The sequence below is a fragment of the Eptatretus burgeri genome, chromosome 3 (assembly GCF_056783735.1).
Source record: "Eptatretus burgeri isolate ZD-2024b chromosome 3, Ebu_testis_v1, whole genome shotgun sequence".
Classification (NCBI taxonomy): Eukaryota; Metazoa; Chordata; class Myxini; order Myxiniformes; family Myxinidae; genus Eptatretus; species Eptatretus burgeri.
This window is the reverse complement of record NC_140963.1, coordinates 60,137,569-60,190,068: the sequence shown is the minus strand read 5'-3', so window position 1 is coordinate 60,190,068 and position 52,500 is coordinate 60,137,569. Positions and strand designations below refer to the sequence as shown.

General features: G+C 44.0%; 2 protein-coding genes across 10 annotated transcripts in view; both read left to right on the top strand.

Moving 5' to 3' along the window:
- NGDN (neuroguidin) overlaps nucleotides 1-827 on the top strand; it is a 47,260-nt gene extending 46,433 nt beyond the window's left edge. The window contains exons 10-11 of the mRNA XM_085873648.1: nucleotides 1-43; nucleotides 280-827. The exon at nucleotides 1-43 is cut by the window's left edge and continues 33 nt beyond it. Of these exons, the coding sequence (XP_085729774.1) occupies nucleotides 1-43; nucleotides 280-302 (66 nt within the window). The 3' untranslated portion in view covers nucleotides 303-827. The remainder of the gene's footprint in view (nucleotides 44-279) is intronic.
- Nucleotides 828-10,948: 10,121 nt separating this feature from the next.
- Nucleotides 10,949-46,218, top strand: LOC147030008 (uncharacterized). Of its 9 annotated transcripts, none has more exons than XM_085873634.1 (11): nucleotides 10,949-11,087; nucleotides 11,303-11,511; nucleotides 19,154-19,184; nucleotides 29,027-29,140; nucleotides 29,327-29,404; nucleotides 29,540-29,624; nucleotides 39,244-39,434; nucleotides 39,566-39,670; nucleotides 40,816-40,850; nucleotides 41,123-41,522; nucleotides 43,544-46,218. In XM_085873634.1, exons 2-11 carry the CDS (start codon nucleotides 11,449-11,451, stop codon nucleotides 43,942-43,944), a joined length of 1,503 nt encoding a protein of 500 aa, XP_085729760.1. In that variant the 5' UTR covers nucleotides 10,949-11,087; nucleotides 11,303-11,448; the 3' UTR covers nucleotides 43,945-46,218. The 9 variants fall into 9 exon arrangements, with proteins under 9 accessions (XP_085729760.1, XP_085729757.1, XP_085729762.1 ...); XM_085873631.1 differs by having other exon boundaries at nucleotides 11,303-11,529; XM_085873629.1 differs by lacking the exon at nucleotides 10,949-11,087 and adding an exon at nucleotides 26,998-27,164 and having other exon boundaries at nucleotides 11,117-11,511; nucleotides 29,330-29,404.
- The last annotated feature ends 6,282 nt before the right edge of the window (nucleotides 46,219-52,500 follow it).

Genomic DNA, 52,500 nt, shown 5'->3' with positions numbered 1-52,500 from the left:
CAAAAGAAAGGCAAAAAAGGGTTCAAGAGAGGAAATAAGAAAGGTATGGAGTTTGTTGAATGAGATGTGGATTGTCTATGTCCTTATAGTTTTCTCATTGAATTCTCAATAACTTTGTAAATGTTAAACATTTTAGGCTTTTATTCTCCACCAAGAGCTCAGTAATGTATCAAGTCAAAATGCTGTTTTTGTTTTGTCAAAGTTGTGACTGAGTGAGGTTAACCTGTCAAATAGTTCTTGAGGTGTTTGCACCCCCTGCCCCGTTTTATTTTTATTCAGCATTCTATCGCAAGAGGAGGTGAATGAGACACCTCTGTGCCCACATGCTGCATTCCATGCTCCTCAGCTGAAGATCACAGTTTCAAAACCCTTTGAAACACAGTTTTGTGCTTTGACTTTCACAAAGTTTGAGTTTTCTTCTGAGTGTTTCAAAGATTTCCAGCATGTATAGCCATATGAGGTTTTCAGAAAAAAAAATTTTCAATAACAGGAACCATTTTTAATCTGATTACAACCGCTCGATGTAGTTATGATTGTGGAGTCTCATAAACCCAATGACAGATCATGGGGTGCTGAAGACGAGTCGTGAACGTTGCTATGGTATTGATCCGTGACGAGTGTGTCCATTCAATTTTCCCATTGAGTAGCTGTGGGAATCAAACCCACACTAGTGTGAGCGGTGCAACAACATGCGATACACTCTACCACTGAGCGTATTGCAGTGTTGTTTAACTTATTGGAGAGACCTGCAGAACCTTGACATGGTTGTTAAATAACTAAAATGGATTATCACAGTTTTGTTAGAAATAAAACATTGTGGGACATGACTCGAGTACATTTCCTTGCATTCCTTTGTAATTTTTCCATAACGCCCCCCACCCCGAATCCAGCTATGAGGATTTTAAAGTGATTCTTCACCAATGAGAGGGGGGCCAAAAACTACAGGTAGTGGACAAAAATAAAATGGAAATACCTGGGTAAATGAGGGACACCAAGCAACGGTTTCAACACAGGTGTGGCCTATATGTTCATTGAGCAAATAACATTCCAACATGCATGGGGTCATGTATAAAAATGCTGCACAGGTGTGGTTACCTATCATATGGTTAGCATGACTTCAAGAGGAGACCCCCTAATGCTCCCATCCACAAAGCACGGGTGGTCCCCAATGGCTTGATAAACACGACATTGATGTTATCCGTATGTCATGGCATTCTCAGTCACCATATCTGAACCCAGTCGAGCATTTCTGGGATATTCTGAAACGATGCCTGAGACAGAGTTTTTCATCTCCATCGAACAGGTGTGAGTTGATTGACTTTTTGTGGAAGAATGGTGCTGCATCCCTCATGCAGAATTCTAGATGCTGGTGGACTTTGCCATGGCACATGCAGGCCATATTGGCTGCACATGGTGGCTCAACTCCCTATTAAATGACTTTACATTTGTGCTTCCATTTTCTTGTTGCTCAATGCTTGTATAAATAGCATGATAGCTCAAAATGTGGACGAGTTATGACACAAGGAGGTGGATGAGTTGGTGAGGCGACAAGAACAAGTCCAGCCTATCATTGGGATACAAAATGTAAACTATCATCTCTCCTTCCCCTTAGAATGGCATGCGTTAAACAGAGGGAGTCACCCTAACGCATGCCATTCTAGTTGTCTCCACCACCAGGGTGAGTGGAAGTTATGTTTTCACCCCTATCCATTCGTCTGCCTGTGAATAGGACATCTCAAAAAGTTTTATGTGGATTCAGACAAAATATTGTTACGTTTGAGGGGGGGTATGCATTCAAAGGGTAATTAGGATGTTTAATTAGGTATGCCATGCTGTTCGAGTTTACCAGGATCTCGATGTAATAAGTAGTAATTCAGTGGTGATAAGTTGTCTAGTAAATGTTCATTTCTTCAAGGGGGAAATGATAAATGTCACGTAATTAGATAGGGACACGGGATAGGGTAAGTGTGTCTGCGTAAACCCCTTTTGGTATTCTCTGAAGACTGGCCGTGACGTCACAGGACAGTACAGTGGATGGCTCCGCCCCGTGATCACGATTGGCAGAAGGCGACGGCAGTGGGCCAATAAACGGCTCGATTGGAAGTGACGAGGACGGGAGGATAAAAAGGTTCTGTTCGGGGTCGAAAAGGAAGAAGAAGAAGAAGATTACAACCAGAACACTCGTGTTTTTTTGGTGTGGAACCTGTGCTGGCAGAGAGCGTCCTGGTTGCTGTGCTGAGTCGATCGTGCTCTTGATCGTGCCTGGGAGCCTTGCCGAGCCTCGTGCCTCACTTTGGTTGGCTCTAGGGTTCTGCTGACTCGGAATACGGGGTCGGGCGGCGGGTGGACCTGCCTCCCTCTCCTGCTCGCGGCTTGGCGCGGGAGCTGGTTCCCTGGCGGCTGTGGGCGAACTTGGGCCAGGACCAGGAGGTCGACAGCATCGCGGTTTCTCCTGCCCCCCCCCCCCTGGCAAGAGCAAGGCCGGCTCGTCCGGCGCCGATCCAGGGACAGTTGCGTCCAAACCACGGTCCAGCCTGACCACCAGAGATAGCTACGTTTTGTGTGTGTGTGTGTGTGTGTGTGTGTGTGTGTGTGTGTGTGTGTGTGTGTGTGTGTGTGTGTGTGTGTGTGTGTGTGTGTGTGTGTGTGTGTGTGTGTGTGTGTGTTTGGCGCCTTAGAGGGATTGAGCACTGTATATTCATTGGAATTGTCTGTGTTTATCCCCACGCCCGATCCCACACCATCCCGTCGAATCGCCCCGGATCCCTCTTCTTGCCGAGTCTTGTTATTTCTGATCAGTGGTAAAAAAAGGAATAAACTATCAACTCAGTGAAAAGTGACTCGTGCCACCTTCCTCGTCCCGTTTGCAGTAGAGCGATTAGAACCGCCATGTTTGGGTTATAAATAAATAAACCGCCTCCATCGTTTCGGCTCATTCTACGTTGGCGGGACTGTTCAAGTCCCGTGGACGTCACATTGGTGTCAGGGTGTTGGATGTTCGAACCCCTCTAAATTATATACCAGGATTAAAATCTCGCCACAAATTGGAATATAAAATTATTACAGAAAAGCGCGCGAGCGCGGGAAAATTTTGGCGGGATTTTTCAAATTTAAATTAATTGGCGGCAAACGGGACTTCTGCACCATGGCGGATGTGCAGATGTTTGAGGAGGAAGGCCACGTGTCTGGCAGCGAGTCGGGGGAAAGAGGGGAGAGACAGGGGTAGGGTTGGAACCTCCCCCATTCCGAGCGTGGACCGTGCTTCATCGCCCGTAACGGAGCCGGCAGTGCCGGAAACCGGCAAAATGACGATCTGGACAATGTTGGAACGTTTAATGAGTGCAATTACAGCACAGGGGGCAAAAATGATGGCACAGGGGGAACAAATGGCAGAAATGACGGCACAAATGGAAAATCAATTCGTGACACAGAGGGCAGAAATGACAGATCAATTGAGGGTAATGGGGGTACAGTTGGGTGCACGGATTGATTTAATGAGGGATGAATTGGGGGAAAAGATGGAGAAAATGAAAACTGAGATGCAGGAGTGTGTGGATTTTAAATTGGGGGAAATACAAAGTAAATTCGAGGATAGATTGGAGGAAACAAAGGTAGAAATTGCATTGGAGGGGGAAAATATACGAAAAAAATTGGTAGATAAAATTGATGCAACGAACATTCGGGTTGATAAAGTGGATGAAAGCCTGGAACGTCATCGTGCCTGTGTGGATGCTCGTATGCAGCTGCAAGTTGAAGAATGGGGAGAGCTGAGGAAGCAAGGGATGAATTTGGCGGAGGAGGTAAAAGGATTGGAGGCTCGTTTGGACGAACAAGATAAAATTATGAGCCAAGATGAAGTCTTGGATAAAGGCCTGGTAGAGCCGTCTTTTGTAAGTAGAGTGTCCGGGTTGGTTGAGGAGCAGCTACAAACTCGCGACGGAGCCTTGGAGGAGGTTGTGCGGGCCCAGAAGATCCTGCGGGAAGAGGTGAATCGGTCCATTCAACGTTTGGAACAGGAGGCAAAATTGACCCATGAGACCCTCACCACAAAACATCTTTGGCCACAGTGGGCTCCGAAATTGGATACGCAGCCACAAGGGTGTTTGATCCCTGGGCTGGATTCGGACAAGGGAGAAACTGAGAAGCGGGCCACCGTAAAAGTGATCCCCCTGGTAAATTTCGACGGGTCAGGGAGCGTTGAAGCTTTTCTGACGCAATTTGAGTGCATTTCCCGACTAAACGGGTGGAATGAGCGGGAACGTACAGGGAATTTGGTGGCAACATTGCGGAGACCAGCCGCAGATGTGTTAAATGTGATCGCGGAGGGATGTTGACCAGCTCCCACATTTGCGAGGCGTTGAGCCGTCGGTTTGGGTTTGCAGCGAACTGTGATCTGGTGCGGGCCCAGCTCCAGCACCGCAGATTAAAGCCGGGTGAGAGAGTGCAGGAGCTGGCACAGGACATTTACCAATCAGTCAGGATCGCGTATCGGGACCTTACAGTGGAGGCGTGGGACAGACTGGCACTAGAGAAATTTTTAGCTGCTCTTCCGGACCCTGAGGTCCGAGCGCTAGTGGAGCTACAGGATCCACCCACCGTTCACCGAGCGGCCGAGTGCGCGGCTTTGCTGGCCTCGTGGAGTCGGCCGGGTCGGATTCCAGAGAGGCCATCGGTGACGATCCGACAGGCGGAGATCCAGGATCAGGGAGGGGGGCTGGGAGAAATTGGCATTACCCAAATGCTTCAGAGGATGAATCCTCCTGCTGAACCGCCAGGTCTATCCGAGATGCCCTTTTATAGGTCGGGTCCGGAAATCACTGTCGGGGGTCGGGGAGACTATATTGGGCTGAGCATATAGGGCCATGCTCGGCTGGTGAGATTGTGGCGAAGTGCCCTCCTTTGGTGGAAAAAAAAAAGAATTGTGGGAAAATTGGCATGGGTTTGTAAGTTCTGCTGGGTTTTAGAGTGACAATCGGGACAGTGGGTAATTGGTAACAAAGCGGGCACAAGTGGCTGTCCAATGGCTGGTGCGTGGATCGGGTGAGAAGTGCTGTGTGAGTTGTTTTAAGTTAAGAAGTGAAATGTATGGTGCACACGTTGATTTTTTATTGGACATGGTGTGGTAACAGGGAAGGACATGGTCGGTGAAGTGTTAGAAATGCAGGTGTCACATGTAAGGCCGATGGGGTGGGGGAGTCATGTGGGTTTTGTGGGTGGGGATGATGTGCTTGTCCACAGGGATAGCTGAAGCTCACGGTGAGCGTGAATTGCGACCCCCTTCAAGGAGATTCACCACCTGGTGGCTAATGGTGACAGTGTCTGGAGGCAACTGGGAGAGGGTCTGGTTGGGCGACCAAGGCGGGTAGGACCTTGGCGACCCAGGAAGGCCAGAGGAGCCAGTGAGACCCCTTCCAGAGTGTTGTACGGGATTAGAGCTGATGGCTTCCAGGGGGGAGGGAATCAAAGGAAGTGGGGCGGAGAAACGTCCGGGTTGGACTGAAGCTTACCTGTGGGCGTGGTTGCACCTGAGATGCCCCCATCATCTTGTGGTAACCCACCCCACGGCCATGACGGGATTCAGCCTGCATGATTAAAATGAGGACCATGACCTAGAAATATGATGATGACCATGGTGTGAGTGTTGTGAAGATGTGCGAGTCCCACCCGATCCCGCAAAACTTGACAGGTGTAGCAAGGGCATGATGTCCGCATAATTTTGGGGCAAGCAAATTTGAAAATTGGCTCCCCAGGTAACGCTGGGTCTATTAGCATCCACTGGGGGAGGCGGTCAAGTGTAAATATCCTGTGAATAGTGTCGTTAAGGCTTAGAGTAGGAATATAAAGTATAAGTGTGTTTTTGTGGAACCTTTTGTTTCCCCTCCCCAGATCACTGGAAGAGTGCTGGGCAAGAGCGATGATCCGGAGGATGGAGTGCAACTTCGCTCAGTGCTCTCATGTAATAAAGTAAAATAAATTAATTTTAAAAAAAAACGACTGATTGTTTAGGCGAGGATAAGGCCATAAGGGGGTAGTACATTAAGCAGGATAGGTAAGTTAGCTGCGACTCGCTGCCCATTGCCCTCCTACTTTATTTCGTTAGGTTAATTAGGTGTGAGTCAGTAAGTGTTAAGGCTGGTACGGTAGCGCCTGTGATATACCTTGCAGGAGCTGCGGTACCAGAGGAGGGGGCAGTGTTACGTTTGAGGGGGGGGGGTATGCATTCAAAGGGTAATTAGGATGTTTAATTAGGTATGCCATGCTGTTCGAGTTTACCAGGATCTCGATGTAACAAGTAGTAATTCAGTGGTGATAAGTTGTCTAGTAAATGTTCATTTCTTCAAGGGGGAAATGATAATTGTCACGTAATTAGATAGGGACATGGGATAGGGTAAGTGTGTCTGCGTAAACCCCTTTTGGTATTGTCTGGAGGCTGGTCGTGACGTCACAGGACAGTACAGCGGATGGCTCCGCCCCGTGATCACGATTGGCAGAAGGCGACGGCAGTGGGCCAATAAACGGCTCGATTGGGAGTGACGAGGACAGGAGGATAAAAAGGTTCTGTTCGGGGTCGAAAAGGAAGAAGAAGAAGAAGATTACAACCAGAACACTCGTGTTTTTTTGGTGTGGAACCTGTGCTGGCAGAGAGCGTCCTGGTTGCTGTGCTGAGTCGATCGTGCCTGGGAGCCTTGCCGAGCCTCGTGCCTCGCTTTGGTTGGCTCTATGGTTCTGCTGACTCGGAATACGGGGTCGGGCGGCGGGTGGACCTGCCTCCCTCTTCTGCTCGCGGCTTGGCGCGGGAGCTGGTTCCCTGGCGGCTGTGGGCGGACTTGGGCCAGGACCAGGAGGTCGACAGTATCACGGTTTCTCCTGCCCCCCCCCCCCACCTGGCGAGAGCAAGGCCGGCTCGTCCGGCGCCGATCCAGGGACAGTTGCGTCCACACCACGGTCCAGCCTGACCACCAGAAATAGCTACGTTTTGTGTGTGTGTGTGTGTGTGTGTGTGTGTGTGTGTGTGTGTGTGTGTGTGTGTGTGTGTGTGTGTGTGTGTGTGTGTGTGCTTGGCGCCTTAGAGGGATTGAGAACTGTATATTCATTGGAATTGTCTGTGTTTTTCCCCACGCCCGATCCCACACCATCCCGTCAAATCGCCCGGATCCCTCTTCTTGCAGAGTCTTGTTATTTCTGGTAATAATAAAAACAAATAAACATCATCAACTCAGTGAAAAGTGACTCGTGCCACCTTCCTCGTCCCGTTTGCGGTAGAGCGATTAGAACCGCCATGTTTGGGTTATAAATAAATAAACCGCCTCCATCGTTTCGGCTCATTCTACGTTGGCGGGACTGTTCAAGTCCCGTGGACGTCACAATATTGTGGAGAGGTTGAGTGTGTGGCAAGGATGAAATGATTTGATTTCGGTGAAGATCTGGAAACGAGTAATTTTGATCGATTCTTCATCATGGAGAGATAGGGCCAAAAAACGGTATTCAGTGCCAATAGAAAGTCTACACCCCCTTACAAAATTTTCACCTTTTGTTGCCTTCTAGCCTGGAATTAAATTGCATTAAATCAGACTTTTTTCCACCTGTATTTACACATCATAACCCACAACTTAAAAGTGAAAAAAAACATTTCAGAAAATTAATTAACAATACAAAACTTGATTATCTTTGTTGGATAAGTGTAATAACAGCAATTATATATGAGTTTCTGAAGCCATGTGGCAAAAAGTGTTGTGGTTTCATGAAACCAAGACGTAATTTTTTGGCCTAAATGCAAAACATTAGTTTGGTGAAAACCCAACACAGCACATCACCCAAAGAATACCATCCCAACTGTGAAATATGGTGGTGGCAGCATAATGTAATGGGGTTGTTTCTCATCAGCAAGGACTGGGCACTTGTCAGGATAGAAGAGAAAATGGAGGGAATAAAATATAGAAAAATCCGAGAGGAAAACCTGCTGCTCTTTGTGAGAAAGCTGAAATTGGGATGGAAGTTCACCTTTCAACATGACAACGACCCGAAGCACACAGCCAAAGCTACACTGGAGTGGCTAAGGAACAAAAAGATAAATGTCCTTGAATGGCCCAGTCAGAGCCCTGACCGAAATCCAATCGAAAATCTGTGGCATGACTTGATTGCTGCCCATCAACGCTCCCCATACAAGGTGACTGAGCTTGAACAGTTTTGTACAGAAAAATGGGCAAACATTGCTTAATCAAGGTGTGCAAAGTTGGTAGAGGCCTATCCCAACACACAGCTGTAATTGCTGTCAAAGGTGCTTCCACCAAGTGTTAATTCGGGGGGGGGGGGGGGGTGGATACTTTAGTTTTGTATTTTTAGCTCGCCTGTTCGAAGAACAGAGAGCTATAGCGATACCCCCCCCCCCCCGGCCTGAGCGTCAGCATCTCAGCGTGAGCGTGAAAATGTTAAAGTTTTTGGTGCAAGTTATTTCCTTTCTAATGTTTTTATCTACCACACTATTTTTTACTGATTACAATATACAAATACATATATTGCTTTAAAATTATTTGGATCAGACTTCACTGCAATGCTTTATATAAAATATTATTCGACTGGTCTTTTAAAAACGATAAATGTATAAACAGGCGAGCATTGGGTGGCTTTGACACCAACTCTGGTTATTATATTTTATATTCCACCACCAAGATATTCTAGTTTTGTATTTTTAATTAATTTTCTGAAATTTGTAGAATTTCTTTTTCACTTGGAAGTTGTGGGTTACGATGTGGAACTGAAGGTGCAAAAAGTCTGATTCAATGTAATTTAATTCCAGGCAACAAAAGGTGAAAATTTAGAAAGGGGGGTGGCACCATGCAGGATGACATCTCAAAACGTTGTGGACAGATTCATACGAAACATGGTGGACAGGTTGGGTATGTGACAAGGAAGACTTGATTCCATTTTGATGAAGATCCGGATCCAAGAATTTTTTCAGTGATTCTTCATTATTGAGTAGTTGGGCTAAAAATGATATACATCACTGTGATATCTTAAAAGGTTATGGACTGACTGGGATGAAACTTGGTAGGTGACAAGAACAAGCCGATTCGATTTTGGAGGTCCAGATGCAGACCGGCCTGTCATTGGGATACAAAGCGTAAACTGTTCAGCCTGGCAAAGGTATGCTGTGTACCCAGTATGTTCTAGTTTCATATGCTTTCATTACGACAAAGTACAAACGTAATTTCACCCTTCTGTTCAACTCGAGAGTTTATAGAACACCTTACCCCATGCAGTGTTTTTAGTATATCATTTCAATGAAATATAATTGTGATTTTAAAGTTTGTATTTTAAAAATCCTGAAGTTTTAGCACCATTGATGTAGTCTTTTACACCACCTTATATGACATGTGCAAGTACTGCAAAACTGGAGGATTTTGGAAGCAATATAAAGGTGATTTGTGTTCTCCAGTGTTTAAATAAATTTAAATGAAATAAAGGCTTTAAATGTTTTCGGAAAAAATAAAATAAAATAAAATAAACCGATGTTTGTGGATGGATAGAAGCGAACCAATCGGTTAACCCTACTTTTTGCTTCGCAGGCACGGGGTAACTACTACACTTCAACTGTAGTAGCCCAATCTGGTGGGGTCTAAAAAGTGGGGGGGGGATGTGGTGCGAAATAGTGGTGGTGAGACAAGTGCAGGAACATTACCATGGGTTTTAATGAAATTATTTTGGGTGTTGGGAGGAGAAGTGGGGGATGCAGGGAGTTTTAGGGTGAAGATGAAGTCATACTGACAGCACATTGAATTTTTTTTTTAATTTTCTGAACAAATGATTTGTTGTGAATCATCATTACATAGACATTTCAACAACACAAACGAATGCTGTTGCGGAAGAATACGTTTCCTTGAAGAAAGTTTGTCCTGTTCTCGACATCGAAAGGAAATTTGAACACGAGATGACGTTCGAAATGAACCTGTTGTGTTGTGCACATATTCCAGGTGAGATTTTATTAATTTTTACATCCTCGTGGAGGATCGCTCAGTCTTACTCACGTTGTTGTTTTTCATCTTCTTGTGGACTTTTTTTGTTTCACAGCCTACAGTTTTCATCGAGACTTCCTGAAACTTGGCGTATACATGTAAAAATTCCCTGCGCAGACGGTAACCATCTCCGATTGTGAAAATTCCTCCCAGAAAAAAAGTTATGACGTCAAAATATCTCCGCTAATGGAAATCGCCAAATAAATTATCTCCGAAACTGGGCAAGCTTTTTGAATTCTGTTTGCGGGAATCGAACAGGGCATCAGCAGAGATGAATTACCGCACATATGATGCATCACTATGACGTCATATCAATTTTTATGACGTCATTCCTATTTTTTGACATTCTTTGTTTCACAACCCAGAGTTTTCATCGGATCTTCGTGAAACTTGCCAGGTATATGCACAAAGCCCACGTGCAGACAGTAACCATCTCCGATTTTGGAAATTCTTCCCAGAAAAAAAGTTGACGTCATAATATCGCCGCTAATGGAAATCGCCTCTACCATTATCTCCGAAACTCGGCAAGCTGTTTGAATTTGGTTTGCGGAAATCAAGCCGGGCATTAGCACAGATAATTGATCGAAAAACCTGATACATCGCAATGACGTCATATTCGTTTTTATGACGTCATCGTTAAGAGGACGAGGATCTTAGCTCATTCGAGCTTGTTTTTTTCTCTCCATCAAGTTTCCGTTGGGGGTGTTCAAACCGACCTCAGATCGAGGCTGTTGAAGGATTATAAAGGGTGTTTCTAGGAATTGTGGGTCGTTCCGAGAACATTTTGAACATCCCACACTGTGTGAACCGATTAAAGGAGCAATTTTTTGACCACCTCCCACGACGTGTTCAACAATGTCACACACGTCCGGATTCCTGAAAGAACAGCTCAGAATAATCAGAATGGGGATTAGCGATTTGTGTAAAAATAATTTTGAACCCACTCGACGGACGTCGGCAGCTCGCTGCTCCCTTTGATCGTTCGAGACGGATCGAAACGAAGTTTCCATTCACGTGGGTGGGGACGCTTTGTACGAGGGCGGCGTTTACGTGTATTTGTTCACTCGATGAAAGGTATTGTTCTCTCTCTTACAATCAAGTGACATTCTTGCATCGTGTGTCTGTTTGTCCGTGCGTCGTCGATTCGTGACGCAAGGAAAAAAAAAAGTTTGTTTTGAGGAAGAAGAGGAAGAAGTGGCGGCAGTGGGCTTCAAGTTCAGTTCCGCGTGTCTTCGCTGCGTTGTCACCTCGAATTAGGGATTTTCATTGTTTTCTCCCCCCCCCCGAAGGAAATCCCCCCATGCGATGCGGGCACGTAGTATCGGGGTAGTGGTGAAGGTCGGATTGTCGAGAGAAATCTGATAACGAGGAAGTTTCGTGGATTCCCGGCAGCGCGTCCATTACTCTCGTTTGTCCGAGCGTCGTCGGTGTCGCCATGAGGAATTCCACGGCTGTGCTGCTGCTGCTGCTCGTGTTGTTCGTGTTACTCGTGGCCGCGGTAAGGAACGTACACACGGTGAGCACGGCACGGCATGATGAGGTCATCCACGGTGTTGTCAGACTGGGATACGTTTACACTCAATTAAATAATTACTCCGTGGTTTCGAGTTCGAGTCAAGATGTCCTGTACTTCACCTGATTCGGGTCGAGTTTCGTGAATCTCCTTTATATCATATATGTCTCTGTCTCTGTCTCTGTCCCTTTTCATTCATGTATCGTGTGTCTGTCCCTGTCCCTTATCATTCATGTGTCGTGTGTCTGTCCCTGTCCCTGTCCCTGTCCCTTTTCATTCATGTATCGTGTGTCTGTCCCTGTCCCTGTCCCTGTCCCTTTTCATTCATGTGTCGTGTGTCTGTCCCTGTCCCTTTTCATTCATGTGTCGTGTGTCTGTCCCTGTCCCTTATCATTCATGTGTCGTGTGTCTGTCCCTGTCCCTGTCCCTGTCCCTTTTCATTCATGTATCGTGTGTCTGTCCCTGTCCCTGTCCCTTTTCATTCATGTATCGTGTGTCTGTCCCTGTCCCTGTCCCTTTTCATTCATGTATCGTGTGTCTGTCCCTGTCCCTGTCCCTTTTCATTCATGTATCGTGTGTCTTTCCCTGTCCCTTTTCATTCGTGTGTCTGTCCCTGTCCCTGTCCCTGTCCCTTTTCATTCATGTATCGTGTGTCTGTCCCTGTCCCTTTTCATTCATGTGTCGTGTGTCTGTCCCTGTCCCTTTTCATTCATGTGTCGTGTGTCTGTCCCTGTCCCTGTCCCTGTCCCTTTTCATTCATGTATCGTGTGTCTGTCCCTGTCCCTGTCCCTTTTCATTCATGTATCGTGTGTCTGTCCCTGTCCCTTTTCATTCATGTGTCGTGTGTCTGTCCCTGTCCCTTTTCATTCATGTGTCGTGTGTCTGTCCCTGTCCCTTTTCATTCATGTGTCGTGTGTCTGTCCCTGTCCCTTATCATTCATGTGTCGTGTGTCTGTCCCTGTCCCTTATCATTCATGTGTCGTGTGTCTGTCCCTGTCCCTTATCATTCATGTGTCGTGTGTCTGTCCCTGTCCCTTATCATTCATGTGTCGTGTGTCTGTCCCTGTCCCTTATCATTCATGTGTCGTGTGTCTGTCCCTGTCCCTGTCCCTTATCATTCATGTGTCGTGTGTCTGTCCCTGTCCCTTATCATTCATGTGTCGTGTGTCTGTCCCTGTCCCTTTTCATTCATGTGTCGTGTGTCTGTCCCTGTCCCTGTCCCTTATCATTCATGTATCGTGTCCCTGTCCCTGTCCCTTATCATTCATGTATCGTGTCTCTGTCCCTGTCCCTTATCATTCATGTATCGTGTGTCTGTCCCTGTCCCTGTCCCTTATCATTCATGTATCGTGTGTCTGTCCCTGTCCCTTATCATTCATGTATCGTGTGTCTGTCCCTGTCCCTTTTCATTCATGTGTCGTGTGTCTGTCCCTGTCCCTGTCCCTTTTCATTCATGTATCGTGTGTCTGTCCCTGTCCCTTTTCATTCATGTGTCGTGTGTCTGTCCCTGTCCCTTATCATTCATGTGTCGTGTGTCTGTCCCTGTCCCTGTCCCTTATCATTCATGTGTCGTGTGTCTGTCCCTGTCCCTTATCATTCATGTGTCGTGTGTCTGTCCCTGTCCCTTATCATTCATGTGTCGTGTGTCTGTCCCTGTCCCTTATCATTCATGTGTCGTGTGTCTGTCCCTGTCCCTTATCATTCATGTGTCGTGTGTCTGTCCCTGTCCCTTATCATTCATGTGTCGTGTGTCTGTCCCTGTCCCTGTCCCTTATCATTCATGTGTCGTGTGTCTGTCCCTGTCCCTGTCCCTTATCATTCATGTGTCGTGTGTCTGTCCCTGTCCCTTATCATTCATGTGTCGTGTGTCTGTCCCTGTCCCTTATCATTCATGTGTCGTGTGTCTGTCCCTGTCCCTTTTCATTCATGTGTCGTGTCTGTCCCTGTCCCTGTCCCTTATCATTCATGTATCGTGTCTCTGTCCCTGTCCCTTATCATTCATGTATCGTGTGTCTGTCCCTGTCCCTGTCCCTTATCATTCATGTATCGTGTGTCTGTCCCTGTCCCTGTCCCTTATCATTCATGTGTCGTGTGTCTGTCCCTGTCCCTTTTCATTCATGTGTCGTGTGTCTGTCCCTGTCCCTGTCCCTTATCATTCATGTATCGTGTCTCTGTCCCTGTCCCTGTCCCTTATCATTCATGTATCGTGTGTCTGTCCCTGTCCCTGTCCCTTATCATTCATGTATCGTGTGTCTGTCCCTGTCCCTGTCCCTTATCATTCATGTATCGTGTGTGTCCCTGTCCCTTATCATTCATGTATCGTGTGTCTGTCCCTGTCCCTTATCATTCATGTATCGTGTGTCTGTCCCTGTCCCTTATCATTCATGCATCGCGTGTCTGTCCCTGTCCCTGTCCCTTATCATTCATGTATCTGTGTCTGTCCCTGTCCCTTATCATTCATGTATCTGTGTCTGTCCCTGTCCCTTATCATTCATGTATCGCGTGTCTGTCCCTGTCCCTGTCCCTTATCATTCATGTATCGTGTATCTGTGTCTGTCCCTTATCATTCATGTATCGTGTATCTGTGTCTGTCCCATATCATTCTTGTATCATGTATCGTGTATCTGTCTGTCCCATATTCTTGTATCATGTATCGTGTATCTGCGTCTGTCCCATATCATTCATGTATCTGTGTCTGTCCCATATCATTCATGTATCTGTGTCTGTCCCATATCATTCATGTATCTGTGTCTGTCCCATATCATTCATGTATCTGTGTCTGTCCCATATCATTCATGTATCTGTGTCTGTCCCATATCATTCATGTATCTGTGTCTGTCCCATATCATTCATGTATCTGCGTCTGTCCCATATCATTCTTGTATCGTGTGTCTGTGTCTGTCCCATATCATTCTTGTATCGTGTATCTGTGCATGTCCCATATCATTCTTGTACCATGTATCTGTGTCTGTGTATGTCCCATATCATTCATGTATCGTGTACCTGTGTCTGTCCCATATCATTCTTCTATCTGTGTCTGTCCCATATCATTCTTTTATCTGGGTCTGTCCCATATTCTTGTATCGTGTGTCTGCGTCTGTCCCATATCATTCTTGTACCATGTATCGTGTATCTGCGTCTGTCCCATATCATTCTTGTATCATGTATCGTGTATCTGTCTGTCCCATATTCTTGTATCATGTATCGTGTATCTGCGTCTGTCCCATATCATTCTTTTATCGTGTGTCTGTGTCTGTCCCATATCATGTATCTGTGTCTGTATCTGTCCCACATCATTCTTGTATCGTGTATCTGCATCTGTCCCTTATCATTCATATTGAAACGGAAGAGCAAGGATGGAGTCATCAGGAGGAACCTGCACAGGATTCGGGTTTCAGCCGCTACTCCACAACCCTCAAACCCATCCAGGCGCAGCCAAGTGACCCTTACAGAAACATTTGTGCAAGAATTCACTTCTTTTTTGAGAGATAGATTGAACAAAAGAGATACATCTGTATCTGTCCTTTATCATCCACTGTAGATGTCTAGTTAATTTGTGTTACTCTGCTTTGCCCCGAAGGCAGGTGAACAGTTCCCAGAGTATCTACCGAGCCAGAATTGTACTGGATAATAATCTGACCAGAGGGTTACTGTTGGAGGAAAACGATCAACTGGGTGGTTTTTCTTTGTCTCGTATTAGTAAGGGTAAGAGTTCAAAATTTGTTTGGGGTGTCGTCCTTAACTCGTCTAATATTTGTTGACTGACACTGGGATCTTTGCCGTCTTTTAACTAATGCTAGCATACAGGATACTCAGCTTGGCATTCTCAGGCACACATTGTGACCTTACCTGCGAATCACCAATCCGATAGTTTATAGTCGCGTCTGGAATCGAACCCAGACCAGCCGGCTCAAAGGCAACTTGCTAATTTCTTCGGAGACGTATGCATTGGTCCCATTGGCATGGACGTATTGCAAAGACAGAAGTAACAGGAGCGAGAATTGCTTTGCAATCCATGTCCCCAAGCGATGTGATATTTTTCTAAGTCCAAAAAAGGCGTAACTGAAAAATTGATGAAACATCCTGAAACTCGAACTTGTTCTGTGCCGTCCCTCGGATGGACGTTAAACTTGGAGTCCCGTCTGCTTGCGTTACTTGGTGGACTTTAAAGATCCTATGGTGTCGTTCACGAAGAGAAGGCGTGCCATCACCGACATCCGCAACCAAATTATAATTCCTGTCCTAACTACTTAGTTAAAAGCGTCAGCCATGGCCAGCCTGTTCGTGAAGGATTTGGACCAAAAATTCCCCCCGGCCAACAGCACAAGAGCATTAGAATAATTGTGCCTCTTGATGAAGAAGAAGAAAGCTCTTCTCATTCCTCCTACCTTCTGATCAAATAACAGTTCAGTTGAGCCATGTGATGCGAATTTACTGATGTGCTATAATTGTGGAAGTCGTGTCATTCATGTGCAAAACGAAACAAAAATTTTTTTTTTTTTTTTTTTGGTGTGTTCGTCTTGAATTCACGTCGTGATTGTACAGCACCTGAGTTCATGCAAAAACAATGGAAAGGGCCACCCTATTGGAAACAATACTGGATAGGTAATTAGTTATTTGGCCCCAGCCTCTTCGCCAACGTCGGAGATTGGGGACATTAGAATGAGCTCCGTCAGTCCCACCGACTGACCGATCATCCGTCCATGTACTTTTGTGTCTTGCGTGATGTTTCCAAGACCATTGAACATTTACCTTTCATATTGCAGATATTTATTCCTCATGACATTATCTCGACCTGATTAGATCATGGCTGTGATAAGCTGAATATTGTTGCCATGGCAACCATCTTGGTAACTTGGCTTGTGCATATGATATTTTAAAAAAAACGTTAAAGATTTATTTTTCATATTACACAGATCCATTCGTCATTAAATAAATTTGAATAAGGATATTCCATTTTTTTTTTTTGTATACCTTGCCGAGTCTCGTATGAGAGATGACACATAACGCACAGCAAGGGGGGCATGACACGAGGGGAGGGAGTGGGAAGGACAAAACAGTGGGGAACAGAGACATTAGGAGATCTGTGGAAGGGAGAGGGATTGGGTGAGGAACATGTTGTATACAAGATGGATATTACAGGGACTTTCAGGAAGAAAAGCAGGGAATTTGAAGATGGTGGGTTAAGGGTGGATTAACGGGGGTAGAAAAGACCGAGGATTTGGATGGGGAACAATAAGAGTTGGGTTGAACAGCTGTTTTGAAGGCCTGGAGGGAAGAATGGGATTGAACAGTGAGGGAGTTTATTCCAAAGGTGGGGAAAAAGAGGAATGAAAGAGAAGGTGAGCAGTGATTCGTGATTTTGGTAGTTTTACCAGAAGAGGGTTGTTGGCGGGCCTTGAGCGCCCTGCAGAAATATGGTGGGGAAAAATCACAGACAGAGCCGGGGTGGGGGGAGACCGGAGAGGAGATGGTAGAAGACAGAAAGACCACCAACCTGCCTGCAGTGAGAGAGTGAGAGGCCAAAAACTCAGCCTCATCGTGGGAGATACCAATGATCTGAAATGCCTTGGTTTCCACAGCGTGAAGCCGAGAAAGGTGGGAGGCAGGAGCACCAGCCCAGAAGGAAGAGCAGTACTCCATCAGGCTGTGGACGAAAGCTTTGTAAGTGGTCAGGAGCTCAGGTGGGCCAAGGAAGGACTTTGCACGACAGAAGATTCCCAGTTCTCAACTGGCATTGGAGGCCAGCTTGGAGATGTGGCTTTCCCAGGAAAGATCATGGTAGATAGTGAGACCCAGAAGCTTGAAAGAAAGGACTTCTTCCTGAGGATTGTTGAGAAAGTAGATGGGGGGGGGGTGTTCTAAACAATCCTTTCGGAGAGACATAGTGAGAGCATTGCTGTGTTGACTGACTGTCTGGACACAACTTTGAAGTTGTGGGTCCATTGATGTTGAGTAATCTACTGATGTGGACCTGCGACCCGGGTTGTGGATCCGCCGTTTGGAGAGGTTCTGGGCTGAAAGAATCGAAACCTCAATGAGAAACGGTGCCCAGCTGATGATTTGGGCAGTTGGGAAATCAGTCAATTGCTTACAAGTTAAGGTGAAACTTCAAATAAAATAGCTTTTGTAAGTGCGTGCGTGCACGTGCGTGCGTGCGCGTGCGTGCGCGCGTTATGTCTGACTTCCTTCTTGGGACAATCGTGCAGTAATTGGTCTTTGCTTTGATTATACCACCCAAACGGTAGGGGATCAAGAGTATCAGCTCCTTGTTGCCTTTGTTGTGCACATACTGTACCACAAAACGAAACCAACATAACAATGCAGAATTGTCTCAGTTTAATATATATTTAAAAGCTCGTACTGTTCATTCGCTGATGATTTTGCTGCGACCACACTGCAACATGCTTCATGAAGGTGTTGAGTGTCCTAAAATGACAACTATACTTTTTCTTGGATATGAAATGTTGAGGAACTGGCAAAGTTTATAAACAGCCATAATTGTTCACAAATCCAGCTAGAGATTCTTGTAAACCAGGAACATCCTTTTTGTCACTCTTGAAGAGATATTTGACATCACAGCTCCAAGGATACCATTAGTTCTAATATGAATCATAACTTATTCCTCATTATAGGTGACTTCGATTGTTGTTGTTCGATTTTTATAGATAAGAAGGTGGTGATGAGTCTGTATGGGAATAAACACTTGTCCCAGACAAGATATAGCCGATACTACAGACCGGGGAGGTGAATTCAACTTGGGGAATTTTGACTGAGCACACCAATGACTGTAATGGAACAAGGCCTCGACCACAATGAGTTTTCTCAACCAAATGTTGAGAGAGTCGGGGTAACCACTGTGGGAGAGAAGGTGAAGTGACGTCTTGGGTGGAAGCCCTTTTGTTTTGCAAGAGGGTTGAGAAAATTCATTTTTCCACCACCGCAGACCAACTTTAGTCGTTCATGGAAACTAGTTTTCCAAAGTTTTAACCACTCTCGTTCCACGCAGCTCCACGAGTTGTGGTTGTTCTGAAATTAGATTTTACTTTCTGAAATTCCTTTGGCCTTTAAAAAAAAAAAAATTATTGTAATTTGTACTTCGTTTTTTTTGACCTGTTGTCTCCCACATTGGATGCTTTGTAAAAGTTAAACATACTCGAGCTTGTAGAGGTGTTCTGGTGCGTAGGTTATAGGTTTATTATAAATAAAACTGGTTTTCCTGTGATTCAGAAGTTTGTTAAAAATGATGGAAACTTTGTTATCTACACCACCCACAAGCACTGTTCACAAGTCAACGATGCTTGCATGCTTATTTTTAATTAATTAATTAATCAATCCATTTTGGCATACTGTATTACAATGCAATATGTTGATTTATATTTGTACTAAGCTCTAGTCCACCAGTTTGAAACGTACAAGAAAGAGCTGCCTGAGGTTAAGTCCGCTCTTTGTTTGTTTGTTTCCATTTGGCAGAATGGAGGTTCAAAATACAAATTGTTGGTTGCCTGTGCCCCTTTCTGAACAATGGATAACCCTAACCTCCTTGATATAAAGTCATATACCATACGGTATGCCAAGAAAACAATGTTGGTTTTTTTATTTGTTGTTTTTATTTTTTTGTTTCCAGACTGGTGAAAACTGTAAAACATGTTCCAAAGGTAAGTTTTCTTTATGCATTCCCAGTGTTATTTGTTGTATTTGATGTTTTCTCTAATTATATTGTTTGGCCTTGATGTGTTACTGCTACTTTGCCTACTACTACTACTACGATGAGCACAGTTGATCCCACCTTTTTTGTGGGGCAAAGCTTTGGCCCAATTCTATTCTCGGCTGACCAGGCCTGGTGTTCGACAGGAATATGTAATTATTGGGCAAGGTGCCGGTGATAACTCTCCTACTCTTTGGAAAGACACTGTGGGATCTTTAACGTCCATCACTTAATGCCAGCAATGTCCAGCTTGATGTCCGACTCAGGGCCAGTGAGTGCACTCATTGATGAAATTCCTTTGGCCTTTAAAAAAAAAAAAAATTACAATAATAATAATCAATGCCCTGCCTGCGAAGCAACAACAGGCAGTTTATAGTTGTGGCAAGAATGAAACCCACACTAGACACCTCGATTGTAATCGACCTCCTTCTGCTTGGTATAAAATGTTTATGGTGCATCATGTCGTACTTGAGGGTATAATATTTAATAAATATAAAGAAGTTGTCTACCGATGTAAAAATCATGACTGATTAATATTAAGAGTACCTTGTCTTGTACTGGTTATTAACAATGATTTTAGACTATTTTGGAGGATTAAATGATGTCGTACTGTTTTTATTTTAAAATACGCCCTCGGCTATCTCGTTAAAATGCCACTGCAGAATGAATCGCACGTACGTCACAAATAGATAAAAGACTGCAAGGCTCTTATCGATACCTCACAATCCCCATTCCCCCCCCCCCCCTTGAATGACCGATGAGCCAATAACATGAGCACCCACGCCTGTTCAAGCAAAACCACAATCGCACTCGATATTTCCAAGTAGGCTTCATATTGAACTTTATGAATAACGTCAAAACATCGCTGGCACCCTCCGTGTGGGATTACGTCGGCAAGTGTCTGCGTGCATCGACATGGTCTGAATTACCTTTGGCGTGCCGTATCGTACATTACATGATCAGGTTCAGGGAAAACCTTGACCTTAAAAATTTAGATCTCCTCTGCAAGTCTTTACACTACGTGAGAATTGCTCCGTCTTTCATGGAATGGCTGTCCAAGATCCACAGCCATGTTCAGTATTGGGAGGAATATAAGGGGTCTTCCCCGGGAAGGATATTCGGAGTCGAAAACATGATTTGTGTTTCTATGACATCAGGATGTTCACCCACCGTTGGAATATTGATAACAAGCTGAAAAAAAACCCGAAATGGTGTCAAATAAGTTTGCTCCCTTGTGTTTGGTGGTGGGAGGGACCCCGAGGTGTGTAGAAACTTTTTGATTCATACTTGCACCCTCTTTTATGCGGAGTGTTTTTGAGCAATTTGTTAAATATGCTGATTCAAAGTAACGTGCTGCTTTGAGCTCCATATCATTTGACTCGTAATTTTAAAACGTGGAGTGTCAAGCATGCAGACAACCAATTGTACATTCTTAAGGTTATCTGAAACAAAATTTTCACAACGCTCCAATGGATGCCAACTTCTTATTAACCTCCGCCATCTTCGAAGATGGATGGAGGTTACCGTTTTCACCCCTTTCTGTTTGTTTGTTTGTTTGTTTGTTTGTGAACAGTATTATGGAAAAACTCCTCGACGGATTTCGACGAAACTTGGTGGGGGGTTAGGTATGGTCCAGGGATCATGCCATTAAATTTTGGACTTGGGGGGGCCCCCCCCCAAATTTTGAGAATTTTTTTTTTTTTTGCATTTCTACATGTTTTAAGTGATTTCCAACCCCTCACCAAAAAAATTGTTACCCCCCCCCAAAAAAGAATTTTTTTTTTTGCATATCTACATGTTTTAAATGATTTCCAACCCCCCCCTCAAATGTTTTTTTTTTGCATTTCTACATGTTTTGTGATTTCCAACCCCCCCTTAAAAAATTACCCCCCAAAAAAAATTGTTAGAGAAAATTTTTTTTGCATTTCTACATGTTTTAAGTGATTTCCAACCACCCCCCCCCCCTAAAAGAAATTGTTAGAGAAAAAAAAATTTTTGAAACTTTTTTTTTCAACAAAATTTCGATTTCTTTTTTTTATTTTGCATTTCTACATGTCTTAAGTGATTTCCAACACCCCCCCCCCCCAAAAAAAAATGTTGGAGAAAAGAACTATAACTGTCAGCACTGTTGACATCATATTTAATGAATAAGATATAAGGTTCACTTGAGTGACCCAGCAGTATTGGCGACGGAGGTTTTGCACTCTCCCGAGTGCTGCCCCTCTAGTTTTAATGCCTTTGTCGATGAAGTTGCCAAAGGCATTATGTTCTCCTGTTGCCCGTCCAGCTGTCCGTGCGTCTGTTCATCCATGATAGGTTTTCATGACCACGATAACTTAAGAGTGGCTGAAAGGATCGAACTCAAACTTGGTACAAGTATGTACAGCGATACGAATCTGAACTCATTAGATTATGGGGTCAAGAGGTCACAAAATCCCATGAGGTATAAATTCTGTTGTCATGCTAACTTGTGTGTCAAAGGTCATCTCAAGTAAAAATGTGATGCTTGAGGACAGCTAAATGGGTTTAAATCAAACTTGGGACATGCTTGTGTAATGATGCGGAGGCATATATCGGTCAATGACTTGATGTTGAAGAGTGCCGTTCTAGTTCAGTACATAATTGCAAAGGAAATATTTCTCGTTTACTAATGCTATATTGTGTTGGTAGGATAGGTTCAAGGTGTGCACGTTCGTCTCTGACCTGTCTAGTCCGAGTTTGAATCCCGGCTCCTCTATAAACTGTCAAATGGGTGTTTCGCAGGCAGGGCGAGGCATTGATGGGTGTACCGTACCTCGTGTGGACATTACGCTGGGTGTCCCGTCTGTCAGCATTAGTTTATTGCTGTTAAAGACTCCACGGTATCTTTCATGAAGAGTAGATGAGCTATCCCTGGCAACCAGAACAAATTGCAAATTCCTCCTCGTATAATCGCCTTCAGTATAGTATCCTGTGATGGCGTAGCGATCCTGCCAGGATTGGTTCTCGCATTAAAACGTTTGACTCATCATGATTTACATCCCAGAGCTCTCTCACGAGTATCTGTCTGCATTATATATATATTTGTATATAATCTTTAGGACCATATTTCTTGGCCTGCCATTTCTCACTCCGAGAACTTTTTGAACGCCACAGTACTCCGATTAGAAATACAATGATAAAAAATGTATATTTCCTTCAGTTGTTCATGTATTTAGTCGCATTTACCTCTCCTCCAATCCTCCCCTTCCCCCCACCTCCAACCCCACTCACAGAAAAAAGTGTGCCCATGAACCTCTATTTTAAATTACTTCCTCCTCTGTGTCATTAGATCTATGGTGGCTTAATGGTTAACGGAGTGGGTTTAGGATATTAAGGTCCTGAGTTCAAGCCATCAGTCCTTCCAATGTTGGCAAAATATACACCAGCTTGCTGGGAAAAGTGAGCCAGTGGAGTATCCTGTGTCGGAGTGGCGACCCATCCAGGATTGTGCCCCCTAACCAATGAAACAACCTCATCAGCCCTGTGCGCCCGACTCTGTGAGGAGGATCATCCATCCTTGTGTGCTGTTCCCCTTTTTCCTCATCGAGAAAACAAAATGCTGAATGCCGTGGTTTTGTTGCACAATAGCCGCAAGAGCAAACTGGACTGGCGAGTTTCAAAACATACAAACCAAAGTTGGTTTTGCTGACTTCTTATTCTCTCATTTTGGGTGTTTATCGATATCGGGCATTTGCTAATGTCATAATCTTACAAAAACCCTCACGAAGGTGGAACCAGGTGAAGTACGGTATTTTGAAACAGGGGCAAGCTATAAACATCATTCAAACCTCAAATGGGATGTGGGTGTGAAATACTGCAGTTCTATGTAAAGAAACAAAAACGGACATTGGTGTTTTTCAGAAAGGGTTTCCGGAAGTGAAAGGTGAAAAAGGGAAAACGATTCTCAACTCCAGCGGCACTCGGGAGAGCGCATACCTCTACCAGGCCGGACAGTTCACATCTTGTATCCCACTGATGAGCTGGATCTGCATCCAGACGTTCACCAAAATCGAATCGGCTTGTTATTGTCACCTACCAACTCATCCACCAAGTTTCGTCCGATTCCGTCCAAAGTTTAGAATTCCGTCCATCTATGCTATACGCTTATCATTTTTGGAACCCATCTCTCAATGATGAAGAATCACTTTTTTTAAATTCTCATATCTGGATTTTCACCAAAATCTAATGAATTTGTCTGTCATAAACCCAACCTGTCCACCAAGTTTCATCTGAATCCGTCCATAACTTTTTTTGATATTCTGCTTACAGACAGACAGACAGACAAACAAACAAACAGGTGAAAGCATAACCTTTGGTGGTGGAGATAAGGGGTTTTGTTGTTGTTGTTCTGAGTCATTCTTGTTTCTCGTCTGCAGGTATTCTTTGAAATATGGTGCGATGTTTTTTTTTTGTCTGAATTTTTCCGGTGGAATTTCATGTAAAGAACCTTCTTTGAGGGGGTTTTTCTGTTTGATTGCCTTGCTCATTTCAGAGATGAGCAACGTCACAAAGCTAGCACCCAGAATGCATTGGGTTGTTATGTCATTCCTCCCTCCCCCCCCCCCTTATACATCACCTGCTGCCTGAAGTCGTCTATTATCTTGTCTTGGTTATCGTGTGTGTGAGAGATTCATGTGACAACTCGGTGAACCTTAGAACACATAAAATGAAACTTGTCCTTACATGTGTTTATACTCTTGTGTTCCGACTTGACTCGGTCGTATTCCTGGGAGCCCAGATCCATGTAAACAGGCTCTGATGAGCTTGGCATATAGCTATAGTCGATTTTAGCACAGCTGTAATCCCATTAAAAAAAATCTCTATCTGGCTGCATTCCATAATTAACACCAAATTAAAATTACCATCTCATTTGTACAGAATGAGTGAGTCCTGTCCAATCCAAATTGACACAAGTGTCGAAGTACAATAGCATGCTTGTGTCGATTCAGATAATTAATTGCATATTTACAAGTACGATCCATAAAAGGAAGGGGTAGGGGAGTAACTTTTCATTTTGTGATGAATTGGTAAACATCCCTTTTATAGTGTCGAGGGAAAACAATTTGGAGTCTCCTTGCCAAGTTCTGGTTTCCTTGCCAGTTGCCAAGTTCAACAGCCGAGGTGCTGTTTTATTGACCGCTGCGTTCAGTGTGACCGAGCAACACGTTTCTTCCAAACATGTATTTCCTTGACGTTTTTTGATCATACGGACATGACCTTGTGACTTGTGATTGACAAACAAACTATTTTTAGAGACAACGCTGCTGGCTTCACACTCGTAATCGCTGATGGAAAGATGCTTATTGCTTTTCTGAGCAACTTTGTTTCATTAAAGGACATTGTACAACTGTCAGAAGCATCCACACAGTGGTCCACATGATATGTATTTAGAGCACTGTTATTCCTTTCGTGTACAGCCTTTGTTTTTGGTTTTATTGGCTGCTGGTTGCATCATTGGTTAGGGGTGCGGCTATGCCACTGATGCAGTGCCCCTATTACCAGTTCACTGGTGCTCATTTTGCCAACCTCAGAAGGATGATAGGCTGAGTCAACCCCCTGGTGTATTAATTTCCTTGGCCAACGGGGCTCAAACTCAGGACCCTTGGATCCCAAGCCACCAACCCAACCGCTAAGCCAACGCCAGGTAATTCTAAGCTTTTAGAATTACTGAAGGAGTAATCCTAAAGGTAATTCTAAGCTTTCTAAGAGTAATCTAATTCTAAGCTTTCAGAATCACCCCTTTAGGATTACCCCTTTAGGATTACTCCAGGATCACCCCTTCAGGACCCATTTATTTAGTTTTTCCTTTTAAAATTAAATACGTTGGGGTAGAGAAGTTCTTCTTTATTTTTGACAGACGGAAGGAAATGGTCAAATGATGAAGTGGCTTCACCGCTTATAAACAGTGGCATTTTTGACCTTTTTTTGTATACATAGTCGAGGCTCGTGGAAGAGCTTGTGTGAGTAGATAATCAGGATGCAACAGGAGAAAAGGAACAGTAGGGGTGGGGGGACACCAACAGCAAAGTAAAAGGCAGACTTGGACAAACAATGGATGTAGGGAGGAATGGGGGCGAGAGAGGATGGATACAGAAGGGTACTCGCAGGAGGTAAAACTGGAAACTTCGAAGGAGGAGGGATTGGGGTGGGTTGAGATGGGTCTCTCCTTTTCCTTTCATCCTTCCTTCCTTTTTCATCTCCCTACCCCTCTATTTCTATCCCTTAATCCATTCCCTCAAGCTTGGTGTTGGCCTCATGGTTAAGGTGGCTGGCTTGAGATATTAGGGCATTGAGTTTGAACCCCACTCATGATGTTAAATAATACCAGGTGGGTTGATTAAACCTGTCATCCTTCCGAGGTTGGAAAAATGAGTACCAGCTTACTGGAAACAAATGTCACTGCTTCAGTGGCCCAGCCGTGCTCTCAGCAACGACGCATTCAGCAGCCACAGGCTGCATATGGAATGATAACAATCCTTTCCCTTTTCTCATTTTCATTTTGATTAATTTAATCTCTCCCTCCCTATGCTGTTGTAATATGTACAAGGCCACTCACAATCAAAAATGAATACTTCTAAGCTGATTCATCTTCTTCTTCTTCTTCTTCTTCTCCTTTGCCCTGCAAAATATGTATTTTATGTGGGACAATTCCTACCTTCATAAGATGAGAAAAGATAATATTATCTAATGTTTTTGATTCTAATGTAATATCCAATGTAATATAATATTAGAGTATAATCTCTCAAAATGTGCACTTCAGCAACGTCAGGTAAAGTTTAAATGTGTCGAGATGTGCAATGATTATTAAATGTTGTTGTTTATCAAAGGTCTTATTGAGAGATTTGTAATTTTGACTATTTTGACAACATTTATGAAGTCGGGAGTGAATTGTGACATGAAGAGGATCTTTTGTTAAAAAGTAGCAAATACAACTCATTGCTTCGCTGACGGGAATATTAATGGGGGTGGGGGGGGAGAAAGAGAAGAGAAGGGAGGGATGGGGGAGAGAGTGGGGTAGTGGTGAGGGTAAGGGGGTGTGTTTTGTGGTGAGTGGAAAACATGCATTTGATAGGGGGACTTGAAGGAAAGCCAGGAGGGGGGGGGTTGCCCCCTTGTGCCAGCATCGGTGCAGGATTGAACGGAATTGGGTGTGTTAAAACAGCACGTTCAAACAGGTCAGTCATACTGAACAATGCCCGGACACCACCCAGAGGTCCATGAGGAGTGGAGGGGCTTTGGGTGGAGGTGAGCATGAGGGAAGGGCAAGGGCAAGGCAGTGTGAGGGGAGGGGAGGGCAAGGCAAGGCAGTGTGAAGGGAGGGGAGGGCAGGGCAAGGGAGTGTGAGGGGAGGGCAGGGTAGGGCAAGGCAGAATGAGGGGAGGGTAGGGGAAGGCAAGGCAGCATGAGGGGAGGGGAGAGCAAGAGGGGGGGGGAGGGCAAGTCGGGAACTCCACTCCATGCCCTGTCTCAAGGACAAAAGAGACACTTCTGGCCGGCTGGTGCGCTGAGGAAATGATGCAGGCTAGGTCTGTTACGAATGAGTCTGGTGCATTCCGAACGAGGTTGGAGGGGATTGATCTTCACACGGCATGGCTGTGCCCGCTGAGACATGGATTCAGCCCCATTTTGGGGGTATATAAATATCCTGCTGGCAGCTTTGAACCTGCTCAGCTCTGGCGCTATTTGTAAATCTCTCTACGGCTTCAAACACTCTGGACAATTGCTCTCTGGTGTGCTAACAGCTGCTTTCGGGGCTGGTCTCGAGGTGGTGCGGCATGTGACCCAGCGGAGTGCAGCATCCTCATAATCCGGCGACATCCCGCTATCCCCGTACCAGTTCTCTCTTGCCTTTCCCTCAGTGCAGGAGAGCACGGTTCTTCTGGGACATGCACGTTGAGAGAGAGGGCATGTAATTACTCGCTTCTTTTTTTCATCTTCCTTTCTTGCTTTTCTACCCTTCCGTTGATTATTCCAATTTGGCACCAATCGGTATAACTCTGCACTGTCTCATTGCTTTTGTAAATCATTGCGTTTCTTTTTCCTCACCTCCCCCGTCCTTGCTTCCCTGCTGCACGTACTTTCACTTGTTTAATTTCTTTCTTATTGTGCCACATACCTTTCCTTGCCCTTGCTCATAATAAAATTGCCTGTACTATGAATGTACCCAGTTCATCATGTCTTTTCCTCCATTGATACAGCGTAGTCCACACGTATTGTTAGCTGGGAAATTATACCCCATCAATTGGCTCTGCACATTAGCCAGTGCATAATTTCCAGCTCCGCTCGGCTGCATCTGATCAGGTAAGATAAGGGACATTTTCACAAAAGCGGGTCAGGTAACGGTGAAGACTGTCCGAGAATTTTTATCAAGCATATATTGCCTAGTCAGTGCAGAGGCCTTATGGTGATCCTGCGTTGCTGACATCATTTGAACATTTTTCTAGGCCTTATAAGGGGTTCAAGCACTATTTTGAGAATATCAAAGAAAGTTGATTTTTGAGTTTGTTCTTTACCGTTACCTGACCCGCTTTTGTGAAAATGTCCCATAAGATGAGTACGCATCAAGGGCATGAGCCCCCATTGATACTGTTGTCCAAATGTAAGGTAATCACGTCAAGTAGTGACACCCTGCCAGGATTAGTGGTAGCAATCGGAATTCGTGTTTAATTATCAACCCACTGAGCTGCGGAGTTGTCCGTGGCCAGTTCCCTCAGGACCGGGTGTTTGGGAGGAACTCGAGCACTTCCCTTCGCGGTGAACCTCGACCACGGGCTATCACAATATCTTCCCATCACGGGGGTTTGTCAATCAGAAAAAAACAAAGCAGCTGTTATGAGCATTAAAAACCTACAGTACACACAGCTATAGTCCTTCCTTGTTTTGAGTCGTGCATTTCCTTTTCAACTTCCCTGTTTCTTTATTCAACAACCCTAATTTACACCCTCCCAAATCTCTTTATTTCCCTCTTCCTCCTGACACTACCCTCACTCTTGTATCTATCTTGACTCATTATCTCCTCCTGAAAAGGTCATCAAACCTTTTCTACTCATCCTTTGTTGATATACTCCCAAAACTCCGAGATAACCAATTTTTTATTGAAAACTAGCATAACCCGCGCTCTGCGCGACATGTTGGGGTGGGTGTGTTTGAGAAAGGAACTGATGCAGAGTATCAGTTGTAATTTTACTTTAATGCAGTAAGTGGAATACGATTTCACTGTTTCAGAACCATTTTATTTACTTTTTTTTTGTACCATGCACCTCATATGGTCTTTGAGATAATGTAAGCCGAATATCACGTTACTCAAGCGCAGAACAAAGTCGAACATAGCGCGACACGAAACCACAAACTCGGAAATAATATACAAGATGAGCTATTGTTTGATAGTTTATTGAATGGCAAGTTCCAAGTTTTAAAAAGTTTTCCAAGCACATTTTCATGGTTATTATGAATGAATTTGGCAGTTTTCAGTGGTTTGTCTTGTTCTTTGCAATTATGTCCATTCTCTATTTGAGGAAAGTAATATTTTTGGTGATGTGTATCTTGGGCTCGTCAGAGCCAAAGAGCTTTATCGGAGCTCTTTTTCACCGAGGAAGGATTAATGCTTGAAATGTTGGCTTCTCGCTTTCCATGGTGGTTAGCATGCTTTGATCAACATCGTGTCGCATGATACCAGTTTCAACTGCAGCATACCATGTTATGCACAAAATCTGCGTCTGCATTTATGGCCTGACTTGTTTTCACCATCCTTTGGTGATCCTTCCATTTTAGGCATGTACATGAAAAAACCAGAAAAGTGTGAATGTGAAACTTGTCCACGTGGGTTCTACATGCCACGCGACAGCAAAAAGGAATCTTGTTTTAGGTGCAAGAGCTGTAATCGAGGTAAATACTTTTTGAATCTGTTGCTCTGAATTCACTGATTTATGCAGAATGAGCCTTCTTACTTGATTTGTTATTTGTTCATGAACAAAAGAACAAACAGCCAATATGTAACGTTGTTTTCATTTTCTTCATAATATTACTCGTGCTGTGTGTTTTGTTGAAACAAAATGTTCCTTTCATTGACAGCAGCATCAAAGATTGTATTGTCTCCATGTAACCACACCTCTAACATCGTGTGTGGATGTCCGAAAGGATACGCATTTGGTAATTGAAACACCTCGCCATCACAGCCACCTTTTCTATTTCTCTCCGTGTTTCATCCAGCCTCACATAGCTGGATATTAACGACGCGTTAAAAAGTTTTTTACCTGACGTCAAAATGCATTCTCTCGCAATCAGTGGTGCAGGATGATCGGTGCAGACTTTGCTTGAAAGGTACTTGGTCTCCAGGAGGACGTGAGCAAGCTTGCAAGAATCATGCAAAGTGAGTGCAATATTCCGAGAGTGAGAGGGTGACCTTGAGGAATATGGGCGTGGGAGACATTGAGGCATGGAGGAAGGAAGTAAAAGTGGAGATTACTTGATATCATGTAGTTTGTTGATGCATCTGCAGCTTTGCAGGTATCTTCTTGCTTGAGGCGAAGAACTTCAGTGCCTCCACAAATTTGGAGAATTCTTCCATCTCATGTCAAGCATGAAGAATACAGTGCCTTCAGAAAGTATTCACACCCCCTTTACTTTTCTCACTTTTTTTTTGTGTGTTCCAGCCTGAATTTAGAATGGATTAAATAAAATTTGTTTTTCACTGATCTATGCAAAATACTCCATAATAACAAAGTGAAAACATGTATTTAGAATTTTTTACAAATTTATTGAAGATGAAATATAGAAATACCTAATTTACATAAGTATTGTAATGTCCACCCGGTTTCAGACGGACCTGGACGAATAGCCGAACGATTTCCCTTTTGAGGCGAACATGTGATCCTTGGAGATTATGGCGCGTGACGGGAGGGTGGCAAGTACATACCAGACAGACGGCGCTCCCCAGGACGGAGGACGTGGGTTTATACTCGAACCCACGACAGACAGACACAAGCGATCTTAATTTTAAAAAAATGGCTTAATGGCATAAATCAGATGTTTATAATGGAGATAAATCAAAATGGGATAATAATGAAACATAAAGTGAACTAAACCTAATTTTTGGGTGCCTCCACACGCAGTTACAAAAACAGACAAGGGGAAAAGATAAAAAAAATTCCCTCCCTTTCTTCTGGCACTTCGCTTTGTCTGCAGAAGTGGTCGCTTATGAGCTTGGGGGGCCGAACCTCCGTCGTCCTGCAGGGGAAACTCGCAAAATGGCGCCCAGCCGTTCTTGGCGGGAAGCGTACGGGAGGTAGTCTGTGCAGCTGGTCCCTTTTTTAAGGGCCCAGGAACCACCGTACAGTCTCTTTTCACAATCACGCTTGCTAACGCCGCTCCTCTGCAAAATGGCACCACCTTCTTCCCCAATGGCACAATGCGAGGCTCCAAGGCGTGGTCTCACATGACGGTCAATGGCGAGCATCTTGCTCCATCACGCATGCAAATTCACATGAACGAACAACAGTATTCATGCTGCCTTTTCCGTAATGTCGAGGGTGGCCACTGAGAGCCTCTGTCTCAATCGCGTTCCTCACAGAACCTCCCTCCAAGCTCCTCTTTGTGTGCTGACTGCCGATCCTGCCTTTATCCTGGTCCCTTCCCTCTGACGTCACGCCCATCCATCATCCACCCCAGGGGCATGGTCTCACCAGTTGTCATTCCTGGAAGCGGGTTTTCGCCTGCTCGGAAATCTCCAGCTCGGTCGTTGTTCTAAGGACATGGTTCCTTTTTATCGAAACACAGAAAAAGGTCACAGGACAATCACATACTGGGAGAAATTAGCCTTCGACCCTACCAAATTTAACACAGCACCACCCCTGTGTGGTGACATGTAACACTTTAGCTCAGTTTCCCTACTTGATTTACATTGAGATGTCTCCTACATGTCCACAGACCATCGCATCCTATACAATCCCACCTTTACTATGAAGTTCCTCCATCTACCCCACAAACATAGCAGTATTCAACCCCTGAGTCAATACTTTGTAGAAATGCCTCTGGCAGTGATTACAGGTTCGAGTCCTCTTGGGTATGTCTGTATCAGATTTTCACATCTGGATTTTGGGATTTTCTTCCTTTCTTCCTTGTCGATTTGCTCAAGCTCTGTCAAGTTGGATGGAGAGTGTCGGTGAACGGCAATCTTCAAGTCTTTCCACGGATTCTCAATGGGATTCAAGTCTGAGCTTTGGCTGAGCCAATCAAGGACTTTGATGTTCTTGTTCTAAAACTATTCCAGTGTTGCTTTGGCTGTATGATTGAAGTCATTGGCCTATTGGAATGTAAATCTTCGCCGCAGTCGAAGGTCTTTTGCACTCTGAAGCAGGTTCTCCTTAAGCTCCATTCCATTAGCTCTCCTGTATTTGGCTCCATTCATTGCTCCCTCTATCCTTACAAGTCTTCCAATCTCTGCCGCTAAAAAGCATCCCCATAGCATGATGCTGCCACCATCATGCTTCATCATAGGGATGGTGTTAGATGATTAGTTGTGCTCAGGTTCTGCCAGACATAGCGCTTTGCATTCAGGCTAAATAATTCCATTTTCGTCTCGTCAGACTACAGAATATGTTGCTTCATGCTCTGAGAATTTTTCACGTGCCTTTTTTCTCAGGAGTGGCTTCCATCTGGCCACTCTCCCATAAAGCCTAGATTTGTGAAGTGCTGCAGAGATTGTTGTCCTTCCAGCAGGTTCTCCCCCCACAGCCAAGGAACTCTGTAGTTGTGGTAGAGTGGTCATTGGGTTCTTGGTCGCCTCCCTTACCGAGGTCCTTGCCCAGTTTCTCCGTTTGGTAGAATGGCCAGCTTTTGGATGAGTCGAAGTAGTTCCATATTCTTTCCGTTTCCTGATGATTGAGCTCACTGTGCTCTTGGGAACTTTCAACACTCTAGAAATTGTTTTATACCTATCCCCAGATCTATACCTCCTCACAGTTCTATCTTGTAGTTATATGGACAGTTTCTTGGACTTCATGGTGGAGTTTCTGCTCCAACATGCACTGTCAACTGTGAGACCTTGGAAAGAAAGGTGTGTTTCTTTCTAAGTCATGTCCACTCAATTGAATTGGCCACAGGTGGACTTGATCAAGTTGTAGGGGCATCTCAAGGATAATCAAAGGAAATTGGATGCACCTGAGCTCAATTTGCAGTGTCGTCGCAAAGGGGTTGAATACTTATTGATGAAAGACATTTTTGGTTTTAATTTCCAATTGATTTGTAAAAATTTCTAAAAACATGTTTTCACTTCATCATTGTGGGGTATTTTGTGTGGATTAGTGGCAATTTTTTTTTAATTTAATCCGTTTTAAATTCAGGCTACAACACAACAAAATGTGACAAAAGTAAGTGGTGTGAATACTTTCTGAAGGTACTCTACCTTTGGATTCTGTGCTTTCTATTTTGTCTGCCATTATCACAATTATAAAGTATCTCAATACTCATTTGCCAATGCAAGCAATGTCTGTGTTGAAAATGCTTTCACCTAATTTTGCTTGGCTGATTATACAACTTTCTTCAAACAGTGCATTTGTTCAGAGTACTGGCACAAAATATGAACAGTCTGCTCAACAATAATATTATGGCCTATTTTATTTGAATACAAAGGTATCACGTGCTTATTAATGTGCACAACTTTAAATGCAAACTTCATAATTTATTTTACTTCATGTATCCAAAGGATGTATGCAACATGCAGTACCCCCCCCCCCTGCTTTTACTACATCAGGAACCTCGTTACCTCTGCCACCAAAGGTTATGTTTTCACCCCTGTCTGTGTGTTTGTTTGTTTGTTTGTTTGTCTGTGAGCAGGATATGTTAAAAAGTTGTACAGATTTGGACTAAATTTGGTGGATAGGTTGGGTGTATGTCGAGGACAAATTGATTAAATTTTGGTGAAGATCCAGATGTGGATCCAATTTTTTTTTTAATGATTCCTCATAATTGAGTGATGGGGTCAAAATACGATATATAGCACGATATTTCAAAAAGTTGTGCATCCATGTAGTTTTTTATGACAAAACTAGGTGGATGAGTTGGGTAGGTGACCAGAACAAGCCGATTAGATTTTGGTTGAGGTCCGGATTTCGATCATGGCCATCAGTGGGATACAAATCGTAAACTGTTCAGCATGGTGAAGGTGTGCGCTCTGCCGAGTGCCATTCTAGTTTTAATTGGAATCTTATTCCTTAGGGAATTTAACACAAACTAGCCAACTTAGTTTATTATTCACGATAAGTTCAGTTATCCCGCAACCACAAATTTTTTGTCACCCTGTTACCATGAAAGATCACCTTTACCAAAGTGAGTGACCATGCCTTTGAAAAAAAAATTTGGCTACTTCATTGTGTAATGTAGAAACTTTATCCTATTCTTCGTTAATGGCCCCAACTATTCCCACCTTCATGTGTGGTCACTCAAGGCAAGTTTTTGGTCCAAGTCTCCGACAAACCAGCTGGCCAAGGCTGGCATTTGACTGAAGGTGGCAGGAATTTGTAATTTGTTCAGTGCGTCTGTGATAACTCACCTACTGTTCTCAAAAGACTGGGATATTTAACATCCATAAACTAGTGCCGTAGACAAGAAACCTGGCTTCACATGCATCTTAGGGACGACGCACTTTGTGAAGAAATGCCTGTGAAGCAACAACGCCACAGTTTATAGTCTGAAGTCGAACACAGACCAGGCAGCTCAAAGGTTTGCACTGCACATTGGCACCACCCTATAAAATTAATATAGAAACTTCATCACAATAGTGCTTCTTTTTCTTTTTTTAACTATAGATAATTTACAAAAATTAATTGTGCAAGTGTGATCAATCGCAAAGTCCCCAAATCCAGGCTCACTGCTCACCTCCACGATTTTCTCTTCGGTTCTGTCGCCTGTGGAAACAACATCCTGTCTGTTCAATCTGATTGATTTTTTTTTTCCCTCCATGGCTGTTCACAACCTCAGGTCATCCCCCATCCATCCTCGTTTTCTAACCTCATTAACCCTCTTTAAGCACACACCTTCCTTTCCAGCTGCTGTTGCCCCTTTTCCCTCACCCTCTTATTCGTTGTTTTGTTTCATTTCTGTTTAATCTCGAGCGTGGTTTTTTTTTTCCCCCTTCCTCTTTTTGCTGTGTTTGAGCTTGTATCCATCTTGTTCAATCTATGTCCTCCCCCCTCCCTTTGAGTCTTCCCCATGTCCATTGTTCCTCTGTTGTGTCCCTCGACCCTACTGTTGTGATTTTTATTTTATTTTATCTCCTCTGCCCCAATGCACCGATTTTTACCTGCGACATATTGCAGGTCTGCAGGAGCTCTGCATTGTTGTTGTTGTTGTTGTTGTTGGCGTTGATTTTTGAAATGTGCACCAATTGGTCGGACAGCTGCTGGACCACACCCACATCTGTCGCTTGACCATGGCACCCAGATGAAATTGCATGGCCGCCATCTTCGTTTTCTGGTGGACCTAACACAGGCCTGGAGGCCTCTGCTGATTATTCACTGTCTGTGTTTTCTGCGTCAGATTTCCATTGGCTTTGTTTGTGTCTAATGTTAATTACGATGAGGGACCCTGAAAAATCTAGTCGTATGCTGAATAAAAATTATTAGTAAGGTTTAATGAAGCCCTTGCACACCTCCCTAAAAAATAATCTTACATAATTTTTGAACAGCCCCAAATTGGGTTAAACATCTGTGACCTTGTGATTATTCAGCTCTTTTAAGAGTGCTTTAAAATGCGAGTTTCCCAATTGGCCTGTTACGGGATTTTTAAAGCTAATTAACTCGCACTTAATGGTGAAGTCCCATACCTCGAATGACCACGTACAGGTCTTTGTGAACAAAAGGTTTATTACCACAGAGAGAACGGGAGGGCACAAGAGTGGGCTAGACACACACACACACACACACACACACACACACACACACACACACACACACACACACACACACACACACACACACACACACACACACACACACATACACATACACATACACATACACATACACATACACATACACATACACATACACATACACATACACATACACATACACACACACATACACATACACATACATACACATACATACACATACATACACATACACATACACATACACATACACATACACATACACATACACATACACATACACATACACATACACATACACATACACATACACATACACATACACATACACATATACACACACACCAAAATGGAGGAAACAGATATAAAGGTAAATCTCTGTTTGGAATAATGATGAATGTTGTCTACCTACTCTTATTCATTCACGTGGGAAGAGAACACATGGGACAGACCCAGCTGAAGGTTAATGAGACAGAATGGAGAATGTAATATGAGCCGTGGGTAATGATTGTTGGTTCACGAGTCAGTAAGTGACCACTATATTCGTTATGGGTGTGTGTCTGTCTGTCTGTCTGTCCCGAGCATAGCTCCGTGGGTTTTGATCCGATCCTGATAAAATTAGGGTGCGAGGTTTGTATCATGATCTAGTTGTTTTTTTTTTTTTCCTGAGAATGGGTGTGGCTCCGCCCATTTTAGGGGGTAGCCGATTTCAAATTGCATCTTCTCCGAGGGGGTTTGTCAAATCTGGCAGGGGTTTTGGTATTTGGTAAGCCCAATGGGACCTGCATAGCCCCATGGAGCTCGATTTTTCATTTTCGTCCCAAGGTCAAGGTCACAAGATCACGAACTTAGAAAATGTCAAAAAATTAATAAATTGGGCATCGAGCTCCTAGGGTTTTCAACTGTTTCGAATGAAAGTTGGTATGCAAGTAGTGCTCTTCGAGTACTACAACTTTCATCATTTAAGTTTTTCCCGATTCCCGCCAGTTTGCCCGTGGCGTCCCCTCGAAGGTCAAAAAATATAAAAGGCGAACCGTGTACATTGCTCGTGAACCATCGCAGTCTCCAGACTTGTTCTTTTTATTCTCAGACCCATCTTTCACCACATGGACACGTGGGACGTGAGCAAGGATGAGGTAGTTGAGTGGACAAAGGAGGCAAAAAATAAATATATGTTTTTGTCGCAGGTTGTAACCACAGTGCGGTCATTCATGTTACACCGTGTTATTCTGTTCTGTTGTGATCCGTGATGTGTCCGAGCTCTTCCATGAGCCTTAACCTTGTGTTAAAAAAGTCACCCATTCTTTGAGGAAGCAATGTTTCTTATTTGGTGTGTTCGAGTTGCAAAGAGTTGAGGTGGATTTACCCTGCTGCTATTTCTTCATCAATTCAGGAGGCAGTTTATTTGGATGCAAAAGTTCTCTTTGGTCGTTTGTTTTCTTTTCATATAGCACTCACTTTTGATGTCTCATTCAATGTTGTGCCACCCTGTTCCAAATATAGATGTGGCTACATTTAATATTGAGCCAATTTTCATTGAACCATTTATTATCACGAGTTATCTTCCCCATGGTAGTCTAAGTGCTATCTTCTAAAGAGGAGATCCATCCATCCATTGGGACCATACTCTGTGCAGAGCATTGGTGCTGCTTAAGCAGTCTCCTTTGCTATTGGGTACAATCTTGGACGGGTCGCCACTCTGACACAGGATACCAGCAAGCTGGCACTCATTTTGCCGACCTCGGAAGGATGACAGGCTGGTCAACCCCACCTCGTATTAATTCAACAGCCGAGAGGGATTTGAAGTCAGGATCCTCGGATTCCAAGTCCAACATCCTAACCGTTAAGCCAACACCAGGCATAAAGAGGAGATGGTGCCTCCAAAGCTTCCTGGGCAGTGAAAAACATTGGGGTGGTTTGCCGTTGCCTTCACAGCATGGTTGGAATTTGTACTCTCAATCACAAGATTGCAATACAGAAGCTCATCCATTTGAGCCAACCTGGAGACCCACTCTTTATAACAAAGAATGTCTGAGTGGATGATGAGTTTAAGGTAGTACTGGAGTACTTTACATGTAAAGTTGACCATCCTGTGTCAGTCAGAGCTTTCATACTCCATAACCATACGAAGATGTCACCTTGGTGAGGCTAGAAGTAGAAGGCTTTCAAAGTGAGTATCAAACAAATAATATTTTGTTGCCATGCTTCCCATTCAATTTGGCAGGATGGTGGAGAGGTTCAAAGTTGCTTCTAAGTTGTCTTGCCTGGGTTTGAATCCCGACCCAGCTATAAACTGTCATCCTGGTGTTTTACATGCAGGGTGATTCATCATTGTGTGTGCCGTCCCTCCGATGGACATTAAACAGGCATCTTGGCTGCCACATTAGTTGGTGGACGTTAAAGACCCAACGGTATCCTTTGTGAACAGTCGGCAAGCTATCGCCGGCACCCTGAACAAATTAATTCATGCCCTAACTACTGCTGGGAAGGCAATGGCAAACCATGCAGTATAACCCTTGCTCAGGAAGCTGTTTCAGTGGTGCTGACACTCTGTGAAGAGTATGGTACTCTGGAGATGTGTATATATATATATATATATATATATATATATATATATATATATATATATATATATATATATATATATATATACATTGTTGCGAATTCGCGCCCGCCGGCGTGCGATCGGCCACGTAACTCGAATCGCGACATGTCTCCCACCGGACGGACAAGTCAGTCGTGACCCTCCGGGAACTATCGCCCGGAGCCAGTCATGGGTGGGGGTTTAACCTCACCACGATCGTGCCAATTGCCCACCCGCGCAGGATAGGGTTGTTCGCCAAATTCGACCTACCCAAGTACCTGCGCGAGTGGTCGACCGGGTGATCGTACCACGCCACAGGCCGACTCCGGACACGAACAACTTAAGCGGTTCGTTCCATATTACAGGGATAACCGAGCGGAGTTATCGTCGGCCTTGACGGTTCCGATTAATTACCGGGCGTTTTAAACCCACTATCAATCCCTTACGTGATGCAAGATGGAGATTCAATAAAAGGAAGGAGATGAAGCAAAGCAGGAAAACAGTTCAACAAGCCATGCACTTTATTCACACACACACAGACAAGCACGTATATACAGCCATACAGTCAAAATGCAACAAAAGCGAGGAAAGAGTTAAAACCGAATAAAAGGGAATTATTTACACACGGCAACACTTACACAGTTTCTACTTACAAGACTGGCACCACCCACAGACATTTACACAAAACCCCAAAAGAAAAGGAAGTCGCGACTTCCCTGGGCGCGTCGTCCAGCCTTGGGAGACCGCAGCCTCGAGTCCCTCCTTTGTCTCCTCCTGGCGTGGCGCACCGAGCTCGTCCCGCGCGTAGCTCGCGTCGTCCGCCCGGCAGCTCGGACGGGGTTTTGGGGGGAACGGACAGGGCTCGTTCGGCGCTACTTCCCGCGCTCGCGCACGGGGTCCCAGGGCTCGTGCGAGGATCGCAGAACAGGGCAGGAACAACGAGCTCACGAAAAACCAGAAGGCTCACTCCGAACTCAAACCAACTCCGAACCAACCAAAACTGAACTCCGAACCAACCCAAAAAACTGAAGACCAACTCGTTCGTCCCTTTTGTAGGGGCAGGCTCAGCCCTTCGCCCCGCCCCGTTTTCGGCTCCATCCTCCTTCGAGAAGGTTCCCAAAAAGGGGCGTTCCCTCACCCCGACCGCCTCATGCTGTTCATCCACCAATCGGCGGCGAGCTGCCCTCCCCCCTTCCTTCACACCGAGTGCGGGGAAAATGGCAGGAAAAACCCACAAGCGTCGTTGTTGGTTTGTTTTGTTCTTGTTCAAATTAATAATAGAGAAAGAAAAACGACCAACTGAAGGATCGCAGCCCGAATGGATCACATAAATTCCCTCTATACAACGGGTGTGGGCTAACTACACATGGACTTATCGAGCTATCTCACCTGAGGACTCTTTATGGTGTAATGCGAATTTCCACAACCGTAACAATATATTGTGCTCCTCTCATTAATATTGCTCCAAACATGATGGATATCTTTTAATTAAAGTGTAAATCTATTTTGCTTCAGTTGTACTGCCCTGGGTAAGCTTCATCTTCATGATGGAACAAATGCAAAGGACACGGTATGCTCCATCACCGATGTTGACAAGAAAACTACTTCATCAGTGGTGTCGACAACAACTCTGACAACGACATCTGTTCAATCACGCAATGCAACACATGTTAAGTCTGAAAAGATAGTGCATCTTCTGGAACAAGGTAATCATGAACTTCCAGCATTTGCTGTCTTTCGATTCTGTCCTTTCTGATTTTCTTTTTCATTGCTTCTTTTATTCTTTTCTTTTCTATATGACAAATAATTGAGATGTGCTTCTTTGTGTTTCCTGCAGGATCTGTCATCAAAATAAATCCAGTCGTCATAATCGTTGTTGCAGTATTGTTTGTGGTTCTCCTTTTGAGCATTATGACATGCTGGAAGCATAAGAGCATCTCAGGTACATAGTTATCTCCCATTTTATCAAGGCGTTGTGTATCTCTTCACCAATTTATACAATGAGATTTTATCTTGTGTCACATGATGGGGGGGGTTGAGCTGGCCCATGAGGGGTTCAGAAGGCTACGTTGCAATTTTGGGGAAGGCATTGCGAAACGACACTCCCTACTTGGGCACTATGGGCCCGACACAGAACCAGTTAGGTGGCTCATATGGTCAAATTGATTCAGCTGAATAAGTGAGAGGATAAACAGAAGCTTGCAATATAATGCTTGATTATACAAACGATGTCTTCCTTCTGCTTCTTCTTCAATGGCCGCAATTATCCCACTTTTCTTGTGGGGCCAGCTGCGGGGAGCTTGTCCCGAGTCGTCACGAACTGACTCCCCAGGCCTGACGTTCATATAGTAAGGGCAGAAATTTGCAATTTGGCCATGGTGCCTACGATAGCTCGCCTACTCTTCGTGAAGGACACTGTGGGATGCTTAACATCCCCCACCTAATGCTGGCAGATGGGACACCCAGTTTATCATCCATCTGAGAGACGGCACACACATTGATGAATCGCCCTGCCTGTGAAACATCGGGCTGACGTTTTATAGCTGGGTCTGGAATCAAACCGAGGCAAGACAGTTTAGAGGTTAGTGTGCGTACCTCGAGGCTATCCTGTCAGCCCAAACAATGTCTTTCTTATAACTATAAAATCGCAGATAAAAACTCAAACGAGGATGCATTGGAGCAAATGAAAAACCCAAACGGGGATGCGTTTAACTCTGCATTGGAGCAAAATATGCTTCTGGTTTTTTTTTTGTTTGTTTGTTTGTTTTTGCTAAGACAAATGGTTAAACCCCGAAATATCAGCTTCTTGCTTCTCATAGCGGTTAGCACACTTCGATCAATGTTCCGATGATTCCATCCGTTCTACGAGCCTTGACGTTTAAGACTTTTTTTTTTCCATTCAAGATTAAGGCCTAAACCTACTCTAATTTCCTATTGTGATGCCATTTGATGCTGAAAGATTAGGGTTTCTACCTCATTAATTGCACAACTCTTTTTCAACCTCTCTTGTTTAATTTTTCTGGACCTTATTCAGAATGCTGTAAGTTGACATTTTAACTCTGTCTTCATTTCTTCATGCATTTTCAGGCTTCTGCAAGAAATTCAGAAGAGTTGGACCAAAGGTAATTTGATACCACTTGAGTCATTTTAACTTTTAGGAGCACATTTTTCATTTTAAAGTTTCCATTGTGACCCATTTTATTACTTGTAGCACTATTTGGTATGCATTATAAATGTAAGGTCTCTTACGTTGCCAATATTTAAATGAAAAAAGGAAACTTTGGGTAGAATGTAGTCTAACTCCAATGTTGCGGTTGATTGCTTGCTCGTATGTGGTTTTTATTTTATTCCAAGTGGTACTCCAAAACGACCATAATGAATCATCTCTTTATAGGGTATGAACAATGTGAAGACTATTTCAGAGACATGCAAGACGTGCATTGGTAAATGTGAAAAACAGCTGCTTTGTGAAGGATGCACTGGTAAACGAACGAGCACTTGCTTGGTGGTACACCATGACATTCAGGAAGATGGGTTTTGCGCAGAGGGTCAATGTACAAATTGCCTGCAAAGTCATGAGCAATACCTGCTCGTTGGGGAAAAACCAGGAGAGCTGAGGTCATTACCTGAAGAAACTTTTCTGAGTGCTGCAGAGTGCAGGTCACAAACGATTGACAATGCATGTGATAAGAGCTGTACAACACCCCAAGTGGAGACTGTTTCCCCAGCAATAAGCGACGACTTCACATCGGCTTCGGAGGGTGTTTATCCAGAAGACTCACTGGATGCTGGAGGCGAGTTAATGACTTGTTCCCCCCCCCCCCCCAATATCTTCTCAAGTTGATCTTGATGGTGCCAGGTGACGCTAGTTTCTGTCGAATTACTGACTATCGACTGCTATGGAAGTCATCAACCTCCATTTTCGGAATAGCACAATGGAACTACTATATTCATTCAATTCAAAATGGATAACAATAGGTTAGTACAAGAAAGTAATCGTCAATGACAACAAATTTCTTTTTTGCGAAACATTCATTTTTGTCATTATGGTAAACTTGTTTGTTGGTTTATTATCCCCACACTTTTTGAAAAGGAAATGGGGTATTGTAATCGGCTCCGTCCGTCTGTCAGTCCATCACGTTATCTCCTCCTAAACGTTTGGTATTTATGATCACCGCATGGCACAAAGGTGCCACCACCCCCTGGGTTGGGGTGAAAAGATCAAATACCTTAAAATGCAATTCCAGGCACATTTTAAATGAACTTTGTACATGCAGTCAACATCAGGGACCGCATGAAATATGTAACAAGGTTTTGGATTTGTCGCCAGTTTATTCCCCGTCGGGTGGGTCTTAGGGTCACAGGGATCAAAACATAATTTTTTTATTAATACAAAATTTGATACTGTGTCCTTTCAGGTAGAACCTTTTGGCATTTTTCAAATTTGCTTTAGGTGGGAAGCATGGGGACTTGTGATGGCACACCATCGACTTCACTCGAGTTTTACTTTTCATTCACTTTTGCTGATCTACTTTTATTACCTCCGCCACCTAAGGTGGCCGGAGGTTGTTTTCACCGTTGTCTGTCTGTGAACAGGATATCTCAAAAAGTTAAGGATGGATTTGGACGATATTTGGTGGGCAGGTTGAGTGTGTGACGAGGATGAAATAATATTTTGGTGAAGATCCGGATCTGGATCCAGATACTCGAATTTTTTTAAAGTGATTCTTCACCATTGAGAGAGAGAGCCATAAACTATATATATATATAATCACGAGATTTCAAAACGTTGTGGACGGATTTGGACGAAAGTTGGTGGAAAGGTTGGGTGTCTGACACGGACAAATTAATTAGATTTTGGTGAAAATCCAGATATTAGAATGTTTTTTTTTAAAGTGATTCTTCGCCATTGAGAGGTCCAAAAGTGAAAAATAGCATGGGGTTGCAAAAGGTTGTGGACAGATTCAGACAAAACTTGTTGGATTAGTTAGGTGTGTAACAAGGACGAATTGATTCGATTTTGGTGTAGATCCTAATCCGGATTGGAGAATTTTTTTAGGGGAGCAGGAGTAATAGCATTGAGAAAAAAAAATGTTTGGTAGGGGTGCAAGGGTGGGATAGAGAGGAACAGAGTGTGTGTGCCAGTTGGAGAGAAAAGGATATTCGAGTTGCTAGGAGAAGAACGGGTCAAAATTTGCCATTACTGCATCATTATGTAATATCTACTTCTCCTTCGGGCTGACAGGATAGCTTAGGCACTCACCTCTGAGCTGTTTATCCTGGGTTGGAATCTCTACCTACTTCACCTTAATCTCTCATCAAAGATACTCCCATCACTGGCAGAGCAATGCATCAATATGTGTGCCATCCCATGGATGGACATTAAACTGGGTGTCCTGTCTGCCAGCATCAGTTGGTGGATGTTAAACATCCCAAGGTGTCCTTCGCGAAGAGTCAGTGTTATTGCTGTCACCCTGGCCAAATTCTAAATTCCTGCATGTCCTATTGATAGGAAGTGATCTGATCGTCTTCGACGTCCCTTGTCACCCATTTACACTGTGTGCTATCTCAGAGTGTGGTTGCTGTCTGGGTATCAGCTTCTGCACTCAAAAGAAATTCACCAGGTGGTTCAATTGGTTCATGTGAATGACCTTCAGATGTGAAGGACAACCAATTGTGTATGTTCTACTTGACATACTTATGTTATTACTTTAAGGTGTTTCATTTTTCTTTTTCCCTGCATTTCGTGTTTATTTTCCACCATCTCTTCTTCCACCATTTAATTTGATAATGTTCCTTCTATCCCCGCCCTCAGATTGCCAAGAGTTGTGTACTCTAATGTCCATGTATCGACGGCCAACAGAAAGTCCTGACCGGTCGAGCATCAACGGTGACACTACTATCCCCATCAAAGAAGTATTTTCTCCCATTGAGCGACAACTTTCTGACAACCGTGACCAGGTACAGATCGAACTCTCTGTCAAACCAGTGCACCAGGTATCCATGTGCATTGGAAATGCTTTGGAGTACAGACGAGTACCTTCAGAGATATCTGAGAGTGATGACGTTGTCGAGGTTCATGCTTCACCATGTGAGGTGCACTTTGAAAGCGACTCTATGAGATTCCATCCTGTTCCTATGGAAGATGATGAAAATTTCCAGACTGTTCCTGAAGAGCCTTTCTCCCAGTACGTTACACCTGCGATGTCACATTAGCAGATGGGAGTTGGTGTCATCAGAGGCAGTGTGGTTATTATGTTACCAAAATATATATATATATATAGATAGATATATATATATTTTTATTGCATCTTGGGAAATGTTTTTTTCCTGTTGTTTTTTGTTTTGTTTTTACGAAATTTTATTTCTCCTTTGGAAACTCTGTCAAGGTGCCTTCTCTTGGCAATGTGACTTGCTTTTTGAAGAGAAGGGCAATTTCTTTTTCAACTTGCAATGCTTAACAAAGACCTTGAACATGTGAAATAAATATTAGCATAGGTTATTTCCCCATGTTTTGTTAATATCTCCATTACAACTGCATTGGATTCTTGTAACTTTCAATTGTAAGGGTCCTTGTAACTTCATGGTATGGTTATTTCGACTTCGACACTGTTGATGATGATCCACCAACGAGCAGTAAAATGGGTCTTGTAGTTTAATAGTTGCACAGCTTTAGTATTCCCTGCATTTGTGCCACACATCAGTGGTGAGGCAATGTGCCATTCGCACGCTATTCTTGATTGTGATGTCATGAACACGCAGGTAGTGCAAGTGTTAACAGGAGATATAATGTGCTTTTGTCACTCAGCGTTTTGACCATGCCTCAATTCGGAATCCACTGACTCAGGAAAAATAACGAACAGTTCAACGCAGACTGATATTACAAATAATAGATTAACTCACAGACACGGTTTATGTGAAACAGGACATGTTGATGTGTAAACTTTGAGAGCTGACATAAAGGACATGATTTGGTCACGTACGTAAATAAAGACATGTTTTGAGGCCAAGAATAACTGGCTTTACAAGAAAAGAACCCGTCCATGTGTGCAGATGGGTTCACTCCCCACTTTTATTATGTCTCTGGCATGTTTTCTAATGACTTGGAATACTGGCACCCACCAGGCAGCACTATATCATATACACAGAGAAAAATGGGGTCCTCCTTACATCATGAACCCCCAGGACTGAATTTTTTTTATCGACTAAAACCTTGCTGGACTTACCTTGAGTACAACCACCAGTTTTCAACTCATTTCATCCAGCAGTTTAAAAGTAAGCTGCTGCGAACAACACCGATGGCCGTCATTAACAGCACAAAGGTAAAACTAACGTGTCTTCAGTCTCTCTTGGATGCGTGTTACAATTGCCGACAGTATTCAGTACAGTAACATGCTGTACAGGTTTGTATCCGAGGAGTAATAGGCTATACCATATAGCCGAGGTATGTAGTTTTGTGTAAGTACGATGTTCGAAAACGAAAAAAAAATAATGTTCGCACAACGACGACGTCGCTTAACGACGCGTTTCTCAGAACGTAACCCCGTCGTTCAGTGGCGCCTGACTGTATATATACATATATATATATATATATATATATATATATATATATATATATATATATATATATATATATATATATATATATATATATATATATATATACATATATATATATATATATATATATATATATATATATATATACACACACACATACAGTATGCACTAGGTGTGCGTACCCATCGCTTCGCTGACAGGTTTAATCGAAGGACAGCATGTTGTACTTCAGAAACGTTGCATGTCTATCGGTGAGTGTCAATGAGGATGTAGAATGAAGTAAAAGACTTTTAAAAATAATCTTTTATAACACTTAATTGTTGTGTGTGTGCTCCTTCCATGTATTTTGATGTTTATTTTTCTTTTGCTTTGAGAAGTATTCTGTATTAACTTGTCATCTCCACTGAACCATTTTTCTGTCCTGTGAAAGTCATCATGTTTTCCACAATAACTACAGTTTATTTCCTGACCTGGTTTGCTTGTATTAAACTTTTTTTGCCATAAGATTTATCTGGAAAATAAATATTTTGACCACAGGATGGGCACATATTCAGCTATTCCCATCACAGCACTGACTGTGCTGCATTTTCATTTCCTGAGCCACACATCTTGTGTATAGGTGTGCAAGGTGACCACAAAGAGGAACAGTTGCTTTCTCACATGCATCCCGGTTTCTCTGATGACCCAAAACCTCATTAATGTGTGTGTGTGTGTGTGTGTGTGTGTGTGTATGTGTGCACTTTGCACATAATACAGCAGTAACTGATGACATTTGATCCTTTATTAATGAATGTTGAATTACTATTTGCAGATGATGTCTTTTCTTTCAACATTTGTGTCGCTATTTCTAAAAGCATCCAGGTGTAAGTATTGCAGGAACTTGCAGTGCAAACATTTACAAGGAATAAAAACGTTTTTTAAAAAGCAAAAGGATGTGGGAATGGTATTCCAAAAAGTATGTAAACAAAGTACAGATATGTGCCCAAAATAACTTTACACACACACACACACACACACACACACACACACACACACACACACACACACACACACACACACACATACACATACACATACACATACACATACACATACACACATACACACATACACACATACACACATACACACATACACACACACCACTTCAAAGAAAGATGTGGGGATGGTTTCACATGATAATTTCTCATGACTATCCCGACATGATTTTGCTTTTTAAAATTATTATTTTTAAAAATATTTTTGTTTTTTATGTTTCTATTACTTGTTTCATTACTTTTTGTGAAATGTGTTTACAATGCTGGAGAATTGCATGGATATTTTTTTTTATTCCCAGGATTCGTGTTATATTAAACACGAGCAGTTCCTCCCCCACCCCACCCTCTCCATTTTGGGTGGAATGATGTGGGTGCAGAAGGGGAATTTGAAGCGGAGCACAATCTTTGCTGAAGCTAATTTGGTGACTAAATTAAGATAATGGCAGTTTCTCATTCTAAAGTGTTTTGCCAAGAGTTTGTGATGAGGGCACCTTTATTAACTATGTTCTACTACCGATTTACAAATGTTGCAGTAAAAACCTTATCGACATGCTGACTTTGTATTGGTACTGTACCTACTTTATAGACGATCGAACATTATAAATGGTCCATACTTTTTTAGAAATGTGTGTTTGTGTTGATTGGCCTGTGCCTGCCCCACATGAACTGGTGGGTGGAGGGAATGGACCGGTTAATTGGGACTGATTGCTATGATCGTGACTGCGCTTCCCTGATGAATCTGTGCAGCAGGGAAGAGTGGGAAAGATTTTGTCCCTGAATTCCGTTGGCTACAACTATCATGAAGAGGCATCCCTCGTAGTTCATGCATGTGTATTATTAGTATGTACTTTATAGACACACAACCCCAATAATACTCCATCATTAATCGTACCCATAATTGTCTGATTGGCCCTTGGGCAAATGTGTAGCAGCCCCGCCCCCATCCGCCTGATTGACAGTCGTACTCCCACCCACCCCTCTGATCTCTTCCTCTTGCATTCCTTCACAAAGGAATGCAGTTTTGCATACTTTTTGTGGAATCCTTTCAAGCTATTAAAATTATGATCAGTTTGCATCTTCCCACTATAAGATGCAGTATATTGGTGTTAAATCCAAGTTCGTAGCTTGAAATTTTTTTGAGTTGGTCTGTCAGAAAAGAAGAAGAAGAATGGCAAATGGGCACTTTTGGGGTCTCATTTTTCGAGTTCAGCGATGATATCCCAAAGTTTAATGAGTGTTATTGGATGGGGAGTGCTCGACAAATGACTGATAGGTAATTTATAGGTTTACAAGTTTTATGTTGGTAGATTTTTTTTTTTTTTGATATTAAAAAAAATAAAAATATATATATATTTGAGGGTTTATGTTGTATTGAGCCAATGGAGTGGCCACGCAGGCCATCGCTACATAAGAAGTCTACCGACTTGTTGATATTTCATATAATTGTGATGCTTTTATTTCATGGTCTAACACACTTTATAGAATTTGGTCTTGCCTTGCCTTCGCAAGCAAGTTCGGAACATATCCTTGTGCACACCAGATATATACATTTCCGGTCAAAAGTTTTAAACGCCCCCATTTTTCAGTTTTTACTGAAATTTAAGCAGTTCAAGTTCAGTGAATAACCTGAAATGGTACAAAACTAAGCGGTAAACCACCAGAGGTTTCATAAAAGTTTAGGTTACCAAAAACTGAAAAATAATGTATATTTCAGAGTTGTTAAAAAAGGCCCTTTTCAGGGAACAAGTAATGGGTTAGGAACTGCAGCTGTTCTTCATCAATGGAAGTAAATTAAGCCTTGAAAGTTGATGCAAACAATTCCTGCAGGTGTCCCAACATTTTTGTTGATTAGTTACAAACCCTCTGTCTGCATAAAAGCAGTGTTGGAACAGACTGTGTTGCTACACCCTCTGAAGCATTATTTGGACAATATTGCACTGCAGGAAGTAGTATATTGCTATCATAATGGCGAGAAAAAGACAATAAAGGAAGACAGACAGAACATTATAACCCTTAAAAGTGTCGGTCTTTCCTTTAGAGAAATTGCAAAGAAGCAAAGGTGTCAGTGAGTACAGTTTCCTACACCATCAAAAGGCACTTGGTGTGATGTACTGAATAGAAGATGCTTAGCAGGCAGACACGATGCGGAGGAACAGTTGAGCCGGGCTGTGGTGCACAAGCGCGAGCGTACTCTGCCCGTGGCTCCCCTTTATTGCGTATCAGCACACTCACGAGCCGGGCGACTCCAGCATTACTACGACGCCTCAGGCGGCGCGCACACCTTATATCCCTTGCAGACCCGATGACCACGCCGACCCCTCCTCCCATCATCATGCATCATCATCATGCCCCGCCCTGCATGCCCGCAGGCTACACCACACTCCTCCCTCATAAAACTATGATTATGAAATGATCACCATCATAATAAGCATAAACAACACGAAGGACTTCGGTATAATAATCATGAAAATAAAATGAAAACAGCGAAGTATAACAGCACACCACATCATATAATGCGTGAAAGCGAGTTAATGGAGCTGCCACAGCCAGATTCCGAAGACACAGCACCTCCCAAACTCTGGCCGCGTTACCGATATGAAGCAGCAAGGCGAAAAGCACAGCAGCCCTACACAGCGGAAACGCCCCCAGGCGGCTCATGCTGACATGGCCCTCGCCGAGGCCGTGGCGATCTCTCGAGCCAACCTCCCCCGGCACCATCAAACGCCTCCGGCCCACTCCCCCCAGGCAGACCCGACGTAGATAAACATTCCGAGGCCGGAAGCCCGCTGTCTGGAAGACCTGGCGCCAGCGCCAGCCTTGATCGACCTTGGCCGGGGGCGCTGAACAGCGCCGCTGGCTGTACGCACTTAATGCTCCAAAACAACCCACGCACCACAATCAGTTGAGACGCCAACGCCCGTCTAAACGGCCTTGAGCGAACACAGAGAGCTGCGCTCGCAACCAGAGGTGGGGGTAACGCCGACCAGCGCACCAGTCTTGGTTCCGAGTCGATCTCCGAGACCCACACGGCAGCTAGACGGTAGCAATTCCATTTAAACCACACTCCAATCATAGGCTCGTTATAAATCACTACGAACATCATTTGAAGCATTGCAAACTCATTTTTCCGTACAGCGCGTTCTTTTGATAAAATCCCAGCACATGACAAAGCAACTACCCGCGGCCCGGGACAATGGAAGGCCAACCCAACCTTTTTATTCGCCACCACCGCTCCCAAAGCCCCCACATCACATTGATCATAATACAAATCCCATTGAGTGATCTCCGCCAAACCCACTCTCACACTGGAACTGCTGGCATTAATTTCAGCAACGTTAAATTGCATCACTAGAGCAAGGAAAAACACATATGCCATGAACAACAACCCACAACCCACATCACGAGTCCGTTTCTTGGTTGTCGACTCGATGTTGTGACTCGCGACTCCCTTTAACGCCACGGGCTCACCGCAACCTGTCGCAGCTGCCCGAACAACACCGGCGCGCATTGTCTCACGAACGCTGCCGAAGCGCGGGAACTCATCGCGAGAGCTGATACGGCTCTCGCCGCCCCCGAACTGCACATCACCGCCGCAGGCAGCAACGAACGGCCGCTCCCGTTGCATCGACGCGGCCCCCGCCGCCAGAGCCTCGCCCTCGGTACTCGACGAAGGCCTCGAAGAGAGCACTGGCACATCTGGAGGTACGAACCGGAGATCCAGTCCGAGGTGCGCCAGCCAGTCCCGACCCAAAAGGGCGGGCCCCTCCGCTCGTACAACGAACACCGAGAGCCGGGCGCGTCGACCTCGGTAGCACACTGAGACGTTGGCCCTCGCAAGCGGTGCAATCGCTTCACCGGTGTACGTGTACAGCGACAAGGCCGTCTTGACCAGGCGAATACCGCGAAGACCACGAGCCGCCTGCTCACCCATGACCGACACCGCAGCCCCGGTATTCACGCAAAACACGGTCGGTTCGCCATTCACTTCGACCTCCACCGTGAAAGGCGTCGTCATCTCCGAACCAACGGAAAACAGACTCAACCGTGGTTGCATCTCCCGCTCAGGCTCGCTGGCATCATCATGCCCCGCCCTGCATGCCCGCAGGCTACACCACACTTGGAAACTGGATGAAACTCTGACAGGAAGAGGTCTGGCAGACCCAAAGCCACAACACAATCAGAAGACAAGTTTCTGAGAGTCAACAGCTTGTGTGATAGGTGGCTCACAGGTCAGCAGCTTCAAGCACAGTTTAACACTGGTCAAAGTAAGGAAGTCTCAGTTTCAACTGTGAAGAGAAGACTTCGGGCTGAAGGTTTGACAGGTCGAGTGGCAGTAAGAAAGCCATTGCTAAGATGGCAAAATAAGAAAAAGAGGCTTGTCTGGGCCATGAAGCACTGCCACTGGACTACTGAAAACTGGAAGAAGGTCTTATGGACCGATGAATCAAAATTAGAAATCTTCGGTTCATCACGCAGGGTTTTTGTACGTCGTCGAGTAGGCGAAAGGATAGTTCCTCAGTGTGTGACACCAACTGTCAAACATGGAGGAGGAAGCAGTGATGATCTGGGGCTCTTTTGCTGGATCCAGAGTCGGTGACTTGCACAGAGTGACTGGTACCCTGAACCAAAACGGCTACCACAGCATTTTGCAGTGCCATGCAATACCCTCTGGTCTACACCTGGTTGGTCAGGGGTTCATCCTCCAGCAAGATAACGACCCAAAACATACCTCCAGGCTATGTCAGAACTACCTTCGAAGAAAAGAACAAATGGTATGCTTCACATCATGGAATGGCCAGCACAGTCTCCAGACTTAAACCCCATCGAGCTGGTTTGGGATGAACTGGACAGAAGGGTGAAAGTAAAGCAACAGACAAGTGCAACACATTTGTGGGAACTTCTGCAACAGTGTTGGGAAGAACTTTCCCAACAATATTTGATTTCCATTGTAGAAAGAATGCCACGAGTATATTCTATCTGCAAAGGTGGCTACTGTATTGAGTCAAAATTTTAGATGAAATTTTGTTCAACAAAATGATTCCATGGTTTACTTTTTATCTGCAATTGTTTATTTGTTCTATGCTTTAATTTCAGAGTACATTGAAACATTAAACTGCTTAAATTTCAGTAAAAACTGGAAAAATGGGGGTGTTCTAAAACTTTTGACCGGTAGTGTAACTAAACTGGGGATTTTAGTTGGGAATACTGTATCGAAATCAACAAAAAAAGAATACCACCAACTTGCATGACAAGGCAGGACCTGGGTCTGATGTTTTTACCACCGAGTGGTCTTTTTGCAAGCATTCTGTGCCAGCTGTTTAGTAGTTTCCAAGGGGATTGGGAGAGAGGTGGCACATGACTGCAATATGTAGAAACAAACTCTGTTACTCTTCGCATGGCAGAAACCTGAATCGCAAGTCAACAGGGTATGATTTGAAGGGGGGATGGGGGGGGGTAATTTTCCCTTTTTTTTGTTATCCCTTTGTCACTGCACTTTAAATTCCCATCCCCAATGGGGGTGGGGGATCAATTTAACACCCCCCCTCCCGTCAAAATATTTTGTATTCATGGTGATTGAATGAGTGAAATTTCAACATCCGACATTTTAAAACTGATATAAATGTACAGACATGACAGAAGTAAATAGACACCTTAAATTTCTTCATTTCATCTGTATAACGCAGTTTTACTCAGTGATTGATACTAATTCGAGTATTTCTTTTCAGAAACGAGTTCCTGCATCTTGTATGACGATTAACTACACCTCAAATCCAGGGAGCACACAAACATTCTTATTTTCAAAGAGGACGAATTGTTGGCCATTCGGAAGGTGGAGTAAGCCAGCGTCCGATAGCTCAGAACCTTGGCATTCCGTTTTCTACGGTCAATCGGGTGATTGTGCAATTCACCAGCGAAGGCAAGGAATCCACAGTTTCCCGTTCTGGTCAATCTGGGCCCTCAGAAAGGCGTCTCTGAGCTGTCAAGCGGTCCATTGAGAAAACTCCCCGTTGCAAGGCAGCAGATGTTGCAGAGGAGGTCCAAGTTAGCTCAAGAACAGCCGTGCGATACCTTCATCAACTGGGCTGCTATGGTAGAGCAGCTAGGAGAAAACCTCTTACAACATTCAAAGGGTAAAGAAGTGGGATGACAAGATGGCCAACACCCTTGGAGTTTT

What these genes read in the sequence shown, in the direction of transcription:
- LOC147030008 (XM_085873628.1), top strand. An exon ending in CACGTTGAGAGAGAGGGCAT is followed by an intron (nt 27,165 to 29,026) that starts GTAATTACTCGC and finishes CTTCCATTTTAG; the next exon opens with GCATGTACATGAAAAAACCA. An exon ending in AGACTCACTGGATGCTGGAG is followed by an intron (nt 41,523 to 43,543) that starts GCGAGTTAATGA and finishes CCCCGCCCTCAG; the next exon opens with ATTGCCAAGAGTTGTGTACT.